Below are 71,614 nucleotides of genomic sequence, written 5' to 3' on the forward strand. Positions count from 1 at the left end.
TTAGGAGAAGTCCCTGTTTATTTTTGCCCTGTGCATCTCAACTCAAACCCAGTTTTCTAAACTGGTTGTCCCCAGTTCCTTTATGCTAAAATTGTCAATTTAAGCTTTTTCAAAACTCTTTCCAGCTTCCACTCTAATACAGTATAACACAGAACTATGGAGCAATTGTCAGTAGTTTTCTGAGACATGGTTTTGCTCTGTCACCTGGCTAGAGTGCAGTGGTATGAGCATAGCTCACTGTAACCAGGAACTTCTAGGCTCAAGTCATCCCTCTGCCTCCAACTCCTGAGTAGCTGGAACTATAGGTGGGTGCCACCATCCCTAGCTTATTTTTCTTATTTTCATTTGTAGAGGTGGGTTCTTGGGATGTTGTCCAGGCTGACCTCAAACTCCCAGCCTCAAGTTTTCCTCCCGCCTTAGCCTCCCAGTTCTGGGATTATGGTTGTGAGCTACTATGCTCGGCTGCAATTGTATATTTATGGTTATTTCACTCAACCTTTTTGATCAATCCTAGAGAAGGTAAGTCTTTTTTATAATTAGAGTTAATAACATATAATAAATCTTCACAGTAGATATTTTGGAATACATATTGAAACAAAGGAAATATAAGAAGCTTTTAGGCCATATTTAATATGTGTTAAATCTTCCTGTTTTTACACATATTGTAGTTCAGGTTAAGCATGGTGTGAAGAATGAAGTATTTTGGTTCTCACTGAGATTTTCTGATATCAGATATAGTATATTATAGTGGAGGTAGTGAAAGAGATAACACATTTTATTTAATGACTTTCTTCTTTCTCTTGACCTTTGTTAAAGAATGCATTGCTCTGGGAGGAGCAAAGTAAAGAAGCCAGCATTGGTAGGGAATTCTAAACAGTGGAAAAATTTAAGCATACATTTTCAAGTAGTCTCAATACTCACCTGTAGCCCATGGTTTTAAGAAGAAACTGAAATGTTTTCAAAGATTTCCACATTTCATGAACACTGGATACAAGCCATAGATAAAAATTCTTATGTGATTCCACTTTATAATGTTCTTCCACTTCCTATTAAAAATAACATGATAGGCTAACTTCTGGGCAGATTGTTTTTAGCAGCATATACCTTTCACTATCATCAAATGTATAAGAAAAGTTGAACATAAAATTCATGGAGTATTTCTGAAGTTTTACTCATAATTCTCTTTTACTCCCAAAGCAAATATGAGATGTTTGGCAATACCAGATTTCCAAAGCAAATACCAAATGTACACTTGTTGCCTTAGTCTGCTCAGGCTACCATAACAAAATCCCATGGACTGAGTGATTTAAACAACAGACATAGGCTCGGTGCCCATAGCACAGTGGTTACAGCGCTGGCTACATACACGGAGCCTGGTGGGTTTGAACGTGGCCCTGGCCAGATAAACAACAATGACAACTGTAACAAAAAAACAGCTGGGCATTGTGGCGGGTGCCTGTAGACCCAGCTACTTGGGAGGCTGAGGAGAAGAGAATTGCTTAAGCCCAAGAGTTTGAGGTTACTGTGAGCTGTGACGCCATGGCACTCTACCGAGGGTGACATAGTGAGACTCTGTCTCAAATAAATAAATAAAATAAACAACAGGCATTTATATTCTCATAGCTCTGGAGGCTGGAAGTCCATGACCAACATCCAGCAGGAACAGTTTCTGGGAGAACACTGTCTTCCCAGGTTGTGGACGATTGCCTTTTTGCATATGCTCAACTAGCTTTTCCTTGGTGCATGTAGGGAGGGAGAGAGATAGAGTCAGTGTGCTTGCATACCACAAGCTCTCTGTTGTCACTTCTTTTTTTTTTTTTTGAGACAGAGTCTCACTCTGTCATACTGGGTAGAGTACCATAGCGTCATAGCTCACAGCAACCTCAGGCTCTTGGGCTCAAGTGATCCTCTTGCCTCGGTCTCCCAAGTAGCTGGGACTAGAGGCACCCTTTACAATGCCCAGTTATTTTTAGAGACAGGGTCTCACTCTAACTCATTTCTGAGCTCAGGCAATCCACTGGCCTTGGCATCCCAGACTGCGAGGATTACAGGCATGAGTCACTGCTCCTGGACCTGTTGTCACTTCTTTTAAGGACACTAATCCTATTTGATCAGGGTCCCATCGTTGTGGCTTCATTTAACCTTATTTACTAGAGGTCCTATTTCAAAATATAGACCTATTGGGGGTTAGGGATTCAACATATGAACTTGTGGAGAACACAAACATTCGGTCTATAACATGCTTACCAAAGAAACATTGTACCTTTTATCATCTCTTTGCAATGTAAATAACATTGCTTCCACTGGTTCTCAACTTTCCTAATGCGGTGGCCCTTTAATACAGTTCCACCTATGTGTTACATTATATTATAATAAACTAAGTAATGAGGAACTGCATATTGATTACCCTTGTTTTTATAACTTATTATACAATGAATACATTGATTATATTAGATCTTATAATATTTATTTTATTTATTTTATTTATTTTTTTTTGTGGAGACAGAGTCTCACTTTATGGCCCTCGGTAGAGTGCCGTGGCCTCACACAGCTCACAGCAACCTCCAACTCCTGGGCTTAAGCGATTCTCTTGCCTCAGCCTCCCGAGCAGCTGGGACTACAGGCGCCCGCCACAACGCCCGGCTATTTTGTTGTTGCAGTTTGGCCGGGGCCGGGTTAGAACCCACCACCCTGGGTATATGGGGCCGGCGCCCTACCGGCTGAGCCACAGGTGCCACCCCTTTTTTATCTTTTTTTTTTCAGTTTTTGGCCGGGGCCAGGCTTGAACCCACTACCTTCGGCATATGGGGTCAGTGCCCAACCCTTTGAGCCACAGGCGCTGTCCTATTTTTATTTTTATTATCATTTTTTTTCTGTCTCTAGCTGTAGTCCTGGGTAGAGTGCTATGGTGTCACAGCTCACAGCAACCTCGAACTTTTGGCCTTAAGCGATTCTCTTGCCTCAGCCACCCAAGTAGCTGGGACTACAGGCACCCACCATACTCTGCTATTTTTTTTGTTGCTATTGTTGCCATGGTTGTTTTAGCTGGCTGGGGCCAGGTTTGAATCCACCAGCCTTGGTATATGTGGCCGACACCCTACCCACTGAGCTACAGGCGCCACCCTTATACTATTTTAATCTAGAATCGCAATTGCCTGCTTTTAACAAACTATCTATAATACATGTTTTGTAATACATTTTTTAGTGGTTTTAAATATGCCTCAAAATAAGAATTAACATGCTGGGTGGCGCCTATGGCTCAAAGGAGTAGGGCGCTGGCCCCATATGCTGGAGGTGGAGGGTTCAAACCCAGCCCCGGCCAAAACTGCAAAAAAAAAAAAAAGAATTAACACACTTATTAGAAATAAAAAATGGAAATCAGACTTTCTAAAAGAATTCAAGTCTGACTTGGCAGTTCGTTTTGACAAAGGGGACAGACTTTGCTAGTTAGGTTATGTGGCAGATATCTTTCACAACCTGAGAAGGCTACGTAGGCAACGCTAAAGTTTTGGTAAAAACATATTTAAATTGTGTGCTAAGATATATGCATTTTATTTAAAAATACTGTATTGGCAAGAGAGTGTTGAAATTAAGACTATTTCCATTTTCCTTCCCCTTTCTGAATGTGTTCAGTTAAACAAGTGCCTCTACATGGAAAAACAACAGTACAAGTAATAGTCACTTGTTAAGTCCTGGCAAAGTCTTTTTAGTAATCTGCATCAAAATCAAAGTGGAATGGGGATGACTGTGGGTGCACCTGTAATCTTGGCACTCTAGGAGGCTGAGGCAGGAAGATCCTTTGAGCTCAGGAGTTGGAGATCAGCCTGAGCAAGAGCAAGATCCTATCTTTAAAAATAATAGAAAAAATTAGCCAGATGTTGTGGTGGGTATCTGTAGCCCCAGTTACTTGGGAGGCTGAGGCAGGAGGATCACTTGAACCTGGGAGTTTGAGGTTGCTGTGAGGTTGGCTGATGCCAGGGCGCTCTTAGCCTGGGTGACAGAGTGAGACTTAGTCTCAAAAAAGAGAAACTGAAGTGGATTATAGTAAAGGACTATAAGGGCTTAGTAATAACTGTTTGCAAGTCTGGTAATTTTTAATTCTTTGCTTTCAACAAAATTGAAGGAAGACATTAAAAAAATCAGTGTACAGAATATTAAAAATGTTTGATAGAAGCTCATAACATGATATTTTACTTAAAGACAAAATAACTGAGTATTGGTTTAATAACAAAACTATATGGTTCTTCAAGGCTTACTTCCATACAAATAAAGAAGAAGAATAAAGTTGACGTTCAACTCTTATTCTAGCATTAAGTAATATTCATCTACAGGTACATTAATTAATTTTTTAAAAATCCTATTCATCTTATCAAGAGATTAATTTCTAATGCAATTTTTGTTCAATAAACTTTAAGTAAAATTTGTAATACATGTATACTATTTTAACCAATAGTTTATTATTAATATAATTACATTATAATTAATATAATAATAATAATGATAGTAATTATACTGATAACTCCATCTGGAGAAAAACTATAATTATTAATATCTACTATGAATTTATAAGGATATTTTTGTTGCAGAGAAAAATAGTAAAAGGCTTAACACTAATTAACACTTCTTTGGAAGAAATAGAAGGGGAATGTGAGTTCAAGGAGAAAAAGGAATTGTAAAATTTCCTACTATTAAAGAAGAAACATGTTCATGTATTTTTTTAAAAGAATGTTGGAATGTCAAATCATATTTAGATTCCATTACATACACTTTAAAGTATTTTACCTAGTATAATGGCTTTATTTTTAAATAGTCATCATTACAATATGTTGGAAGGTGTGTCCTTTGCAAGTGTTTAAACATAAATGACAAAATTATAAGTCAATTTGAATATATTAGAAAAGGTACAGTTATTAAAAATTCTTTTGAGGATGTTCCTAAAATATAAAGCAATTGAGCTGGATGATCTTATTGGGTCCACTGTCAAAGGTAAGTCAGCCTGAGGCATCCATCTCATTTTAAGAACAATCTTGACTTAAGGACTGGGTAAATGTTCATGTCTATGGACCAAGTTCTCTTCTCCTTTGCAATGAACTGAGGGGACTTCTTCCAAGCAGTGAATTCTCTCTTTTTTCTTTTTAGTTACTGTGCAGATCATCTTTCTTTTGTTAACAATCTGTGTTTAGGCAAAGTTTATTGTTATTATACAATCAATTAGCTTTCTCAGAGTACTCATTCATTCCAACAGAAAAGATTTAATTAAGTATCACACAGACAAGCAGATATATTTAGAAAAATGCAAGTAGGTTGGCTCGATGCTGGGCTGAATTGTTGCTGTTGCATCTCATTCAAAGCCACACCGAAAGGTAATATTAAGACGATGTTCTAGGTCAAAGTTTGCAAACTGGAAGCTCACTGGCTAACCAAGATTTACTTAATATGATTTATTTGACCTACACTGTGTTTACGTTTTTTTTTTTTTTTTTTTTTTTTTTTAAGAGACAGAGTCTCACTTTATTGCCCTCGATAGAGTGCTGTTGTGTCACAGCTCACTGCAACCTCCAACTCCTGGGCTTAAGCAATTCTCTTGCCTCAGCCTCCCGAGTAGCTAGGACTATGCATTACAGTAAATGCATACAATAAAATAGGAAAATATAAATATAAAAAATGAAGACCAATAAAACGTACTAGATGATGAGGTTAGCATCAAAGAAAAAAGTGAGAACAAGGTCGTGAGGTGTACCTGACAATATAAGAGTTGAATCATAAATCTAGAGCTTCTTAGCAGCGGAAGCAAAAAAAAGGAAATACCATTGGTTGCCTGATTCCCATTTTCTTAAAATTTTTTTTTTTTTTTGCCATTCTCTTGCCTCAGCCTCCAGAGTAGCTGGGACTACAGGTGCCCACCACAACGCCCGGCTATTTTTTTGTTGCAGTTTGGCTGGGGCTGGATTTGAACCCATCACCTTCGGTATATGGGGCCAGAGCCCTACCCACTGAGCCACAGGCACTGCCTGTGTTTATGTTTTTAAAAATTAGTTGACAAATTTTAAAAATCAAGAGATTTCGCATAAAAATTTAGCTTTCCAGATGTTCTTGGAAAATTGAAACGTCTGGAAAACACTCAACCCACATTCTCACAGGGCAGGAGCCAGTCTGCTGAAAATAATGTCTGCTCCTACTTCGGCCTACACTAGCCTGCTTCACTTATTCATTATGCCTGACTCCTATAGGCATTCGAGATTGAGACATTAACTTTGTATAATTTATTATTTTCCCTTGGGTTGATGGAATCTGCAGAAAGCTAAGTATTTATATTGTATTACTGTGGCCTTATTAAGAACTGCTTTCAGTAGGTCGTATATTCATATTGTGCCCTCAACTATCATAGACAGTCACTAAAACAAACAATGTTGTAAAACCAGCTAGTGTATTTGGGAACCTGGTGGAGGATATTTTCCTACATTACCATTACTATGTAGCTCAGACAAGACATTTAAAGTGTCCTGAAAAGCTTTGCTTCCATTTAAGAATTTGTATATATCTCCTAGATGAAAACGGGAATCAGGGGTGATACCTGTGGCTCAATGGGTAGGGCACAGGGCCCATATACTAAAGGTGGCAAGTTCCAACAGGACCCCAGCCAAACTGCAACAAAAAAATAGCCAGGCGTTGTGGCAGGCACCTGTAGTCCTAGCTACTCTGGAGGCTGAGGCAAGAGAATCGCAAAAAAAAAAAAAAAAAAAAAAAAAAAAAAAATTTAAGAAAATGGGAATCAGGCAACCCATGGTATTTCCTTTTTTTGGTTCCTCTGCTAAGAAGCTCTAAATTTATGATTCAACTCTTACATCGTGAGTTACACCTCACGACCTTGTTCTCACTTTTTTCTTTGGTGCTAACCTCATCATCTAGTAAGTTTTATTGGTCTTCATTTTTTATATTTATATTTTCCTATTTTATTGTATGCATTTGCTGTAAGCCACCTTAAATCACATGTTTATAGATCATTTCTTGGCTTATTTCATTTGTAAAATTGCTGGAGGATCTGTGACATTTTGGGTCTCCTCGGGGGTTACTATGGTTTTCTGTACCGTTAGATTGTAAACTTTGGGGGAGTAAGGACTTTTATGGTGGTCCCATAATGCCCAGCATCAAGCACGTTCTAAATAATGTCCTCTGTTGTGTAGTGACAGGATAATAATTTTTATTTGAAACAAAATCTCATTTTGTTGCCCTCAGTACAGTGCCATGGAGTCATAGCTCACAGCAACCTCAAACTCCTGGGCTCAAGCGATTCTCTTGCCTCAACCTCCCAAAAAGCTGGGACTACAGGTGCCTGCCACAACGCCTGGCTATTTTTAGAGACTTGGGGTCTCTCTCTAGCTCAGGCTGGTCTTGAATTTGTGAGCTCAGGCAATCCACTTATCTCGGCCTTCCAGAGGGCTAGGATTACAGGCATGAGCTACCATCCCTGGCCTTGTGACAGGATAATAATAAAAGTAGGCTCTGCGCCTATGGCTCAAGCAGGTAAGGCGCCAGCCACATACACCTGAGGTGGGTTTGAATCCAGCCCGGGCCCGCCAAACAATGACGGCTGCAACCAAAAAATAGCCAGGCATTGTGGCGAGTGCCTGTAGTCCCAGCTACTTGGGAGGCAGAGGCAGGAGAATTGCTTGAGTCCAGGAGTTGGAGGTTGCTGTGAGTTGTGATGCCACAGCACTCTACCCAGGGTGACAGCTTGAGGGTCTGTCTCAAAAAAGAAAAAAAAAGTAAACAGTAATAATATTTTAATTTTAACTCCATGCAACAAAAGGACTTTTTATTGGCTCTTGAAATCTTGTCATCAAGAAGAACGAAAGATCTACCTACATATAGTAGACTTTATATACCTTATCGTAAAAGGAATGTGTTATGTAAGACTGGGTGGTAAACTTTTTCTCTAGTGATCAGGAGGGGAAAAGTAGCTCTACCTCTTTAAACTGCTAATTTATTCAGCTTCATTTATTTTTCTCCGGATCCTTATTTTTTATTTATTTATTTTTGAGAGAGAGTCTCCCTCGGTAGAGTGCTGTGGCATCACAGCTCACAACAACCTCAAACTCTTGGGCTTACGTGATTCTCTTGCCTTAGCTTCCCAAGTAGCTGGGTCTACAGGCACCTGCCACAATGCCTGGCTATTTTTTGTTGCAGTTGTCATTGTTGTTTAGCAGGTCCGGGTGGGGTTCGAACTTGCCAGCCTTGGTGCACGTGGCTGGCGCTAGATCCTTATTAAATACCATAGACACAGACTCTCTAAACCATGTACCTTGATGGAAAGCGTATAAACAGTCAACATTAGAAATGTGTAGACAACATATTTACAATTTAATAAAATCTACAAAAACTCTACCAGGTTCATACAAGTACACAAATCTGTGTTTCTCAAAAATGGCAAAGCATAATCTCAGGCCATGTTTATAGTTGGGACTAACCAAGTTTGGTGGGAAGAAAACGTTTTTCTTAGTGTAATATAGCGGGCAAACTGTTGAAGACCCCTTCAGGTGGCTCAGCCTGTGGTCCAGCTGTTTAGGACACTGTTTAATGGCTCTGCCCAAGGGCCTGCTCACTGCCTCATTTCATTCAATTCCAGCCATTTTTTTTTTCTTTTTACTTCAGATTAATGTGAGGATACAATCAGGTGAAAATCTTTGATTTTGTTAGGTAGAGTCCCTCTTATGGTTATGTCCCACACTGCCAAACACCCCCACGCCTTGTCCATGCACCCCACCCTCCCTCTTCTCTTCTCCCTCCCTTATTACTTCTCTCCCCAACTTGAATAGAAATGAGTTTCTCTCCTATGTGGGCATGCATTAGATTGTCTACTGGCTTCATATTAGTATTGAGTACATTGGATAATTGTCAAGCCATTTTTTTTACTTTCAAACACTGAATGCCTCATTGAGGACAGTACATACAACGTGTGCCAAGCCTCTGGTTTCAAAGTCCAGCTGTTTTTGAGTTATTCGACTAGACAAAAGGTCGAACGATATCTTTCACAGAAGAGAAAGTGTAATTTTCCATGTCTTTTTGATGTTTTGAAATAGTTGAAGTGATTTTTCCTTAAAATTTCCATACGAATTTTATTAGTGATTTTGAGATGTCTTAGCAAAAATTTTGAAAGTCACCCTCTCTCCTCCTCCTATAATGCAGTCTGCAGCCTCATTATCAGTGTATACCCCAGGAGTAGGGGAATTGAAATCCAAATCTTCCATGTTTGAATTAGAAGTATATAGTATGGAAAATTTTAGATTCTAAAAAGTCTCTCAACTTGTGAGATTGTGACACAAACTTCACCTCTATCATTTAATTTACACATGTTTTAGCAAAAAGCTGGGAGAAGAGTTCTAGTGTCTAAGATCACTCTCTCCAAGTAGGGCCCTGCCATAACTTCCTGATTACATTTGCATTCATGTATGTACCTTAAAGCAGACTTTTCCATACATATGATTATTTCCAGTCTTTCATGTCAGGACAATATGTATCTTCTAAATTTGCCAGGGCTACTCCACACTTTTTTTTTTTTTTTTTTTAACATAAAGTCCATCTTTGTTCCCCAGCTAGAGCACTATGGCCTCAGCCTAGTTCACAGCAACCTCAAACTCCTGGGCTCAAGTGATCCTCCTGCCTCAGCCTCCATAGTAGCTGGGACTACGGACATAGCCACAAAGTTTTTCCATTTCTGGTACAGATGCTGGTCTAGTTCTTGCCCAGGCGGTCTCCAACTTCTGAAACTCAAGGGATCTTCCTGCCACAGCCTTCCAGAGTGCTAGGATTACAGATGTGAGCCACTGACCCTGGCCCACAATTTAATTTACTGTAGAATCTACTTCTGTGGGATACCAACCAGTTGTTAGTATATATATAATTTATTTTATTTTATTATTATTATTTTTTTTTTGAGACAGAGCATCAAGCTTTAGCCCTGGCTAGAGTGCCATGGCATCACAGCTCACAGCAACCTCCAACTCCTGGGCTCAAGTGATTCTCCTGCCTCAGCCTCCCAAGTGGCTGGGACCACAGGCATCCTCCCCCCCCCAACGGCTTTTTGGTTGCAGCTCTCATTGTTGTTTGGTGGGCCCAGGCTGGATTCGAACCCGCCAGCTTAGGTGTATGTGGCTGGTGCCTTAGCTGCTTGACCCACAGGCACCAAGCCAATATATTTTACTTCTTTATTTTTATTTATTTTTGAGAGTCTCACATTTTATTTTATCATTATTATTATTATTATTTTGAGACAGAGTTTCAAAGGCTTGTCACCAGCCTCGGTGTATGTGGTTGCCTCCCTAACCACTGCGCTACCGGCCCCAAGCCCCACTATTTTCTTTTTGTTGTTGTTGCCGTTGTCATTGCTGTTTTAGCTGTCCCAGGCTGGTTTCGAACCTAGGTGTATGTGGCCAGCGCTCTAACCACTGGGATACAGGTGCCAATCCAGCTAGTTTCCTTTATGCAGGGCAAATGTTTGGCCTTTTGCTGGAGGGTCAGAATGAGGTAGAGTTTTGTTTTTTTTTTTTAGAGAGAGAGTGGCACTTTGTCACCCTTGGTAGAGTTCAGTGGTGTCTTAGCTCACAGCAACCTCAAACCATTGGGCTCAAGTGATCCTCTTGCCTTAGCCTCCCACGTAGCTGAACTACAGGCGCCTGCCATAACACCGGCTATTTTTTTTGAGACGGGGTCTTGCTCTAGCTCAGGCTGGTCTGGAACTCGTGAGTTCAGGCGATCCATCCGGCCTCAGACTTCCGGAGTGCTAGATTACAGTGTGAGCCATGGCCCCCCGCCAAGAGGTAAGAGCTTTTGAGACTCATTTTAATGGCCTTTGCTATATGTTGCTATCCTCCAATAGTTCTCTCTTTTGTGTACCTACGGGTCATCAACTCTTTGAAGATTATTATTTTTATTTTTTTGAGACAGAGCCTCAAGCTGTTGCCCTGGGTAGAGTGCTGTGGCGTCACAGCTCACAGTAACCTCCAACTCCTGGGCTTCGGTGATTCTCTTGCCTCAGCCTCCCAAGTAGCTGGAACTACAGGCTACCGCCACAAAGCCCGGCCACGTCGTTGTTGTTTGGCAGGCCCAGGCTGGATTCAAACCTGCCAGCTCTGGTATATGTGGTCGGGGCCTTAGCCGCTTGAGCTATATAGGGCGCTGAGGCGCTAAGACCATTATTGACAACCCTTAGAGTTGGTCTAAATTTTTATTTTCTTTTTTTGAGACAGAGTCTCACTTTGTCGCCCTCGGTAAAGTGCTGTAGCGTCACAGCTCACAGCACCTCCAGCTTCTTGGGCTTAGGTGAATCTCTTGCCTCAGCCTCCCGAGTAGCTGGGACTACAGGCGCCCGCCACAATGGGTGGCTATTTTTTTGTTGCAGTTTGGCCGGGCTGGGTTCGAACCCGCCACCCTCCGTATATGGGGCCAGAGCCCTACTCACTGAGCCACAGACACCGCCCCTTTATTTATTTATTCATTTATTTATTTTTGCGACAGAGTCTCACTATGTCGCCCTCGGTAGAGTGCTGTGGCGTCACAGCTCACACCAACCTCAAACTCCTGGGCTTAAACGATTCTCTTGCCTTAGCCTCCCAAGTAGCTGGGACTACAGGCGCCCGCCACAACGCCCGGCTATTTTTTGGTTGCAGTTGTTATTGTTGTTTAGCTGGCCCGGGTGGAGTTCGAACCCGCCAGCTTTGGAGTAATGTGGCTAGCGTCGTAACCATTCTGCTAAGGGCGCCGAGCCTGGTCTAATGTTTTTCTATAAATACAGTATATCTTTTATGAGTGACTCCTTTGGTACCAATGTGTTCATCATTTCTCTGCCCTGTCTGCCTTTTCCTTTTTCTTCCGTACTGTCACTACTGCGCAGAGCTTTCTTGTTTGGTGAATGTCCACTTCAGTCGTCCACTCCCTGAGTCTGGTCTACATCCCTCATTCCTGCAGGTCTCTTTGGGGAATCCGCGAAGTCCCCGGTCGCTGTCCTGTCATTCTGGACTGAGTCTGCCATCCATCTGCCACTTCTCTCATTGCCCAACGCTTCCTACCGCCCGTGAGTCTATTCCACCCACCACCGCCTCTTGGGGAAGTTGGGTCTGTCGAGTTGTCCCTCCACATCGCCTACCCTTTAAGTCCCCCGCCCGCCTCCCCCACGCCGTATCGCAACGCGGCGTCTGAGGGTCGGTCCCCAGTCGCCCCCTCCCGCCCTCGGGCCTGCTGGACTTGGGTCTGTCCGGCGCCCGTGCGTCCGTCGGTCCCCCGCTTGCCTCCAGTTTGGCAGGAACTTTACTCCAGCCAGAAGGAGGACGGGTGAGCGCGGATGCAGGTCGGGCCCGCGGCGGGAGGGCGCGGGGCGTGGGCGCGGCTAGGGGCGCCGGGCGGGGTGGGCGTGCGAGCGGGCCGGGGGCGTCGCGGGCCGCCCTGCCCTATAAGGGGCCGAGCCGCCTCCGCCGCCGGGCGGGTGCCGGGCGGACCGCGGTGGCGGCGGCGGCGGCGGCGGCTGCGATTGGCTCAGGCGCCCCATCCGGGGACTGGGCTCGGCGCTGCTCGTTCGCCCTAAAGGTACCAATATGGCGGAGGTGAGCAGGGAAACCGGGCAGGAGCGGCCGGGCTGGACCGGGCGCCCGGCGGCCCCCCATGGCCCCCGAACCAGTCGAGGGGATCCAGGGCTCTTCTTGCGGCCCCACGGGGGGCGACGCGGCGACGCGGGGGTCGCGGGGCGGCGACGGGCCGTGGCGGGGCCGGCCGGGGGGCGGGAGCGGGCGCGGGAGCGGTCTCCCTCCGAGACTAGGCCGCGGCGGCTCCGGCCCGGCCGGGCGACGGGGCCGGACAGAGGCGGCGGGCGGCGGCAGCGAGCCCCTGTCCGGGGACCGGGCCGCGCTGTGCCCCCGGTCGCTGACGCGGGCCGCCAGCGCCTCCGCGCCGCCTCCCGGGGCCCGGGTGGGTGGAAACCGGCCGATCCCCCCCCCTCCGTGGCTGGATCGCAAACCGGGGAGCGGGCTGCGCCACTGCCCTGCGGGAGTGGTGTTCTGCGACCCCTGCCCACCCGGCCCGGGCTGCGGCGCGAAGGAGCCGCACGCTCCACTTTGCGCCCGGCGCGGAGGCGAGCGGGATGCGCGGCCGCCGGGGTTCGCGGGAGAAGAGCGGGACTCCCCGCTCTACAGCCCAGGATGTGCAGGAGACCCTGGGGTGAAGGAGCAGACCAAGACCCTCGACGCCCTCTCCAGGAGAGCGGCTCGTTAGCCCCAGTTTCCTGTGGGCTGGACGAGGGAAGCTAGGCGAGCGAAGCCCGGACATCTCCCCCGGGACTGGTGAACTGGGGGGGCGGAGGGGGTGCCGCTCGCCGGGAGCTCGCTGGGGCGAGGGGTGCACTGGCGGGACGGGGGAGGGACTGAACACTCTGGACGGAACCAGCATCCTTGGAACTGAGGGATCGCACCTCTGAACTCGGAAAAGACGATGGAGGGGGGAACTCATGCTTTGGTTTGGGGACAAGTGTCCGATTTGAACAAGCCTAAGCTCTAGAACAGAGGACAGCCTCGGGAATTGGGGCTTCCAGGCTCCATGGGGCGGATCAGGTGTCCAGTGGGCAAGTTACATCCAGGAAGGGGTGTTGCGATGCAAGTAGTTGTTTGGGGCCGTGGAGAACTGTGTGGGATTTGGGGGACTCTCGAGAGGTCTGGGATAGGGGACCGATCCTGTGAGCCTACTGCGCTGGGTTCTGTTTCTTTGCTTTGTAACTTGCTGAGCTCCAAGAAGAGGCTTGGAGTTGCCTCTTAGACTCCGGATTTCGTCCCGCGTCTGCGAGTTTGTGCACTGGGGACTCCGGGAGGAAGGCGAGGCAGCCAAGAGGGGGCCCGAAAGGGGCCGGGAGCGACTGGAGCAAAGCTATGTCTTGTACTTTTGGCAGCTGCGGAGGAGCTCTCAACTCCGCCTCCTCTGCGCCCTGTTGCCGGCGCTGCCTCTTTCTTTGGCTGCGCGATCTAACCTCACGTTTTTCTTCTTTCTCCTAGGCTTCTTTTGGAAGTTCAAGCCCAGGTTTGTCCTACTTTCTTACTTTTTTTGTATCTCCCAGAGGATAATGCGGGTTCAAAGATCTATGGTAAAGGATCCCCCACAAAAATTTATCCTGCAAGTTTTTCATCATCGGTTTTAAAGAGTTTCAATGTGCATTTGGTAATTAAGTTGTTTGAGGAAGGAACAGTTATACTATTCTTTCTTTTTTTCCCCCCTTGCATGTTGAAAAGATAACCTTGTTACAAAGCTGCTAAGACAAACGTTCTTCTAAGTTATGTCTTTCATTCTTAATACGCTGTTTTTTTTCCCCTCCAGACCTGAAAGAATTAACGCCAAATCAACTTTCCACCAACTTTAACATTTTAGATTTTAATTTTGATTTCTTTGAGAGATTGAGACCTTAACTTGTCAGTATTTGGGGGCTGCTTAGTTTAGTTATAAACCATAACTCCCGATCTCCCCTTATTTTTTGTAATTTTAATGTTTGTGGATTGTGTTAAGATCGAGAGTTTGAGAAAGCTACCTTATTATATGAGAAAAGAACAACCAAGTTTGGCACTGAAAAGTGGTGATTTTTTTAGTATTTTTGATCTGAGACGACTGTAGATCATCCTAATACAGTGTTTTGTTTTTTTAACCTTTTTGAGATGAGAAACCCCTTTTAGAATCTGATGAAAGCAAGGGACTCTTTCCCAAGAACTCTGCACATGTGCATAATTACACACAGCTTGGTGTTTATGGAACCCCTGAAGCAAATCCATCATAAGGAACTTTCCTCACTTGTGAACTTAATTTCTCATCCGCTTTCCAGCTCCTGTCTTTTCCCTGGCATAGTTTCGAGGAAAAGCACTTAAGAACTAGTTCAATTCCCTTATTTTACAGTTGAGGTTATAGTTAGTACTGGAACACAGATGAGCTTCCATTGCAACATGTTGTCTTACAGTGAACAATCCATTTCCTTGCAAAATTACTTTTTGTATTTATTCCACCTTTTAGGTTTCACTTGGTTTTCATTTAAGATATTATAAAATACTCAAACTAAGTAGAAGAAATTTGTGGCTATTTTCAAAATAGATGTTTACATAAGTCTTTACGTTTAAAATTTGTTTTAGAAATTTTTACTAATTTGGAGATAAGCATTTGTTATAGCTGATTTCAGGGAAAGTATATTTATGTATGTGATGCCAAACATCTGGATAACAATGGAATTTTTCCATTTTGCATCAGTGACTTTTTTTAAGAAGTTGCAAACTTAAATAAAAAGCAAAGATGGTGTGCTTTTGGTGTCTAAACAGACTTATAATCTGTTTTTAATCAATTAGTTTTTTAGGAGAATTTTAGAGTTGGAAGGCGCACTTGAGGTCCTTTCAACCACCCCTATGTATTTTACAAGACTGGAGCTAGACTTAGAAAATTTATTTATTTTATTTTATTTTTTGAGATAGCGTCTCAAGCTGTCGCCCTGGGTAGAGTGCCAGGGTAGCTCACAGCAACCTCCAACTCTTGGGCTCAAGCTATCCTCTTGCCTCAGTTTTTTGTGTTTATAGTAGAGATGGGGTCTTTGGCTCAGGCTGGTCTCAAACCTGTGAGCTCATGAGCCCGGCCTGGCCTGGCCAGACTTAGAAAGTTTAAATAAATATCTTGCATTGGGTCTCAGAAAGCCAAGGACTAGACCCTCACACTCTTCAATTTCTTGTCCTTATTGAGTACTTTACATGTTAAAGGAGAAGTTTGTTGTGCCAAGCAATCTAGGAATAACAAAAGAGAACAGAGTTTTGCTCCCAAAGAGGTGGAAAAGTTAGCATCTATTTCATCCCTCCCACTTTAGCTTATTGTGGAGGTTTCCAGAAATTCTCAAAAACAGATAATTTATAATGGTGGATGTTCTGTTTTTTATATTTATCTTCTCTTTAAAATTAAATTAAGCCATATGTACCTCAGGTTTTTTGGGGTTTTTTTGTAGAGACAGAGTCTCACTTTATCACCCTTGGTAGAGTGTTGTGGCTGTGGCATCACAGCTCACAGCAACCTCCAGCTCTTGGGCTTAGGTGATTCTCTTGCCTCAGCCTCCCCAGTAGCTGGGACTACAGGTGCCTGCCACAACGCCTGGCTATTTTTTGTTGCAATTTTAGCCGGGGTTGGGTTTGAACCCGCTACCCTCGGTATATGGGGTAGGCGCCCTACTCACTGAGCCACAGGCACCGCCCTGCACCTCATGTTTTTAGATGAGTGGATAAAATTTTTCAACATTAGAGAAATATAATATAAACTTTCTCGAAAATTAAGTCTCATAGAAATTGTATTATTTTTAGGACTAATGATTGGAGTTCTCTGTACTCAGAAGCAAAAAACATTGAATTATGTCTGTGGTTTTTCCGTAGTGAAAAATCATTGGCCTACTTCGGCGTTCTGATAATGATCTCTCTCACACTGTCCTTAAATGTTTAAAATAAACATTCAGTAGTTTGACTAGGAACATCAAAGTTTTTATGTTGAATATGCTTCTGCCCACTATTTTCTTCCACCAACCACACATACTGATCCTTCTCTCCTTCCCGGTTCTGAGAGTCACTGGTCTAGTTGAATTAGAGATGAAAGTAAAGCAAGTGGAGAAAATCTTGTTTGTCGTAAAGATTTCATTATCTTAGGATTATGGATTTTAGTCATTGTTTCTCTTGGTATTTGCTATTAAGAAGTAATATAGTTTTTCTAAACAAGTATGAATTGACCAAAACAACTTGAAATGGATACGTGTTCCCAAACCCAAGGGTACAATGTTCTATATTACCTTCACACAATTCTAAGAACTTTATTAGTAATCCAAAGTAGTTTTACAGTTTAATGCTTGTCTGATTAATGAAGTTAATCTATATAACTTAGAGATATGTAAAGTAATATAGTGGTTTTAAAAAGTGAATTGCTATATAGCTACTTCACAGAAACTTGTTATTTGTCTTATAAACCAGATTTCTGTTGTGTTTTGTGTCTTTATTTGAAGGTAAGAATTTGGATAAAATTTGTATTCTCTTTAGAAGTGTTAGCCTTAGAGTATGGTGGCTTCTTGTGAAGTCTTTCATTCATGGAAATTTAATGCTTCTGACTTTTTGTTACTGTACTGATGTATCAAACCGATAAGCAAGTTTGACTGCTCTTCTATTAGAACATTTATTTAACACCATGTCATTTAAATCACTTTGCTGCTTTTATAACTGGTTTTCTCCTGGACTGGACCCATTGTAAAAGTGTTTATGAATTACTTTAACAGGCCTTGTTCTTTTGCTGATTTAAATTTCTTCTTAGAATCATACAGTCTTACCTTATAAAGTATATAGTTGATTCATTTAATCAAACCCATATATAAACATTAGAGACTTGGTAGAAGAACACACATTTTTATTTTCTTTGGTAAATAGCTTTGTAAACGTGTGAGTTTGTTTCATTCCAGTTGGGTCTTTGTCTTCTGAGGATCATGATTTTGACCCTACTGCTGAGATGTTAGTCCATGACTATGATGATGAAAGAACTCTTGAAGAAGAAGAAATGATGGATGAGGGTAAAAACTTCAGTTCTGAAATTGAAGACTTAGAAAAGGTAAAGGATTTACTTTAGTATTTTAACACGAACTTGTGATAAAGATTGTGAAATTCTATTGTAAATTATTTTATAATCTACCTGAAATAAAAATTGGATCAGGGTCGGGTGAGAGTACTATAATCCCAGCATTCTGGGAGGCCGAGGCAGGTGGATTGCTTGAGCTCATGAGTTCAAGACCAGCCTGAGCAAAGAGTGAGACCCCATCTCTACTAAAAATAGAAAAACTGAGGCAAGAGGATTGCTTGAGCCCAAGAGTTGGAGGTTGCTGTGAGCTATGACACCATGGCACTCTACCCAGGGTGACAGCCTGAGACAGTGTCTCAAAAAAAAAAAAAAAATTGGATCTTTTTTTTTGGACCTAACTTTTACAGAATGTCACTGATTTTCTCATTACTTGGAGGGGTGGAGGAATGGGGTGGGGATAGCCTTGGGAGGGGATAAGTACATTTTCATTTAACTTCTCAAAATTATATCTATCTTATTATAACCTGATTTTAAGCTTATGCCAGCACAGTCAGGTAGGTATATCTAGTCATTTTACAGATAAGAATATTAAGATTTAGAGAACTGCAGGCCTTAAACTTAGTTCTGAATCCTAGTTCAGCCCTCTTTCTATTATATCACACTACTCTGCTGTGTGTCAAACTTGAATCTGAGTAAGTACTGCAGAGAAGTCTGTTTCTTCAAATAACTCATGATCTTGTAGAGTACTATAACAAAATTGAAAGCATTTTACTTATTTTCAAATGTAATATCCCATCCTGACCCCTTAGTCATCTTTTAAAAAGTTAGCAAGAACAAGTGTGTAGTTTATACCTTTTTAAACCCAAAGTCATTATAAATTCAATTGAGCTATATTTTAAATATGCATTTATACCATGACTAAACATAGTGATCTCCATAGGGGTTATTTTGGAAAATTGTTAAGATTATACGAGGTCAGACAATTAAAGTTCATAAACTTGTCCTAGAAAAAGTGTTATATATTACTGCAGTAACCTTTAAAGTACTCTCCTTTGGAAGGTGTGCACCAACGCCAGTGCCTAGTCTGCCCTTCCCAGCAATTTAGGAACTCTTTCTCTGGTAGTATGTCCATCAGAGCTGGTGTTGTATAAGTTCTGACAATTAAGTTTATGAATTCATTCTTGAAAAAGCGCTATGTACCTAATTGCTGAATATCACTGCAGTCACCAGACTGTCAAGGAGAGTACTTCGAAGGTGATATTCAGTAATGACGTGTATGATACTTTTTCTAGGATGAGTTTGTGAACTTAATTGTCTAGGCTTATACCTGTCTATGAATAACCTTATTTGAAAATTTCTAATCAGCCCAGAATGACAAAAACTTTCCGAAGCAATGTTAAAAGAACTAATCCTCTGAATTCTTATACCTCTTTCTCTTGAAGAAGGAGAAAACACCTTCTTAGATGTATAATCTCTTGGCCAGGTGCAGTGGCTCGTGCCTGTAATCCCAGCACTCTGAGAGGCCGACGTGGATGGATTGCTTGAGCTCACAGGTTCTAGACCAGCCTGAGCCAGAGTGAGAGCTCGTCTCTAAAAATAGCCATGTGTTGTGGCAGGCACCTATAGTCCCAGCTACTTGGGAAGCTGAGGCAAAAGAATCATTTCAGCCCAAAAGTACGATGTTACTGTGAGCTATGATGCCACAGCACTCTACCAAGGGTGCTAATCTCTTTTGCTTACTATCTTTGTAAGGCAGGAGTGGTCTATTCCGTTTCTTTCTTTATGTTAATACACAGGGAAGCAAAAGGCAGAGTCTTCAGAGCTTAGATCTTAGGCTTGCTCTATTAGACCGGAAATTTTCTAAAAATGTTCCTTCATTTGCCAGTTGATCCAATATAGTTGTAGTTAGATTTATTCACTTAAAAAAATCTATAAAAGCCAAACATGTTTGAGAATATAAAGCTAAAACTGTTATGAAATACTTAAGTTGTAGAAGAAAAGTCTAATTTTACCTGTTGCTCATTTCAGGAGTGATAATAAAATGTTGGCCGAGAAAAGATGCTCAGGAGTCTCCAGTGCTATCTTGGCTTTATTCAGGCAATTCCTTCCTGTTTATGAGTAGGTACCCTAGAATAAAGGAGAATTACAGTCCAGCTAACATTATCACTAAGCCAAGGACTGTGTTCATCCTGGAACTGCAAAGATGAGCAATCGGACAATGTCCCTCAACTCCAGGAGCTTACAGTCTAATGTAGGGTGACAGATGGGAACACAGGTTTTTAATATATTACGAACTGTGAAAGAGGTAAGCAATGAGAGCTGTGGCAGAAAGTCTATATATGTTTTATAAAAGATGTTCAGCCTAGTGTGGAAGTTCAGGGAGGGCGTCTTAAAATAGTTTTAATTAAGGACACTGCTGTAGGCATGTTCTGTGGGTGTGGGGCAGAAGTCCCTGGTGGTTTAATAATGCCCCTTCCTTGATAGTGTGTTTGTTGTTCAAAGTAGGGAAATAGCTGGTCTTGCTGCCTCACGTCTATAATCCTAACCCTCTGGGAGGCCAAGGCAGGAGGATCTCTTGAGCTCAGGAGTTTGAGACTAGCTGGAGTGAGAGTGAGACCCTATCTCTACTAAAAAATAGAAAAATTAGCTAGGCGTTGTGGTGGGCGGAAGCTACTAGGGAAGCTGAGGCAGTAGGATCACTTGAATCCAGGAGTTTCAGGTTGCTATGAGCTGTGATGACACGATGGCACTCCAGTCTGGGCAACAGAGTGAGCCTGTCTCAAAAAAAAGAACAGTCTAATTACAACATGATATAAGAAAATGATAGAAAAGGGAGTGTCCGAATGCATGTTAGCCATACGAATAGCCATTTGTCAGTAAAATAGTAAGAACTAAACTTCATTTACTGTGTCAGCTTAGTTGCTGCTTGAGTGTAGGTAATCTAGTAGAGATTTTTATGCACTGGTAAAATTTTACCTTTCATATTTGTAGGATTTATTTTTCCGGAGAGTATAGTAATAGCTGGTTTGATCTGTTGTTTAGTGGGTTTTGTTGTTGTTGTTTTTTAAGAGACAGAGTCTCACTTTGTCGCCTTCGGTAGAGTGCCGTGGCAACCTAGTTCCTGGGCTTAGGCGATTCTCTTGCCTCAGCCTCCCAAGTAGCTGGGACTACAGGCGCCTGCCACAATGCCCAGCAATTTTTTTTTGTTGCAGTTTGGCCGGGGCTGGGTTTGAACCTGCCATCCTCCGTATATGGGGCCGGCGTCCTACCCACTGAGCCACAGGCACCACCCAATCTGTTGTTTAGTGAGTTTTAAAAGGAAATTGAGGAAGATACAGAGAAATAATCAGCAGCAGAATTATTAACCTAGCTAGTCATAGAAACTCCTAGTTCCTATTCCTATGATTTTCATTTTGTTTAGTAAACACTAGTAATTAAATCTTCTTTGTAATACCTATCATTAAATTTATAGATTGAGACAAATACTGTAAGTTTTCAGGTTTTCTGTAGTTGGACAGTTTTGCTTCCTGGCATTTTATCATACTCTCAGAAATTGGGACAGAAAAATACAAATTCTAGAGCAGACTCAAGGGCCGTATTTGCATTCCAAAGGCTAATCTTTCTCTTAACAGAAGAACTATTTCTAAGAGTGATGATTACTCACTTTCTCTGATCTGTGGTTCTGATCAGCAGTAAAGGATAATTGTTTAGATGTGTGAATTTACTTTTGAAAATGAATAAAAGAGACAGTAGATAGAGACACAAATATAGAGTAAGGATCAAGTCTTTAGAAGAAATTTTGACGTGTGTTCTGATTATTTTTGTGGATTTTCTAAGTGTATTAATCTTTCATTATTGGAACAATGATTGAGGTATTGATACATACTAAAATTCTTAGGTGCCTGATTTAATGTTCATTTCAAAAAAATTATGAATAAGTTTTTATGCTCATAGTAAATAAACTCAGTTATTTGTTGACTTGTAAGTATGGCCTGTATTTTGGTGCTTACAAATTTTCAATACCTCATGTGTTATGGAAAATAATAAGAGTGATACAAAATCAGTTTTCTTATAGTAGCTCTTTGGTGAGTATAGAGTATAAATGAAATGGCTAGATTTTAGTTACTAAACATATTAAAAATATGGTTTATATCAAAGTTTTTATTTCTGCTTTTATTAATATATAGATTTTTTTCCCTGACATTCATAGTAGGAATATTTCAAAAATTCAGAAAAGCATAAATGAATGAGAATGTAACCCAGGCGTGGTGGCTCATGGCTGTAATCCTAGAACTCTGGAAGGCCGAGGCAGGTGGATTGCCTGAGCTCATGAGTTTGAGACCAGCCTGAGCCCGAGCAAGACCTCGTCTCTAAAAACAGCCAGGAGTTGTGAAAGGTGCCTGTAGTCCCAGCTACTTAGGAGGCTGAGGCAGGAGGATCACTTGAGCCCAAGAGTTTGAGGGTGCTGTGAGCTGTGGTGCTAGGGCACTGTACTGAGGTTGACAAAGTAAGACTCTGTCTCAAAAAAAAAAAAAAAAAAAGTAAGAAAGAAAGAACTTTTTCTACCAGTTAGACTTTAGTATAAAGACTTCGAAGTTGATCCAACCACCCATCTTCAGAGACTTTGAGACTTACTAATTTCATTTTAAAAAAAATTGTTTTTATGCTTCAAAGGACTAAATGCTTTATTAATAGGCTCTAATAGCTCATTTGGGAAGTGCTTCAGAAACTGAATTCACCTTTTCCAGTTTTGCTTAAAAAGTTTTAGTACAGATAGTTTGTATTTAAGCACCAGCTTCTTGCTCATGGTGTCATTCCTTGAATTTACTAATGAGTTTTCCACTAAGGTGGTCAATTTCACTCTCAAAGGATGATCATCCTGTGTCTTTACAGAAAAGTGAAGGTTTTCATGAGTGACTATTGAGAACCTCCATTCCCGCCTCCCCTGACAAGCTTATTCTTTCCCTCCTATTCCTAAAGTGTCTGTCTCATCTCAATCTAACCTCTAGATTTCATCTCTCCTGCCTTCAGTTTATTAGTCTACTTTTTGTTTTTATTTTTTTTCTTGAGGCAGAGCCATGGCATCATTATAGCTCACAGCAACCTCAAACTCTTGGGCTCAAGCAATTCTCTTGCCTGAGCCTCCTGAATAGCTGGGACTATAGGCGCCTGCCACAATGTCCGGTTACATATATATATATATATATTTTGTTTGTTTGTTTGTTTTTTTGAGGCAGAGTCTGATTTTGTCACCCTAGGTAGAGTACCATGGTATCATAGCTTACAGCAACCTCAAACTCTTGGGCTCAAGTGATTCTCTTGCCTCAGCCTCCCAAGTAGCTGGGACTACAGGTGCTTGCCGTAACAACCGGCTATTTTTAGAGACCGTGTCTACCTCTGGCTCAGACTGGTCTCAAACCTGTGAGCTCAGGCAATCCACTTTCCTTAGCCGCCCAGAGTGCTAGAATTATAGGCAGGAGCCACTGTGTCCGGCTCCTATTAGACTATTTAAAAAAAAATTTCTACATGGAATCCTATTCATACAGTCCTCATGTTTGGCAGAAAGTCTCTTTTGACTCTTGTGTTGCCCTCAGTTATTTTCCTTTTATACCAAGTCTCATAGCTGTATATATTCACAAAGGTCTGACAATTAAGTTTGTGAACTCATTCTAGAAAAAGTGCTACATACCTCATTGCTGTAGCGAATATCACTATAGTCACCTTCCATGTTCTCCCCTTGGGAAGTTACACACTGACACCAGTGCCTATCGCACTCTTCAAAGCAATTTTGAACCCATTTTTCTGGAATGGCCATCAGAGCTACTTTTGTATTACCTTTGATGTCCTGAATGTCATTAAAATGTTTTCTTTTCAATATTTCCTTTAGCTTTTGGTAAGGAAAAAAGTCATTGGGGGCCAGATCAGGTGAGTAGAGAGGGTGTTCCAATATAGTTATTTGTTTGCTGGCTCAAAACTCCTTCACAACACAGTGCCACATGAGCTGGTGCATTGTCGTGATGCAAGACCCATGAGTTGCTGGTGAGGTTTCAGTTAAAATTTTCCTATTTCTGGCACCTGTAGCCCCAGCTGCTTGGGAGGCTGAGGCAAGAGAATCCTGGAAGCCCAAGAGTTAGAGGTTGCTGTGAGCCATGTGACGCCACGGCACTCTATCTGAGGGCAGTACAGGGGACTCTGTCTTTACAAAAAAAGAAAAGATTTTCCTATTTCTGGCTAGGTGTGGTGTTTCATACCTGTAATACTAGCACTCTGGGATGCCAAGGCAGGTGGATTGCCTGAGCTCACATGTTTGAGACCAGCCTAAGCCACAGTGAGACCTTGTCTCCAGAAATAGCTGGGCGTTATGGCGGGTGCCTATAGTTCCAGCTACTTGGGAAGCTGAGGCAAGAGGATCAGTTGAGTCTAAGAGTTTGAGGTTGCTGTTAGCTATGATGCCATGGCACTTTACTGAGGGTGACAAAAGTGAGATTCTGTCTCAAAAAAAAAAAAAAGATTTTCCTGTTTCTCTGTTGATGTTTACTTCTTCTGTTATGCTTCTCAATCAGCTGATTTGACAAATTTTTGCATTGTTTTTGTCAGTTCTGCTCATTATTGGCTACCCTGACCTCTCTTCATCAATAATACTTTCTCTCCTCGTAGCAAAATCTTTCATCTATTTGTATACTGCCATTTTCTTCATGGCATTATTATCCCCATAAACTTGGACAGACATGTCTCTAATTTCACTTCCAGTCTTGTTAAATTTAACAATGAATTTTTTTTTTTTAGAGACAGAGTTTTACTTTGTCACCCTCGGTAGAGTGCTGTGGCGTCACAGCTCACAGCAACCTCCAGCTCTTGGACTTAGGCGATTCTCTTGCCTCAGCCTCCTGAGCAGCTGGAACTACAGGCACCTGCCATGCTATTTTTTTGTTGCAGTTTGACCGGGGTCGGGTCAGAACCTGCCACCCTCGGGATATGGGGCTGGCACCCTACTCACTGAGCCACAGGTGCCGCCCTAATTTAACCATGAATTTGGTCTAATTGGTCTAATTCAAGATCCAGCATTCTTGCAATAGAACACACAAAAACATGCAACAACGATAACAAACACCACTCAGCAAGACACACCATATGTCACCATGAACACAGCCGTGAGACTTTGATACACTAAAGTTATGAAAGTTTACCTACCAAGTTGCTGGTAGGGTGCTGCCAGTATAAGTACATGATGGCAAGTTTGCAAACTTAATTGTCAGTCCTTGTACTTTTTCTCTTCTCATTCGGTTGTTAGCTTGTCTTCTTCCACCATGCTATTGGGTCACCAGAAAGTCCTGCTTGCCAATACCAAGAATTCTTGCCTTTCTCTCCCTTAATTTCTCCTTGGTATTTGACCCCAGTGACCATTCCTAGTTTCTCCACATTTGCTTCTGCCTTATTTACATAATTGGGCTTTCTCCTGGTTCTACTGTTACTCTCTGGCAGATTTTTCTTTTTTTTTGAGATAGTCTCAAGCCTCAACAAATTTTAAAAGATTGAAACAATATCAAGTATCTTTTTTTTTTTTTTGAGATAGTCACCCTCGGTAGAGTGCCATGATGTCACAGCTCACAGCAACCTCAAACTCTTGGGCTTAAGTGATTCTCTTGCCTCAGCCTCCCAAGTAGGCACCTGCCACAGTGCCCAGCTATTTTTTGGTTGTAGTTGTCATCATTGTTTGGCAGGCCCGGGCTGGGTTTGAACCCTCCAACCCTGGTGTGTGTGGCCAGTGCCCTAACCACTGAGCTAAAGGCACCTAGCCATCTCTGGCAGATCTTTTCCCTAAGTTTTGCTCAAATAATTCCCTTAGTTCAGGCTTTCATTCTTCTACTTACCCTAGAACAGCGGTTCTCAACCTGTGGGTTGCGACCCCTTTGTAACAATGAAAATACATCCTGCCTGTGGCTCAGTGAGTAGGGCACCGGCCCCATATGCCCAGGGTGGCGGGTTCAAACCCAGCCCCGGCCAAACTGCAACAAAAAATAAAAAAAAAAAAAAAAAGAAAATACATCCTGCATATCAGATATTTACATTACGATTCATAACAGTAGCAAAATTATAGTTATGAAGTAGCAACGTAAATAATTTTATGGTTGGGGGTCACCACATGAGGAACTATATTAAAGGGTCGTGGCATTAGGAGGCATTAGGAAGGTTGAGAACCACTGCCCTCGAACATTATTTCTAAAATGCAAATCATGATTTTTTTCTTTTTTTTTTTTTTTTTTGAGACAGAGTCTCACTTTGTCAACCCTGGTAGAGTGCTATGGCCTCATAGCTCATGGCAACCTCAGATTCTTGGGCTCAAGCGATCCTCTTACCTCAGCCTCTTGAGTAACTGGGACTACAGGTGCCCACCACAAGGCCTGGCTATTTTTTTTTTTTTTAGAGATGGGGGTGGGTCTCATTCTTGCTCAGGCTGGTCTCGAACTGGTGAGCTCAGCTGATCCGCCTGCCTCAGCCTCTCAGAGTGCTGGGATTATAGGCATGAGCCGCTGCGCCCAGCCTGCAAATCATGTTTTAAAATTTTTCAGTAACACCCCATTGCCCATAGGGTAATATATCTGAAAGTTCTTCTAGTAAAACATAGATCTCTTTTCCCTCTCCCTGCTCCATGGGTGAGCTCATCAGCTCCTGTGGCTTTAAATATCATCTAGGTGCTAATGAATGCCAGATTTATATCTTTAGCCCAGCCTGACTCCCTGAGCTCCAGGCTTCTGGCCAACTTAACTTTTCTACTTGGATGTTTCATAGTCATCTCTAACTTAACTGTTGTCTTCTGTAGAACTCCTAATTTTTTCCTTCAAAGACCTTTTCTTCCTTTAGTCTTTTCTATCTCAGGAAGAGTTGAATTCTTGGAGTCGTCCTTCCCGTTCCCTTCACTCCCACATCTAGTAACCCATTTGATTCCACCTCAGAATGCAGATCTTCTGTTCACTTCTCTCCTTGTCTGTATCATTGCCCTAGCATGAGGCCTCTTAAGTAGTCTCTCTGCTTCACTCGAATCTCTTCATCCCCACCCCCCAACTTTTCTTGAGGCTTCTGTCTAGTATTTTAAGAAATAACTGCTCTCGTTTCATAATTCTCTATTCACTTCCCACTGGGAATAAAGTCCAATTTCCTTTCCCTGGCCATGAGACCCTTGTGATCTGTCCCTGTCTCTCTTTAGATTTTCCTCTTGAGCCAAGCGGTGGCCACCTGTCATACTGGGAATCCACCTCAGGCCTCCTTGTACTGTTTTCTTTGCCTGCAGTGTTCTTCATGAGCCTGGTCACTTAGACTTCAGGGGCCTATTTCCCTGCTCCCCTATGAAAGTAGGCCCTCATTGTTACTGTGTATCTCAGGGTCCTATTTGTTTCCTTTGTACTCATCAAAATTAGCAGTGCTATATTTATGTTTTGTCAAAAGCCTCATCATCTTTCAAGACTTAGCTAAATGTTTGCTCTCTGCATGTACCTCCCTGCCCATTCCAGTATTTGGGGGGTGTAGGTCTTCTGTATACTCACAAATCCATAGCATCAGTTCCAGAATTGATTATTGTACCTATCACACAGCACTACAATTTGTTAACTTACCAATTTTTCCAACTAAGGTTGAATGCCTTGAGAGTGGGGATTTTTCTATAAATTTCATTTCTGTACATAACATTTATAGCCAGTAGTTCTCAGTAAAGTGCCTAGAACCCATAAGTGATGGGAAGGTACATAAGTAAGAATTGGCAGCTCCTCAGTTCAGGGAGTCTGAAACTGCGAGGTTCTTGAGAAATACTACCTATCAATATGGTAAGTCTGTAATTAACCATTGGCAAAGTCTGTAATCCAGTAACTACCTGTCAATATGGTAAGTCTGTAATTTAGCATTGGCAAAGTCTGTAATCCAGTAACTTCTTTTTTCTTTTTTTTTTGAGACAGAGTCTCACTATGTTATCCTTAGTAGAGTGCTGTGGCGTCACAGCTCACAGCAACCTCAAACTCTGGGGCTTAAGCAATTTTCTTGCCTCAGCTTCCCAAGTAGCTGGGACTACACGCACCCACCACAATGCCTTGCTATTTTTCGGTTGTAGTTGTCATCGTTGTTTGGCAGGCCTGCTCCCGTGTTTGTAGCTGGTGCCCTAGCTGCTGAGCTACATGCGCTGGGCCTCCAGTAACTCCTTGTAACCAAAATAAGCCAAAGGGAAAGGGCTACCTGGACTCTGTAAGAAGCAAGAATAGGACCTTAGAGAGACCCTAAATCTGATTCTGGTCACCTTCAAGGGATTCTTTGGTTTGGGAGACTAATTTCATGGTGTGGGTGAACTTCTTTCTGTTCTGACAATCCAGCTCAATTTTTGCTGACTGTGTGCTCCCAGAGCCCAGGTTTTTATTGATTCCAGTCCCAAGGTGAAAGGATTCAGGAGTGACGTGATTGTTCCAGTCATTAAAAAGGCGTATGTCTACTACTGCAAATTTGTAAATTAGCATTCTATCATATGCCTTATTCTAAGTTCATTTAGCATGAATCTGTTTCAGTCAGGCACGGTAAAAAACGTCCATATCTGCAAAGGCGAAGGCCAGGCTTTTGGAGCCCCTCAGAGCCTGCATCCCCATGGGCAGCCAGCTGTCTCCAGGAGTCGTCACTGGCTCCTCTGTTCACTTTGTGATCAGCTGTAGGTGTGTTTCCATGCTTGGCTCTCGCGTTTTCATGCTGCTTATTTCATGACTTCAGTAATTTGTCTTAAGGGGAAAACTAAACCAATAAGCAAGCTTTAAAAGTAAATCTCTTGATTGGTACACACAACATTAAAAAATGCTTAACAAATTAGTTTATAAGGATGTTGTTTTGAAATTGTTTATTTGAATAATTGTAAATAGTTCTGTACACTTTAGTAGTTAAAATACAGTCAAGCAACACTTACTGATGGGGACACATTGTGAGAAATACGTCGTCAGGCCATTACACACGTAGACTGTATGCCACAGCCTATTGTTTCTTTAAGCTATCTTTGAAACGTGATATAGCATATGACGATTTAAAAAGAAAATACAGATTTCATTCTCATGTGGATTAGTGGGAGGGAAATAGTGACTAGGTGTCACTATAGGGCATGTCATAGGTATTCATAACATAGGCAGCACTAGAACCAGAATTTATAATTTTATCAAAGCACCAGCCTGTAAAAGAACATGGGGGACTGGGATTGACACCCAAAGCTAAACCTCAGCTTTTCTTACCTGTAAGATGGTGATAATAATATAGTCTTCATCAAACAGTTATTTTTTTAAAAAAAACAATTTGCTATAAAATGTCAAATATGGTAATAAATATATAAAAGGGTAATTGTGCTTTGAATATTAAGTAAATGTTACTGGTGTTAGTAAATGTTCAGCAAAGGTTTCCCATCAGGTATCCACTAATTAACAATGAAGAATAAACCACATGGCCACCTGTTAACTGCAAGGAAATAAACTATGTATTACATGAAGTTATTGATTGATTAATTGGAAATGTTTTCAAGGCAGATCTTTGCACTAATGTAAAAGGTAACAAAAAGGTCTTCACTAAAGCAACTATTTCGGGAGTCTTTTATTTTATTTATTTATTTATTTGTTTGTTTTTTTTGGAGACAGAGTCTCACTATGTCGCCCTCAGTAGAGTGCCAGGGCATCACAGTTCACAGCAACCTCGAACTCTTGGCTTAAGGGATTCTCTTGCCTCAGCCTCCCAAGTAGTTCACCCAGCTATTTTTTGTTGCAGTTGTTTAGCTTGGTCTGGCTGGGTTCGAACCTGCCCCCGGTGTATGTGGCTGGCACCGTAACCACTGTGTTATGGGCGCTGAGCCTCAGGAGTCTTTTAAAAAGTGAACATGATGCCGGAAAATAAAAACTGCAGTGTTAATTTTTCTGTTTTATTAATAGTCTAGCTCTAGGTATTTTTATATGGTGGTATAAAAAGAAATCTAAAACTTAACTTTGATTTGTTCTGCTGTTTTGATAATGCTTTAACGCCCTTAAGAACATCACAGTTTACCCGCAGTTCAGCATTGTGACACTTACTGAGCTCACGTTCATCCTCTGGCTTGAACAGGAAGGAAACATGCCTCTGGAAGACTTGCTGGCATTCTACGGCTATGAATCTACAATTCCAGCGGTTACAAACTCCAGTGCAAATAGCTCCCCGAGTGAACTGGCAGATGAACTACCAGACATGACACTAGACAAAGTAAGTACTAGCATTTAAAAGATTCATTTAAAACATTTTGTAATTCTGAAGAGTAAACTTCTTATTGACTCTAGTTACTCTTATTATTCTGGTGACTGATTGAATCAGTGGCTTTGATCACACTATTTTAAGGGTAGTAGTAGCTTCATAATGCTTTGCATGCCAGAATATTCTCCTATAATTTTTTCATCTTTTCTGTGTAGACACATTGTATCTGAACTTAGAGGTTGCTTTAACGTCTTTTGATTCTGTAAATACACAGAAGCATTGATTAATAAATTCCCCCAGAAGCCTTCGAACCAAGCTGGCTTAGGCGTGGAGTGGTTAGAGAGAAGTTCTTTTTTCTTGGCTCTGGGAGTGACAGCAGCTGCAGCAGCCAAAGCCATGGCGATCCATCTCTGACATAGGGTGTTTAGAGTGCTGAGGAAAATTCTTACAGCCAGTCTCTGCTTACGGATCCCTGGAAGCCTTTCCCTGCCTTTCAGATCTGAGGCAAGGAGAGGAATCTATGTCTTGGAACCTCTTCTTGGGAATTACATTCTTCCCACTTTTCAGTCAATATGATATTAATGTACCCCAGACCTTCCTGGCTATAGTTTTTCAGCAAGTGTTTATTGAGTGCCTACTTTGTATTAAGCACAAAGATTACCATACACTTGCATGAAAATTAATTCAGACTTGCTTCTTTTAAAGTAACATCACTGGTCAAAGCTATTCATTAGTTGAACTTTTAAAATTGTTGGAAGAGTTGGGCGGCGCCTGTGGCTCAAGGGGTAGGGCGCCGGTCCCATATGCCGGAGGTGGCGGGTTCAAACCCAGCCCCGGCCAAAAACCAAAAAAAAAAAAAAAAAAATTGTTGGAAGAGTGGAGTTTGGAGACACTCTTTTTCAAGTTTTATTTTATTTATTATTGGCAGAAAATTATTATACTTGTTAACCACTTAGAAGTCAGATTATTTTTATTATAAATTCAGTAAAAATTTGCCTGCAGCTTTAGAAAAGCTCTCTGCATGCCTGCAAATTAGGCAGTTGCCTAAGAGTATAGTTGCACTTATTATTTAGTAGCATCTTGTTAAATATTATCTATAATTAAACATTAAATATTAAATATTTGTATATATGAAGTAAACTAATAGGAAAACTTAATAATTTCTTTTCCCAGAACTAAGGAGGCTTCAGCTAGTTCTTAATTGTATTAGGTGTTAAAAAGGATGTTTTTCTTAATTGATGAGATGTAGCCATTTCTAACTCCAACTTCCTATTCATCCAGGAGGAAATAGCAAAAGATTTGTTGTCAGGGGATGATGAGGAAACTCAGTCTTCTGCGGATGATCTGACACCATCTGTGACTTCCCATGAAACTTCTGATTTCTTTCCTAGGCCTTTACGATGTAAGAAATCCAATTATTACTGATTAATAATAGCATTGATAATATGTATTAAGTATTTATGTTAGAATATTCTGTTCTATAGTTGAGATAAAATTCTTTTATACTTTGAATAAGATTATAACCTTTTTATTGGGCCAGAGTGAACTAATATAACACATAAGAATTGAAACATTCAGGTTGGGCAAAGTGGCTCACTCCTGTAATCCTAGCACTCTGGGAAGCTAAGGCGGGTGGATTGCTTGAGCTCATGAGTTTGAGACCAGCCTGAGCAAGAGTGAGATCCTGTCTCTACTGAAAAAAAATAGAAAAACTGAGGCAAGAGGCTTGCTTGAGCCCAGGAATGGAGGTTGCTGTGAGCTATGACACCATGGCACTACCTAGGGCCACAGCTTCAGACTCTGTCTTCAAAAAAAGGCTTGGCGCTCATAGCTCATTGGTTACAGCACCAGCCACTTACACCAAGGCTGACGAGTTTGAGCCCTGCCCAGGCCTGCTAAACAACGATGACAAATACAATAAGAAAAAAAATAGCTGGGGTTTGTGGGAGGCGCCTATAGTCCCAGCTACTTGAGAGGCTGAGGCAAGAGAATCGCTTAAGCCCAAGAGTTTGAGGTTGCTGTGAGCTGTTATGCCATGGCACTCTACTGAGGGTGACATAGGGAGACTCTGTCTCAAAAAAATAAAAATAATAATAAATTGAAACATTCACTTCATTTTGCAAGGCTGTTTTCTTTCCCAAGACTCGTATGTTGGTATGGTAAGCAGTCTTAATGTGACCATGTAATTTTATAGACATTTTTGGGTTTTCTGTTAAAATATCCTTGCTCTCTTGGTTTTGAAAACTTACCAGTACTCAAAAAATATTTTTATTTATTTATTATTATTTTTTGAGACAGAGTTTTACTATGTCGCCCTGGGTAGAGTGCTGTGACATCATAGCTCACAGCAACCTCAAACTCTTAGGTTTAAGTGATTCTCTTGCCTCAGCCTCCCAAGTAGCTGGGACTACCGGCACCTGCCACAACCAGCCGGCTATTTTTTGTTGCAGTTGTCGTTGTTTAGCCAACCCAGGCTGGATTCGAACCTGCCATCCTTGGTGTGTGTGGCTGGTGCCGTAACCACTCTGCTATAAGTGCTGAGCCTATTTTTATTTTTAATTGATTCACTTAATTCTTTTTTTTCTTCTTATTTTTGGTGTTATCCCTTAATATTTATCAGTAATATTAAAAAGGTTTTAGACTGAAACAGTTTCTTATATGTGACCTCTCATTTTTTTTGTGAAGTATTTTTAGGGTAGAAGAGCTGTTTCTTTAATATGTTCAGATACACATGCACTTGTGTGCGTGCAAAAACAATTTGATGGTTTCCTTTTAACTCCTAAACTATTTTACAGTATACCATACTAATCATAAAGATACTATACACTTTTATTAGAGTTTTAAGTGTCTTGTTTTTACTAATGTCAATTTTAAGAATAGTGCAGGGGGGGTTAGTATATTTATGCTGATCACATTTATTCCACAAGTTTGTGGAAATATGAAATAATATGCATTAAAATATGAAATAATAGTCATTCTCTCAGGTGCCTCAAAAATAAGCAATAAAAACCCTTTAAATTTTCTTCTTTTAAGCAAATACTACCTGTGATGGTGATAAGGAATCAGAAGTTGAAGATGTTGAAACAGACAGTGGTAACTCTCCTGAAGATTTGAGGAAGGTAAGTTGATTTACCACCATAATCTAATAGATGATTTGAACTAAGGTATCTTTGTAAAACACTTCTGAAATGATTTATGATAATTTTGTTGTTATAAGATAAAGTTTCTTCTGACTTATAGAACCAGATTAATTAATGAGTTGGGACTTTTTCTTAGTATTCATTTTTATATTAAGTTATTTTTATTTTTCAATTTTCCTATAGGAAATAATGATTGGGTTACAGTATCAGGCAGAGATTCCCCCATATCTTGGAGAATATGATGGTAATGAGAAAGGTAAGGAAAGCTTATGATTTTGATAATGTTGGTAGATGAAGTTACCACTTACTATGTTTATTTAAAATCTGATAATATTCCAGCCTTGACAATATGAAGATAGATTTGGGGAACTTCTAGAGTCAGAATATTTGGCCTGACTTGGGAAAAATGCGTCAGAATTAACCATGAGACTCAGATTCCATGAGGCTTGTTATGAGAGCTCCCCTTCACTGCATACATGTACTGTTTCTGAGCCAATTTGTTCAGTGCCTGTTAAAATAGTGGAAGGCCTTTTAGGTGCAATACTTGGCCTCTATCCTACTTTAACAGAAGTAGGTAGACTTTGAGATATCGAGAATGTTAAGGATACAATCCTGTGGAAAGAGAACTCTTGAGGGAAAAAAAGACTAGAATATCCTCCCCCACCTTGAAAGAACAGGAGGTGGAACTAAGGATACTGTTGCTTTTGCTACAAACCTCTTATGTATAATTAGTTTCTCTTCACTTTTTTTTTCTTTTTTTTTTTTTATTGAGACAGAGTCTCACTATGGTAATGAGAAAGGTAAGGAAAGCTTTTGATTTTGATAATGTTGGTAGACGAAGAATTCTTCAGTAGAATGCTGTGGCGTCACACCTCACAGCAACCTCAAACTCTAGGGCTTAAGCAATTCTCTTGCCTCAGCCTCCCAAGTAGCTGGGACTATTTTTTTGTTGTAGTTGTCACTGTTTTAGCAGGCCCGGGTTGGGTTTGAACCTGCCAGCCCTGGTGTGTGTGGCTGGTGCCCTCACCACTGAGCCATGGGCGCCGAGCCTCTCTTCACATTTTTGGTAGATTCCAACTATAGTTGATTTTGATAGTTCGGAGGGGATAAGGCAGTAGGAAATAAAAAGAAGAAACACTTTCTCAGCTGAACTCAGGAACCAAGTACATTTGAAATATTTCCATGGTCATTTGGCCTTTTCCATGTGTTGATTTGTCCTTGGACAAAAGCAGCACCACCAGCATAATAACTTCCTGAATCCTTCTTTCTTTTCTCTCCCCTCCTCCTTCCCTTCCGTCCTCCCTTCCTGCCTCCCTCTCCCTCCTTCCTCCCTTTTTTTCTTCCTTCCTTCCTTCCTTCTTTCCTCCATCCCTCCCGCCCTTCTTTCCTTCTGTTCTTCCTTCTCCCTTCCCTCCTCATTTAAGTCCCATTTAAAGGAGGGGAGGACTGGCTACCCTTGGTTGTTAGCCTTGGCAGCTATAAGCAATGCTGTTTTCTTAAACTGCTTTCAAAGTGGTTGAAGTCTGTTGTCCAGGGGAAGCAAACAGTAGCTAATGGTCTTCAGGTCCTCACCAACCTCACACACATACACACCTGCCCAAATGCCACACACACCCTTGGAGCCAAGTATGTGCTCAGCAACTATAGGTCCATAGGGCAAACATGATGGAGGTAATATTCTCTCAGTTCTGCAAATCAAGGAGGCAGGTGTACCTTTTCTGTCTTTTGAGAGAATAAACCCAAACTGTTTCACGTATATTTAGTTGTGACCAACGAGTAAGTAAAGTTCCAATAAGTCAGTCTTACTGCTTCACAGGCACACTTTTATTTTTAACTTTCCTGCTGACTGGGTATGATAATACCTGCCTCATACAGTTGTGAGCATAATGCATTTATCATAGTCCCTGGTACATGGTGAGGTCTCAATAAATTTTTATTAGCTATACTTACTATTTATTATCCACTTGAAGAATGGATTGCACCTGAAGTACTGGGTTAAATACTTGGACCATTCATGTTACTTTATTATGTAAAGTAGAAGCTTTGAGTAAAATGGTAGAGTTCATTAATAAAATATAAACTTGTTATAGTGACATTTCATTCTTAACCTATCAGTCTCTTTAATAGACCCGTGGAAAGTTCACTTCTCTGTTTGCCCTTCTTTTCAGAAACTTCCCTAGAAAGGTTGAATTAATCTGCTTCCTCCTTCAAATAAAAATTCTTGTTTGTTTTTTTTTTTAGAGACAGAGTTTCACTTTATTGCTCTCGGTAGAGTGCTATGACATCACAGCTCACAGCAACCTCAAACTCTTGTGTTCAAGTGATCCTCTTGCCTCAGCCTCCCAAGTAGCTGGGACTGTAGGCACCGCCACAACACTCAGCTGTTTTTTTTTAGAGATGAGGGTCTCTCTCTGGCTCAGGCTGGTCTTGAACCCGTGAGCTCAGGCAGTCCCTCTGCCTCGGCCTCCCAAGTGCTGGATTACAGGAGCGAGCAACCACACCCGGCCAGTGTATCTTTTGTAGATATTTTATTATTACCAGATAGTTTGGTTTTTATTTGATTTTGTTTTTCTTTTGTTTGCAATCTTTTTTTTTTTTTTTTTTTTGTAGAGACAGAGTCTCACTGTACCGCCCTCGGGTAGAGTGCTGTGGCATCACACGACTCACAGCAACCTCTAACTCTTGGGCTTACATGATTCTCTTGCCTCAGCCTCCCAAGCAGCTGGGACTACAAGCGCCCGCCACAACGCCCGGCTATTTTTTTGTTGCAGTTTGGCCGGGGCTGGGCCTGAACCTGCCACCCTCGGCATATGGGGCTGGCGCCCTACTCACTGAGCCACAGGTGCCGCCATTGTTTGCAATTTTTAACCCCTAGAGATTTCATAGAGCTGTTTAGGGAATGGAAGAGAAAATTCTAATGAGGTTATTAGAGAATTTACACAGGTTATTTTTATCCCTTCATTAGAAGAGTATAAGATACCCATATGAGGTTTTAATTAGACTTTACTAGGCATGGAAAGCCTTCTATTTTTTTTTCTTTTAAGACAAGAGTCTCACTTTGTCACCCTCAGTAGGGTGCCATGGCGTCGCAGCTCTCAGCAACCTCATATTCTTGAGCAAAGTGATTCTCTTGCCTCATCTTCTCAAGTAGCTGGGACTACAGGTGCCCACCACAATGCCCAGCTCTTTTTCTAGAGACAAGGTCTTGCTCTTGCTCAGGCTGGTTTTGAACTCGTGAGTTCAAGCAATCCACCTGCCTTGGTTACCCTGATTGCTAGCATTATAGGCATGAGCCACTGTGCCCAGCCGTGGAAAGTCTTCTAATCAGTAAATTCAACTATCAAAAAAGGCCACTTTTTGTAGCCACTGTAAACCTTGGCATGTGATAAAATTTAAAAAAGCTTCTTAAACTAGTGAAAGGCTATACTTTGCCAGATAATCAAATTACTGGTGTCCTCAAAGCTACTTACTTGCCCATCAAGAAGACAACTGTTGTGTACATCTTTGAATCTGTTCACTATTTTTAATGTGTTAATGGAATTTTCTTTATTAGCGTATGAAAATGAAGACCAGTTACTTTGGCGTCCTGATGTGGTTTTGGAGAGCAAAGTTAAGGAATACCTTGTTGAGACCTCATTAAGAACTGGAAATGAAAAGATAATGGATCGGATTTCTGCAGGAACACATACAAGGGACAACGAACAGGTATACTTTAACTACTTGTGTTAAACAGCAGCCAGCTTATAGTATCTGTTTAGTTTTTTATGTGTGATTTAAATATTTCTTACATGTGAATTAGGTATCTTTTCTGATTTTTAAAATTTGCAAAATACTGGTTTTAAAAAACAATCTCAAATCCTATAGGTAACCATTTTATATAGTTTCATGTCTTCTGGTTTTTTTCTGTACAGATACACATCTTATTTTAATACCATTTTATGTCCTTTTAACACTTAATCTTATTTTCTTTTGCCATTGAGAATTCTCTAATACTTCTTTTTTTTTTTCCTGAGAGAGAGTCTTAATATGTTGCCCTCGGTAGAGTGCTGTGGCATCTCAGCTTATGGCAACCTCAAACTCTTGGGCTTAAGCGATTCTCTTGCCTCAGCCTCCCTAGTAGCTGGGACTACAGGCGCCCACCACAACGCCCGGCTGTTTTTTTGTTGCAGTTGTCATTGTTGTTTTAGTTGGCCTGGGCCGGGATCGAACCCCTCCAGCCTCAGTGGCTGTGGTTGGCACCCTACCCATTGAGCTATGGGTGCCGTCATTATTATCAGGTTTTTGAATGTCCCTAGTTTTGCCTCTCTCATATACCTTTTTCATTCAGTGTCCCCAGTCTGTGTCATCCTGACTAATGAGTACACAGAGATTAGTAGACTCAAACTTGAATTCCCAAATAACATGGAGTAGTCACACTAGCTGAACTTCCAGGTAGTTTTTCAACTGTCAAAGAAATCCCATTGGGTTTTTGTATTGATATTTCATTAAGTCTGTAAATTAATTTTGGAAGCATTAAATACCTTTACAGCCTTTCTACTTTAAGAATATTATCTGACTCAATTTATTTGACTTTTATATATCACTCAAATGTTTTTGTTTTTTGAACATCACATGTATCTTAATAATATAATTCAGTATCTTTTGCATGTATATTTAGTGCTATTGTAAAGGGGCTTTCTACCATACCATTGTATTTTGACATAGAGAAATAATTTTATTTTTAATTTTATTTTAAGCTATTAAAACTTTGATTCTTCAGTTGTTTATCTTGGGCTTTCTAATTTGTTATAAAAATTTATTATTAATATGATTTTTATTGTATTATGGGGTGCTTTTCTGGTTTTAAAGTCATTATTAAATTATGCTTTTTTCCTTCCTTACCATTATATCTCTTATTCCTGTTTTCTTTCCTTTTTTTTTTTAATTTCTTAATTATTAGGCATAACTCTCAGAGACTTTGGTATTAGTAGTAATTTGGAGGCTGGGCGCGAAGGCTCATGCCTGTAATCCTACCACACTGTGAGGCCAAGGTGGGTGTGCCTGAGCTCACAGGTTTGAGACCAACCTGAGCCAGAGTGAGACCCCCGCCTATAAAAATAGCCGGGTGTTGTGGCGGGCACCTTTTAGTCCAAGCTACTTGTGAGGCTGAGACAAGAGGATCACTTGAACCCGAGAGTTTGAGGTTGCTGTGCGCTGTGACGCTACAGCACTCTACCAAGGGTGACAAAGTGAGACTCTGTCTCTAAAAAAAACATAATTTGGAGCCAGGTTTTGGTGGAAGTAGTAAAGTAGTCTCCAATATAGGCTGTCTTTAGTATTTATAACTATTACAGTTTTTGTGTTTTTAGTTAGAAATAATTATTGATTTATCAGTTGCTTTTACACCAGTTGTTGAGATTTTTAAAATTGACATGTAATTATACATAATTATGAGGTACATACTGATATTTCAGTACATGTAACATACAGTGATCAGATCAATTAGTATAGAAGTTGTTTTTTAATGCAGCCTATTGATACATTAAAAGTTTTTCTAATATTAAGTTATCCTTATCTCCCTTGAAACTTACTTAGGAAGATGGAATATTTAATTTTTAATGAATTTTGTTATTGTTGATTATGTTCATAATTCCAAACAGCTTTAATAGGAAAAAATTCTAATTTAAAAAATATTTTATAATAAATAGAAATAGCTGAGACCATTATAAACCAGTCACAAAAGTACCAGTATTACCATTCCAGGCCATTTTGCTTTGTTCTCTTTTATTAAAACTCTAAAGGGGGCGGTGCCTATGGCTCAAAGGAGTAGGGCATCGGCCCCATATGCCGGAGGTGACAGGTTCAAACCCAACCCCAGCCAAAAACTGCCAAAAAAAAAAAACCCTCTAAAGGATAGGGAAGAAAAGAAATGACATCAAGAGACAGCCATAGTTCTAATTTTTCCCAACTAGAAAAAGTCATCCAAGATAGGGGTATGCCCTAGCTCAGAAGGCCCCGCAATCAAAAGAAAAAAGAGTCAAGAATGATACAAGTCAGTGATGTCTGAGATTTAGAGTAAGAGTGAACAAATCAAGTAGTACCAGAGTCAGTCTGCAAGATAGTTATGTAAACTAAATGCCTGGGCAAACATACCCTGAAGTTTTCTAAAATTAGGGACCATTCGCCAGTCAGCATTTGTCAAGACTCCACCTGTTTTCTTAAATGCTATTAAGTGTGAACTTTTAGTAATTTTCACCAAATGTTTTATTCCTTCTCTCTCTCCTAGGCATTATATGAACTTCTCAAGTGTAACCACAATGTGAAGGAAGCAATTGAAAGGTACTGCTGCAATGGAAAGGCATCTCAAGGTGAGAGAGAAGTGACAGGGGACAATCATACGGTGATCAGAATAAGCAAAATATTGTAAGGAACAGAGTGCTCTATAACACTTTTATAAGATGTTTTCATCTTCATAGCCAATAATCTTTTCCTTTTTTTGCCCTCTATTTTTAGATGTACCAGAGATTGTTAAAATTCAAATTAGTTACGCCCGTCACCTCTACTTTCTTGAAACAATAGTTACAGAACAAAACAGACCCCAGACATGACAATAATCCAAAGTAATTAAAAAGAAAGATTTTATAATTTTATTGCAAAAGTTTTTATTATGTTTTTAAAAAAACACAACAGGAAATGAAAAGGAGATTAAGGCTTTAAAAGTAACATGCATAATATATTCTGTTAAATTTATTGGAAGATGTGTATTTTTAGTAACCTTGTAATAACATTTTTGCAGTGCTTAGGTTTTCTTTTGTGTGTGTCAAGGAAAATAATTAACCTTTATTTCACTATCTTTTGGTCACTGTGTAAATGAATTGTATGTACCATAGGTTCGTTAAATATATGTAGAGTGAAAATAATACATATTAGTATGTTAATGGCTTAGAAAAATATAAAAGCTGAAGTAGTACATTTAAATTTGTATATTGAGATAGTCCATTGAAATGTTTCTCTTATAATAAAGCTGCTGCTTTGCAAATATTTTATCTGTTTTTTTTTTTTTTGAGACAATTTCACTTTGTTACCCTCTGTATAGTGCTATGGCATCATAGCTCACAGCAACCTCAAACTCTTGGGCTTAAGCGATTCTCTTGCCTCAGCCTCCCAAGTAACTGGAACTACAGGTGCCTGCCACAACACCCAGCTATTTTTTTGTTGTTGTTGCCATTGTTGTTTAGCAGGCCCAGGCTAGGTTTGAACCTGCTAGCCCTGGTATATGTGGCTAGCATCCTAATTATTGAGCTGCGGGTGCTGAGCCATGAAAAAATTTTATTGGGCTCTCAAAACTCTTCAAAACTAAATACTGGGCTTGGTGCCTGTAGCACAGTGGTTACAGTGCCAGCCACATACACTGAGGCTGACAGGTTTGAAACTGGCCCGGGCCAGCTAAACAACAATGACAGCTGCAACACAAAATAACCGGGCGTTATGGCAGGTGCCTGTAGTCCTAGCTACTTGGGAGATTGAGGCAAGATAATCGATTAAACCCAAGAGTTTGAGGTTGCTGTGAGCTGTGATGCCATAGCACTCTACCAAGGACAACGTAGTGACACTCTGTCTCAAAAAAACAAACAAACCAAAAAAAAAAAAAAAAACCTCAATACAGGTTTCTTCTTAATTCTAACTATTTTTCAACTTTATTGTGGATGGATTATTAATGGCTTGGGGATCTGGTTCCCAGTATCCTTGAGTGAGACACTTCGGAGTAATAAGCTAACTTTTAAGTCTAAGCTATAATCCAGTGATACCTTCCACATCTCTACTCCAAGGAGATTTTGAAGTTGCCAACTTTAATATCTGCTGGGAAGTTGAATAGGATTTAGTGTTTTGGAGAGCATGGACTATTTCTTATTCTCTTTAAATTTCAAGAGTAGGACACTCCAACTTTAAATAAATACATGTTGATTATACTTTATTTATGCCCTCTAAAGAACTTAATAGTTTTGATGTAATACCAAAACAGAGCTTATTTTCTCCATGAAGGAAATAGCCCCCTTTTTTCGAAATTTAAAAATAATATATGCTTATTTAAAATTTAAAAAAAAATCATAAAAACAAGCATAGGCTACAGAAAAGTATTAAAGTCTTACCTCACAATGCAGAGGAAAGAGCCCAATGTCTCTGTGTTTGTATTCTGGGCTTACTGATAAGATTTATAGTGTGTGTACTTTCAGTAATCCTAACTGAAATCTCCTATGTACAGAATTTGTGGGGGGTGGTGAGGGGGGAGAAAAAGAGAATATGTCTGTATTATGGCCTTTTACAAGGAAAACATACTGAAAATAAACCAGTGATTTTCATAAAAGAGTTTTGAGGACAATGGATTTTATGTTAATTTTCTTTTTAGAAGGAATGACTGCATGGACAGAAGAAGAATGCCGAAGCTTTGAACATGCACTCATGCTTTTTGGAAAAGATTTTCATCTTATACAAAAGAATAAGGTGAGTTAAGCAAATTAGTATAGAAAAATTGCTTATTATTACAGTGAATATAAGCAACTAATTTGTGAGTCACAGCCAGGTGCGGTGGCTCACACCTGTAATCCTAGCACTCTGGGAGGCCAAGGCGGGTGGATTGCTTGAGCTCAGGAGTTCGAGACCAGCTTAAGCAAAAGAGACCCTATTTCTACTAAAAATGAAAAACTGAGGTAAGAGGATCACCTGAGCCCAAGAGTTTGCAGTTGCTGTGAGCTGTGACGCCATGACACCACGATACTTTAACCAGGGAGATAAAGTGAGATTCTGTCTCAAAAAAAAAAACAAAAATCTGTGAGTCATTTGAGTAGCAACAACTTGTTAATATTTTCCTGGCATTTACATTTCATGTATCACTATAAACATAACTGGAATTTGCTCATAGACGCCACAGCCTGGCAAGGGATGGCTGATAGTTATTCTATTCACAGCAAGTGGATTCAGGAAGCCTTACTCTTTTATGTTTTTCCTTGACTTTTTTTTTTCCAAACTATTCAGAGATTTGTGGCCTCAAAAATTTCTCTTCAGCAGTGAAAACTGCAGTGCTAGAAGAAGCATTATTACTAAAAGCAACTAAAAAATTTATTCTACCACCACCAAATGCTGGCAAGGATATGGAGCAATAGGAACTTTGGACATTGCTGGTGGGGATGCAAAATGGTACAGCCACTTTGGAAGATGGTTCGGCAGTTCCTTATAAAACCAGACATACTCTTACCATATGATTTAGCAATTCTGCTCCCTGGTATTTCCCCAGATGAGTTGAGAACTTATGTCCACACAGAATGTGCACACAAGTATTTATAGCAACTTAATCATAATTGCCAAGACTTGGGAGGAACCAATATGTCCTTTAAGGTGAATGGATAAACTGTGGCACACCTAGATGTTTCTTCTGTGTTTAGAAAAATGAGCTGCCAGACACCTGTGGCTCAAAAGAGTTGGGCGCTGGCCCCATATACCGGAGGTGGCAGGTTCAAACCTGGCCCCAGCCAAAAACTACAAAAAAAAAAACAAATAAAAAAATGAGCTACCAAGTCACAAAGAGACGTGAGAAATCTTAAATGTGTATTACTAAGTGAAGGGAGCCAATCTGAAAAGACTACAACTATATTACATTGTAGAAAAGGTGAAACTATGGATACATTAACAAGATCACTGCTTGCCAGGGCAGGTTTAGGTGGGAGGGAGAGATGAATAAGAGGTGGAGCACGAGATTTTAAGTGCAATGAAACTGTCTTGTGTTGGTACTTTAATGGTGGATATATGTTGTTGGAGATTGGTCAAAACACATACAGGGTACATCAAGAATGAACTCTGATGTAAACTGTGGACTTGGCCCTGCCCTGTGGCTCAAGCATCTAAGGCGCCAGCCACATACACCTGAGCTGGTGGGTTCCAATCCAGCCCGCCAAACAACAACCGCTGCAACCAAAAAATAGCCAGGCATTGTGGCAGGCGCCTGTAGTCCCAGCTACTTGGGAGGCGGAAGCAGGAGAATTGCCTAGGAGTTGGAGGTTGCTGTTAGCTGTGATGCCATGACACTCTACCCAGGGCAATAGCTTGAGACTCTTATCGCAAAAATAAATAAATAAATAAATAAATAAATAAATAAACTGTGGACTTCAGGTGATGAAGTTTATTTTTGTTGTTGTTGCTATTGCCATGGCAGTCGTCTTCAGGAAGTCATTCCCCGGGCTGGTATCTTCAGTGTTTCCCTATGCTTTCTTTGAGGAATTTTATTGTTTCATGCCTTAAATTGAAGTCCTTTATCCATCTTGAATCAATTTTTGTGAGTGGAGAAAGGTGTGGGTCCAGTTTCAGTCTTTTACATGTGGATATCCAGTTCTCTCAGCACCATTTATTGAATAGGGAGTCTTTCCCCTAAGGTATGGTCTTGTTTGGTTTATTGAAGATTAGGTAGTTGTAAGATGTTAGTTTCATTTCCTGGTTTTCTATTCGATTCCAAATGTCTATGTCTCTATTTTTGTGCCAATACCATGCTGTCTTGACCACTATGGCTTTGTAGTATAGCCTAAAATCTGGTATGCTGATGCCCCGGCTTAGTTTTTATTACTAAGAACTGCCTTAGCTATACAGGTTTTTTTCTGGTTCCATGCAAAACACAGAATCGTTTTTTCCAAGTCTTGAAAGTACGATGTTGGTATTTTAATAGGGAGGGCATTGAATTGGTAGATTGGTTTGGGAAATATAGACATTTTGACAATGTTGATTCCTCCCAGCCATAAGCATGGTACGTTCTTCAATTTGTTAATATCCTGTGCTATTTCCTTTCTTAGGGTTTCATAATTTTCTTTATAGAGGTCCTTCACCTCTTTTGTTAGGTATATTCCTAGGTATTTCATTTTCTTTGAAGCTATGGTGAAAGGAGTTGAATCCTTGATTAGCCTCTCATCTTGGCTGTTATTGGCATATACAAAGGCTACTGACTTGTGGCCATTGATTTTATATCCTGAGACATTACTATATTTTTTGATGACTTCCAGGAGTCTTATGGTTGAATCTTTGGGGTTCTCTAAGTATAAGATCATATTGTCAGCAAAGAGGGAGAGTTCCTCCTGTGCTCCCATTTGGATGCCCTTTATTTCCTTGTATTGGCTAGAAGTTCCAGCACTATGTTGAATAGTAATGGTGACAGAGGACAACCTTATGTGGTTCCAGTTCTAAGAGGAAAAGTTTTCAGTTTTACTCCATTCAGTAAAATATTAACTGTGGGTTTGTCATAGATACCTTCGATCAGTTTAAGAAATGTGCCACCTATGCCTATACTCTTCAATGTGCTAATTAGAAAAGGATGCTGCATTTTGTCGAATGCTTTTTCTGTATCTATTAAGAGGATCATATGGTTTTTGTTTTTTTGCTTCTGTTGATAAGGTGAGTAACATTTATGGAGTTGCGTATGTTAAAACAGCCTTCATCCCTGGGGATAAAACCTACTTGATCATGATGTATGACTTTTTCTTTATTTTTATTTTAGTTATTTATTTATATTTTTGCAGTTTTTGGCCAGGGCCGGGTTTGAACCAACCACCTCCGGTATATGGGGCCAGCGCCCTACTCCTTTCAGCCACAGGCCACCACCCTGATGTATGACTTTTTTGATGATAAGCTGTCATCTGTTGGCTAGGATTTTGTTGAGAATTTTTTCATCTATATTCATTAGTGAAATTGGTCTGAAATTCTCCTTTTTAGTTGTGTCTTTTCCTGGTTTTGCTATCAGGGTGATGTTTGGTTCATAGAACTTGTTGGGGAAGATTCCTTCCTCTTCAATCTTTTGGAATAATTTCTGCAGTATGGAAATAAGCTCTTCTTTGAAGGTTTGATAGAATTTTGGTGTGAAGCCATCTAGACCATGGCATTTTTTTGTTGGGAGATTGTTTTATTGTTTCTTTGATCTCAGTGCTTGAAATTAGTCTGTTCAGGAGCTCTATTTCCTCCTGGCTAAGTCTAGGCAGAGGGTGTGATTTCAAATATTGATCCATTTCCTTCACATTGCCAAATTTTTGGGCATAGAGTTTCTGGTAGTATTCAGAGATGATCTCTTGTATCTATCTCTGTGGCATCAGTTGTTATTTCCCCTTTATCGTTTCTGATTGAAATTACTAGAGATTTTACTTTTCTATGTCTAGTTAGTCTGGCCAAAGATTTGTCTATTTTATTTATTTTTTCAAAAAACCAAGTCCTTGTTTCATTAATTTTCTGAATGATTCTTTTGTTTTCAATTTCATTGGTCTCTAATTTAATTTTGGAGATTTCTTTTCTGCTGGGTTTAGGCTTAGATTGTTCTTCTTTTTCCAATTCCATAAGATGGCTTGTGAGTTTGTTGATGTGCTCTCTTTGTGTTTTTCGAATGTAGGCATCTAAAGCCATAAATTTTCCTCTCAGAACTGCTTTTGCAGTATCCCACAGGTTTTGGCAGCTTGTGTCTTCATTGTTGTTATGCTCAAGGAAGTTAATGATTTCCTCTTTTATTTCTTCCTGCACCCAACTGTCATTCATCATAAAGTTGTTTAATTTCCATGCCTTTGTGTGGGGTTGAATGTTTTTGTTGGAGTTGAGATCCACTTTTAGGGCCTTGTGGTCTGAGAAGATAACAAGGTAAAGTTTTAATTCTTTTGATTCTGTTGAGGTTTGTTTTGTGTCCTAGGATATGATCAATTTTTGAGAGTGTTCCATGGGGCGATGAGAAGAATATATATTCTTTATCTTTGGGATGGAGTGTTCTGTATGCGTCTATCAAGCACAGTTGTTCTAGAGTCTCATTGAAGTGCCTTATATCTTTGTTTAATTTCTATTTAGAGGATCTGTCTTGCTCTGTAAGAGGAGTGTTAAAGTCCCCTGTTATTATGGTATTATCAGATATCATATTGCTCAGACTGAGTAAGGTCTATTTCAAGAATCTGGGAGCATTTAAGTTGGGTGCATAAATATTTAGAATTGAAATGTTTTCTTACTGTATTTTTCCCTTTGTCTTTTTTGACTTTAGTTGCTTTAAATCCACATGTATCTGAAAATAAAATTGCAAACCCTGTTTTCTTCTGAATTCCGTTTGCCTGAAAAATTGTCTTCCAACCCTTAACTTGGGTTTTAATTTATCTTTTGAAGCCAGGTGTGTTTCCTGTAGACAGCAAATGGATGGCTTGTGTTTTTTAATCCAGTCAGCCAATCTGTGCCTTTTCAGTGGAGAATTCAAGCCATTAACATTTACTGAGATAATTGATGAGTGTGGTAGTATTCTATTAATCTTATTTTGTGAGAGTCCATTGTTTAGTTTCATCTTTTGCCATCATTGCGGAAGTTAGGTTCTGTCCTTTAAATTTCTGAGTTCTTACTTTGCTATTGATCCATTGTGATGGTCAGTGTGTAGAACAGGTTGAAGTATTTCCCATAGAGCTGGTCTTGTGACACATTTCCTCAATGTTTGCATATCAGTAAATGATTTGATTTCTTCATCAATTTTGAAGCTTAGTTTAGCAGGATATAGAATTCTGGGCTAGAAATTGTTCTGTTTAAGTAGATTAAAGCTAGATGACCATTGTCTTATTACTTGGAAAGTTTCATTAGAGAAGTCTGCAGTCACCCTGATGGATTTGCCCCTGTAGGTCAACTGGCGCTTACTCCTGGCAGGTTGCAGAATCTTTTCTTTTGTCTTGACTTTGGACAGGTTCATCACAATGTGTCTTGGAAAAGCTTGGTTAGAGTTGAGGTGACCTGGGGTCCAATATCCCTCTGAAGGGAGTGTGTCAGAATCTTTGGTGATATTTGGGGAATTTTCATTTATAATATTCTCTTGTATGGCTTCCATTCCCCTGGGGCATTCTTCTTCCCCTTCTGGGATACCTATCACTCATACGTTTGAACACTTCATAAAGTCCCATAATTCTGTCAGTGAATGTTCTGTTTTCTCTCTCTTCTTTTCTGCCTCTTTAACTATCTGAGTTATCTCAAGAGCTTTGTCCTCTACCTCTGAGATTCTTTCTTCTGCATCGTCTAATCTGTTGTTGATACTTTCTATTGCATCTTTAGGTTCCCCAATTACTTCATTTCCTTCAGCTCTGCTATATCCTTTCTATATTCTTCATATTGTTCATCTCTTATTTGATTCTGTTTTTGGATTTCCTTTTGGTTCTTTTCCACTTTATCAGCAGTTTCCTTCATTGTTTCCATCATTTCCTTCATTGTTTTCATCATCTGTATTCTAAATTTCCTTTCTGTCATTTCTAACATTTCTTTATAGGTGGAGTCCTCTGCAGTAGCTACTTCATGGTCCCTTGGGGGCGTTGCTCTGGACTGGTTCTTCATGTTGCCAGGAGTTTTCTGCTGATTCTTCCTCATGAGTGATTTCTTTTATCTGTTTCCCTCCCCTAATTTTCCTTTCACCTCCTCTTGCTCATTTAAGTTGTTGTGTCTCTGGGCTAGGGTTTCAATGAGTCCTTTTGGTAGAGGACCAGAAGGATGAGAAGGTTGAAGAGCAGAAAGGGAAAAAAAGAAAGAAATAAAAGGGGGGAGGGGTTTAGAAGAGTCCAGTTCTCTACTGCTTTGTCCTCCTCATGGGGTCTAGAAGTCTCTCGCTGACTCCCTGTGTCCCCAAAGGGATATTTCTGGGAAGATCCCACCAGCCAGAGATACCGGAGTCTTCTCTCCCCATCTCAACTTGCCCAGTTGCAAGGAAGATGTTACTTAGCCGCCATTTTGCTCCTCCCCCTAGATAAAAAAATTTTAAAGAAGGCAGCACCCATAGCTTAGTGGGTAGGGCGCTGGCCACATACACCCTGGCTGGTGGGTTAGAACCTGGCCCGGGCCAGCTAAACAACAATGACAACTGCAATGAAAGACAAATAGCTGGGCATTGTGGCGGGTGCCTGTAGTCCCAGCTACTTGGGAGGCTGAGGCAAGAAAATCACTTAAGCCCAAGAGTTTGAAGTTACTGTGAGCCAGTGCCATGGCACTCTACTGAGGGTGACATAATGAGACTGTCTCAATTAAAAAAAAAAATTTTTTTTAAAGAAGCTTTGGTTGTCCTGTTAAATAAAAATAAAACCATCAGTTTTGTAATGATTTATGAAATAAACTGCATTCATTCATTCCAAAAACAATTATGTCCATCCACCCCAGCAGACATTGTTTTATGCACTGGAAATACATCAGTGAATAAGACAGAATAGGTCTTCTCTGCAAAGTCTTATAGTTAGTGGTGTTTATCACAAGGTATACTGTATTTCTTTGTTTAAAAAATTGTTCTATATTATTGATCTTACATCATAACTTGCCCAGGAATCAGGAGAGAGATACAGAAATTTCTTTATTTGGGTACTGATTAAGCAGAGGAGAAAGTGTGCATAGGATAAGGATAAAGAATTTTGTTCATACTTCTGAATTCATGTCTGTGGCTGTATATAGTTAGACGAGCCCTAGTTTATGAAGCCAAATTGGTGAAGCTCAAATTTTATTGTTGTTATTATCAAAATCTGTTGGAGCTGAGAGCCATGTTGAAGGGGAAAAAATCCTCCTGCCTTTAGCCAGCAAATCATGTTAAATTCTACATGCTATAGCTGCTATAGATTGTTGATTCCTTTGCCAAAGGTTCTTAATCTTTTTTGAATAATGGAACCCTTTGATAATCCAATGAGACTATATTCCTTCTCCTCAGAAAAGTATACCTGCATATAATTTTGGGAATTAATAGATCCCAATGAAATCCATTTAGGGACTCCTTAGGGGTTGGTTAACCCAAAGTCAAGAGCCCTTCACTATACTCAGAATCTCAGTGTGAGTTCAATGAAGAAAAATAAAGGATGTGCCAGTGGTTTAGAATTTTCAGGAAATGGGTAAAATAATTTCTGGACACACATTTGTTTTGTAAACTAATATATTCTAATCTTTATGAAAACAACTTGGGGCTTTTGAAAGTGGCTTCATTATTAAAAGTAAAGACATTTCACTAATAAAAGTGTTCAAAATTTAATAATTGTGAGGATAGAAAATCAGAACCATGGATTGAAGTTACAGTGTTGTAGGGGAATAAATTGCTTTAAAAATGGGTTGAGTTTGTTACTTTATTTATTTTTTATTTTTTGAGGCAGAGTCTCATTCTCTTGACCCTGGGTAGAGTGCCGTGGCATCACAGCTCACAGCAACCCCCAACTCTTGGGCTCAAGTGATCCTCTTGCCTCAGTTTTTTCTGTTTTAGTAAAGACAGGGTCTTGCTTTGGCTCCAGTTGGTCTCGAACTTGTGAGCTCAAGCTATCCATCTGCCTCAGCCTCCCTGAGTGCTGGGATTATAGGCATGAACCACTGCACTCGGCCTGTTAGTTTATTTTTAAAATTCAACTTTTGTTGATAGGTGAGAACTAGAACAGTTGCTGAATGTGTAGCATTCTACTATATGTGGAAGAAATCCGAACGTTATGATTACTTTGCTCAACAGACAAGATTTGGAAAGAAACGATACAACCATCACCCTGGAGTTACGTAAGTACCATGGGCTGGAACTTCATGACTTTTATTTTTAACTGTGATGTGCAGTCATAAAATTATTGTGGTGTGTTTTTCAGGGACTACATGGATCGTCTGGTAGATGAAACGGAAGCTTTGGGTGGGACGGTAAATTCTTCAGCCTTAACTTCTAACCGGCCTGAGCCTATTCCTGATCAACAGCTTAATATTCTCAACTCTTTCACTGCCAGTGACTTGACGGGTAAAATGAGGATCTTTTCATGCATTAGTATAGTTATAAAATTGTGTCCTCGTTGTTTGAGATCACAGGACCACTTACTTAAACCTTTTTCTGTTTCTTTTTAGCTTTGACAAACAGTGTAGCGACCGTCTGCAACTCCACGGACGTGAACTGTTTGGATGATAGCTTTCCTCCACTGGGCAACACACCCCGTGGACAAGCAAATCATGTGCCTGTTGTAACAGAAGAGTTACTCACCCTGCCCAGCAATGGGGAAAGTGATTGTTTTAATTTATTTGAGACTGGATTTTATCATTCGGAGCTAAATCCTATGAACATGTGCAGTGAAGAGTCAGAAAGACCAGCAAAGAGATTGAAAATGGGCATTGCCGTCCCTGAATCTTTTATGAATGAGGTTTCTGTAAATAATCTGGGTGTGGACTTTGAAAATCACACACATCATATCACCAGTGCCAAAATGGCCGTCTCTGTGGCTGACTTTGGCAGTCTGTCTGCCAACGAGACCAATGGTTTCATCAGTGCCCACACTCTGCATCAGCACGCTGCCCTTCACTCTGAGTGACAGAGGGAAGGAACCCAAAACAGTGGGTGTGCAGTCTCAGTAAACTTGAGGGGAGCTATCAGGTTTGCATAGTCTTTCACTGGAAGTTTGAACCTTTTTCACTATGACATCAGTGATGTCAGTATGTATAGAACTATATCTTGATTTATCAAGAGTATTTTCATTTTTCAATCCATAAATGTGGAAATGAACTATGATCAGCAGAGTTGGGAACTAAGATTGAACTCTGTGGTGCAGCTTTAAGCTCTGCTTCTCTCTTCCTCATCCCCCAATACCTCTTCTCCGCCCCCACTTCTTTTTCTATCCTTTTCTGTTCCCCACTGCCCTCACTCCCAATTTTAAAACCTGTAGACAGAGGCCACAAGCTCAAAACCAGCACAGATGTTCTGAACTGAATGGTGTGGCTTCTTTTCGTGTAAATTCCTTTTGCCGTAACGGATGCAGTGGAATAACAATGTTTACAGGTACCGATCCCGATCCCTGCTCAATGTAGCATTTTTTTGGTTTTATTTTCTTAATTAATAAAAGCAGGGGTAGGTTTCTTTAAACTGCACAAACATGCAAGGATTTTTTTAAAATAGAAACTTCTCTCATGTTATTCAACTAGAGCACTTCAGTTTACAAAACAGCAAGTCCATCTTTATGGAAGCCAGCACGAGGAACTGTGTGCAAGTTATGAAGACACTTGCTTGGATCCTGTTTCAAAATTCTAGACCAGGGCTACCTTACACAGAATTGGCCATTTTGCTGCCAGGAGATTTCTGTGTAACATTTATGGCTAAAAATTTGGCATTTGAAGATGTGGTATTCAGATGGGGTTTTGTCCACCATTGTCAAGATTGTAATCTTACAAATCATACCGGTCATTGATAATTCAGTTTATCCTGAGGCAGTTGACTTGCAGAGGCACAGTCTACAAAGCCTAGCATGTTACCACTCAATGGTTTACATTTTGAGACACCTCTTAAGTTGTTTGTAGCACTGCAGTTCAAAGTGTTAATATTTAGAGGGACTTCTAGATTTAATACCTAATGCAGTAGAACCTTGAAGTATATTTAAGCTTTTTTGTTTAGCTTGAACACCTGGCAAGAAAAATGTGAGTTCCTATTTGAAATAGAATGGTACGTTACCACTTTTAAGTTTTAAAAAGTAATAGACCTTCTGACATATCTCAAACTTAGTTGTATTTTTATTCCAAACATTGTGAATGGGAAGCCATTGTCATAAACTTTGGCTATTTTTGCTCTGTAGACATGCATCTTTTAAGTTATAAGGTGAATCAAACATTATGTAATACAGTATTAGGCTATAATAAGCTTTGGTTTTATAGTATAGTTAAAATGCAGAATTCTTTTCTTTTTGCACCGTCTTAGTTAAAATTTTTGATTTTTACTAGTTGTGTTGCTTTGCAAAAAACTTAAATGTTTGGCTGCATTGCTAATATTTGTAAGTTGCTTCAAGGTTGTGCTGATGAGTAGATAGGTTGTAGTGATTAGTGATCGAAAGGGAGGGTATTTATTATACAAACTGTGAACTGCAATGACATCCTTAGTTTTGGATGATGTGTTTTCTTGTTTTTCTTTGCAGCATTTTAATGAAGATTGCTTTGAAGTGTTTACGCAGTAGCACATTTACAGTAAAATTTAGCACAGTGGACGAAAGTAGTTAATAACTTAAAATCAGTCTTTAATTTATACATCTGAAGTCTAGCATTCCTGTATGCACACAGTAAATAATGGGTAGCCTGGGCTCTGTGTTGCTTTCCAATATTTTTTTCCATGATTGTCAGCTTCTTATTGCTGTGTTGTTGTGCTAAACTTTGAACCTTATTTCTTTTATTAAAAATCAGTACACTTTCTATAATTTAGTAAGATACTGGCCATAATATTCCATTGTTATAACTTTAATTTTCACTCTGGGTTTACAGTCGCTGGTCTGTATAAATAATTTACACAAAGATGACTGAATGCTAATACCAGTTGCACTTAAATGAACATGCCCATTCTCAGTAGCTGATGCAGTAATATATTCAGTTTATCTATGCATTGCTGGGATCTTGATATAAGATGGAAACAGTGTTTCTTATCTAAAGTTTTGATTATCAGCAAGTTGAATGGACACTTTAGTTATTTAAATAAAGATTTTTGACCAAAATCCAGAAAATGGTATGAGAGAAAAATAAATTCCAGCTAGTTTAGTAGATTTTTAAATACCAATCTGATTTTAGCCTCTTAGAGAGTGCTAACTAGCTGGTAACGTTTACTTTTAATTCCTTGTTAAAATGAGGCAATAATTTGCAAGATTTTGTATATAAGTGTAAATTCTTCATATCTTTTTAGATCTAATTCAATATTTTCTGACTACTTCTGCCATGTATAATACCATTTTTGTGCATGCTTGATGTGACATTCATAAATTGTACCACTATGACTTTATCCATGTAAAATAGCTATTTATTGAAATTTTCTTTTAAAAGCTGGATTTACTGTTTTTTTCTCTCCGTTTAAACATCTTAACAGAATTTGTTACTGTTTATTAAAAGAATTGCGTTTGAAAGCATGAAAATAACTGATTTTTAATCATATGAAGAAATAATGCCTTTATTATCAAGTGTTAAGCACAATTCTTATAACAAACTGTGATAAATTCTTTTTTTTCCTTTGCCGCATTATTTTCGTATGAACAAACCAAAAATTCATGGTGAGCAGTTGCAGTGTTGGCTGACATATCTTTAATGTACAGGGAGTTTGCAGAGGACAGTGGATTCATTTAGAAGTGTAACTGGTGCTGTGATTATAGCAATACTTTACTTTTGTTAGTTGTACTTCACCTTTTTTATGCGAGCTTTTTAAACGTTCAGTTTTCCTCTTGTCATGGTCAACTGCTGAATTTACTTGAAGGATGTAGAATACTGTTTTAAAAAGTACTAAATCTGTACAAGTAGGTCAAAGAATTGTGCAATTGTTTCCTTTTTAATTTTTAAAAGCGAGGGTCATAAATATTTGAGAATGCCAGATCTGATAGAGCATAGTGATACTATTTAATTTAACCAAAGTCTCTAGTATTTCAACTTTGAATGTAAACTAACAAATAAACCTGACCACCAAGGAGATTGTTTGCCCAGAGTTTCAAAGCACATTGTCTACAAATGGGAATTGAAATAATTTATAAAAATATTGACATTACTATGTTTTTTAAAAAGTTCCTAATTTTTTCACTAAAAGGAGGAAACTATTAGTTTTATTGTTAAATATGGTAGATATTATTATTCCTCTTAGATGACCAGTGATTCCAATTGTCCCAGTTTGAAATAAGTACCCTGTGAGTATGAGATAAATTAGTGACAATCAGAACAAGTTTTAGTATCAGATGTTCAAGAGGAAGTTGCTATTGTTGCATTGATTTTAATATTTGTACATAAACACTGATTTTTTTGAGCATTATTTTGTATTTGTTGTACTTTAATACCTGGTGTACAGTTCCAGAAATAAAAATCTGGAAATCTTTTTTTTTCTTGGTTTGTGTGAGTATTTGCCAAAAATAGATTTTTTTACTTAATGAATGTTTAGCTATACCAAATAGGTAGTTATTAAATCACTGTTAAATTGGTTTTAAATGCAGTAAGACATCTGACACATAAATAATAAAGGTGATAGGGAAATTTTCTTTAAATCCTCTAAGGTGGTTTTCCATCTATAACCAAATTTTAACTATCTTAAAGATTATACCTCTAGATCAATCCAGGAAACACTTGTTGAACCTTATGTTCAAACACTGTTCTAGGCAACTGGATCTTTTAGGAAAACATGGTATCTGAAATTTGATCAATTGTTACTTGACAGACTATATTTATGATCAAATAGTCTTCCTTATCCGTACTATTCATAGTTTCAATGAGCCTGGTCACATTTTTCCTAAATCTGTGTTTCAAGCTAATGATCTTGCCTTAGCCTAATTTCACAAGCTTATCCCCAAAGCTGTATCTAGTTTAGTCAATATGCAGTGATCAGACTGCACATATCACAATTTTGTACAAGGCCAAGAAGGGGCTAGAATGAAAGCAAAAACGACTCTGCTTTTGGTTACTGGTCTAAAACCTATTCCTTCATTCTCAGGCGCCAAAGCGCATCGGAGTGGAGGGCTTGTGTGGTGGACACATACACAGAAGGAACCTCCAGAGGGGGACAAGTACGAGTACTTCAGTACAGCCAGTCCAATGCCCCATGAGAGCTACACAGTATTTCAGGCTTTGAGGGAGGGAGAAGCCTTGTAGAAGCAGAATAATCTCTAGTGACTTCTAGGGTACTAGAAATAATTTTGGCCATAATTTCCATAAAGTGTTCTTTTTGAGCCTGCTAGTGATAAGTGCTATGGAGAAAAATAAGGAAGTGGAATGGAGAGAACTGGGGTGGGAGCTCAGGATTCAACTTTAATAAGGTGATTAGGCAAGGTGACAAGAAAGGTAAGAGTAAGCTATGTGGCCATCTAGGTGAAGATCTCTGCAGGCAGAAGGAACAGGTGAGGTGGGAATGATCCTGGCAGGTTCAGGGAGTGGCTGGGCAGGTATGCCTGGGATGGAATGAGCAAAGAGCCAGGAGAGCATATGGGAGGTACAGAGCAGCTAGGTCATGTATGCAAAGGACGTCAGCATTTATCCAGGACAGGAAGAGGACTCTGAGGAGCAGCATGTCCAGATCTGACTCACCTACCTAAAAGAATCACTCTTGGTGATGTATTCTGTAAGGGGGCAGGTATGGAGAGAGTTAAGGCAAATAGTAGGCTGTTGGAATTGCAATAAACTTGGAGTAAAGCTGGTGGCACAGCAGCGAAGGTGGTTAGAATCTGGTTATACAGGTTTCGTGAAGATTTCAGGGCCCAATAAATAACACCTTCCTTCCTATCCAAATTTAGAACTGAGGTTGGAACAGGAGTCAGGTCTATGGAAATCAAAGTAACTATTGCTAATAAAGTTCTGGGGAAGCCAGCTTCAGAGCTTCAGAGCTCCAGCTCCACCTCTGAACTAGACTCATTCTGTCATTGGCTGGGCTGGCTACAGGCTACTCCCTGCACAAGGCAGAGAATTGCCCAGGACACATTAGCAGCAGAGTCCACAGAGGGTGTGGACCATCAGTGTCCAGTTCTCCAAACATACTCAGAAAGTCGCTTCCTCCAGTGGGTGGAGAGAGAGGGGAGGAGTGTTACAAATGGAAGCCCTCCATATGAATACCTGAGACATGGAGAATAGGTATTCCTCCCACCAACGTGTATTTTAATTAGATTTCCATATGAAAACAATCTCTTGCATTTTTCCACCCAACCTTTTTTGATGTGGAAATGCTTAAAGAGAATAGAAAATAATCTCACATTTTCCTCCTACCCAGCTGGAACAACCTTTAAATTATACATACATACCAGTTTACCCATTGCAACACAATAGACATTCTTTACTTGTACACATCAACAGTACTACAAGAATTGCTGGTGCGTGGCTAAAATTTTATAAATCACCACAGCGCTACACTAAATAAATAAAAGAAAAACTGAAATAAGTTCAAGTAGTGAGTTTTAATTTAATAAGCTATTGTGTATTTAGGTGAAGCTCAATTAAAATTCTAATTGCATTATAAATTTAAAATTGTAATGAAGTAAAAAGCTTTAATCATGAAACTGGAACATAAATATAATATCAACAAAAACAAAAAAATTCCTACTCCAATTAGGTCTCAAAATATTTGCTCTACAGGTGGAACTCAGAGAAGTGATTAGCAAAAAACATTTAAGATTACTCAGTAGCTGAGTAGAAAACCTACTTTCCCATTCAGAGTTAGCTGACAATTGTGTAGTAATTTGAAAAAAGCTCTTCTCCTTGTTTGATGTCCCTCAGTGCGACAAGGACGACACATCGAAGTGGGCTGAAAACAAAAAGGAAAATATACAAAAGGCAGGTTACTGACAGATACAAGCTCATATTTTTAATATAAATAATATGGGTTTTATACCATGTATCTTTCTCTCTACTCAGGTGCCTTATGTTTAGTTTATGCATTTGATTTCCCTGAGGAAATAGTTCTTATCCTTGATATAGGCACTCTAGAGTTATGTCTATATCTTAAAAAAGGTTCATACAATTGACTACCTCTTTGGAGGTCCTATATTTAGGACCTCAATACTGGTATCACAAAAAGGTTTTTTTTGAGACACAGCCTCAAGTTTTCACCCTGGGCAGAGTTCTGTGGCATCACAGCTCAGAAAAACCTCCAACTCCTGGGCTCAAGGGAGTCTCCTGTCTCCACCTCCCAAGTAGCTGGGACTATAGACACCCGCAACAATGCCCAGCTATTTTCTTTTCTTTTTGCAGTTTTGGCCGGGGCTGGGTTTGAACCCACCACCTCCGGCATATGGGGCCGGCACCCTACCCCTTTGAGCCACAGGCTCCGCCCAATGCCTGGCCATTTTTTGGTTGCAGCCATCATTGTTGTTTGGCAGGCCCAGGCTGGATTCAAACCCGCCAGCTCAGGTGTATGTGGCTGGCGCCTTAGCCACTTTAGCCACAGGTGCCGAGACACAAAAAGGATTTTTAAATGACATTATAGTTTAACATTCTTTTATTAATTTGTAACGTGTATTCTGAAAAATGGAAATATTATTTAAAATTAGTTGGAATTAAAACAAATCTTTCTGACACATGTCTGTTATATGTACGCTTTCGAAGTTCTAATGGCATCCTACCCCAGAGTATACGGGTAATAAAACTTAATTTTTTGTTTTTATTTATTTATTTATTTATTTTTTGAGAGTGAAACTCTGTCACCTGGGTAGAGTGCTATGGCGTCATAGCTCACAGCAACCTCAAACTCTTAGGCTCAATTCTCTTGCCTTAGCCTCCTGAGTAGGTGGGACTATAGGCACCTGCCACAACACCCAGTTAGTTTTTTTATTCTTAGTACAGACAAGGTCTCGCTGTTGCTGAGGTTGGTCTCAAACTCCCAAGTTCAGGCTAGCCACCCGCCTTGGCATCCCAGAGTGCTAGGATTACAGGTGTGAACTATTGCACCTAGCCTAGAAAACCCAATTGTTAAACATACAAACATGTACAGAGACATAAAAGTTATCAAATTGAAAGCATTGTGTATAGTCCAAGATGAATATCATTCATCTTAAAAGGATAATTGAAAACCTGTATAAAATGAGGTTTGCTAGCAACTCAGTGAAATGATACATAGATTACATATTCGATCTACAGCATTATTAACAACTCAGCTTTTCAGGATTACTTGTATGTAAAGACTGTTATTTGAGTATTCCCAGACTCTCCACTTAATAAGCAAAAAATAAATATTACATAAACATGTGTATCTTCTGGATATAATCCTTATTTTCAATATAAGGATTCAGAACCTAATGGTGAAACGGGCAAAAGAAATCATAGTGTAATTTGGCCTCTTTCTGCAACTGGATGCTTTCTTGTGAGGTAGAGAGCATGATACTTAGAAATGATTAAAGTAAAAATATATTTGATGATTTTGTGGGTAGGAAAAACAACAATCATATGAAAAAAACTTTTAAGGTTGGCTCGGCGCCCATAGCTCAGTGGTTACGACGCTGGCCACATGCACCAAGGCTGGCGGGTTCGAACCCAGCCTGGGCCTGCTAAACAACAATGACAACTGCAATAAAAAAAATAGCCGGGTATTGTGGTGGGTGACTATAGTCCTAGCTACTTGAGAGGTTAGAGCAAGAGAATCGCTTAAGCCCAAACTTTTAGGTTGCTGTGAGCTGTGATGCCATGGCACTCTCCCCAGGGCGACATAGTGAGACTCTGTCTCAAAAAACAAAACAAAAAAAAAACTTTAAGGTTAACACTTACAAAGTATAACATAGAATAAAAATGGGTAATAACAAGCAGCATAAGCTAAGTTAAAGAAAAATTTTTAATTTCAAATAAGCCGGCTAGGCGCCTGTGGCTCAAGCAGCTAAGGTGCCAACCACATACACCTGAGCTGGCAGGTTCAAATCCAGCCTGGGCCCACCAAACAGCAATGATGGCTGCAACCAAAAAATAGCTGGGCATTGTGGCTGGCACCTGTAGTCCCAGCTACTTGGGAGGTGGAGGCAGGAAAATCGTTTGAGCCCAGGAGTTGGAGGTTGCTGTGAGCTGTGATGCCATGACACTCTACCCAGGGCAACAGCTTGAGGCTCTGTCTCAAAAAAAAAAAAAAAAAAAAAAAATTTCAAATAAGCCTACATGAACATATTAAGGTGTGATAACATAAAAACCTAAGTCACCTCTAATTTTTCACTAAAAATATCTTACTCCAAATTCTATACATCTTTTAATTAGACAATACTTTTTTAAGTACAGCGTAAGATAGGAAATGCTTTTTTTAGAAGACTAACCTCAATTTGTCATAGCTATAGGCAATGTTTGGAAGATACTGCTTCAGTTCTATAGGGAAAACTGCAGGCACATCAAATTCCTGATAACAGACATTAGCTGCTCTGTCTAGGGACAAGCACAAAATTTTTTGAAAAAGAACCATGATACAAGGTCATAGAAAACAGTATTGAATTATAATGCTTGATGTATCCTTTTTTTTAAATTATTGGAACATGCTCAAAATAATTACTATTAGGTTCCAGATTTTTTTCCAAATAAATCATTAGGAATGAAACTGTTACATTTTATATATTAATATATACTTACATATATTAAATAATACATAAAACAAAATAAGTAAACATGTTTTATTATTTACTTTATATACATATAACATAATAAACACATGTTCATGTTATATACCATGTATAAATTATATTGTTTACTTTTTTATACCAAGAAATAGAGACTCAAAAAGGTTAAAGGTTAAATAGAAGAGGCCTGTAGTTTACTTCTCCCTAACAACAAAAACTTATGCTAAATGTAACCAGATGATCAAACTTTTACCTACAGGAAAGTTAAAGTCCTAAAGAAGGTAAGTGACTCAAACTTAGCAATAGAAAGAGAATACCAGTTTGGAAATTAATCTGTAAGGCTACACTGAGGCATTGACAAAATAATCTCTAACTATGTAAAAATGCTAAAAAAAAAAAAAAAAAAGACCAAATGGGCAGTTGTTATCAATTGCCTATATTCACTGCAAAATCAGAACAAAAATAGTAAATTAAAAATCCCAAATGTGTATCATTGTTTCCCTAAATTCTCTCTCTGCCCTCCAGATACCTTCCCTCCAAAAGTTATAGTTACTTAAGGATTCCGAATAGTTGAGATGTTACACTCAACTGCCTTTTCCGCTCAGTCATGTGGCAAAGGAGTAGAATTAACCATGTTCTATTTTATCTCACAGCTCTATGATCTTACTTACCATTTGAACAATTGTTGACATACTGTCCTACAGCCAGGGGATTATGACTTTCTGATGTTAGCCATGTACTATCACTCATTTTTAAAGGGCCAAGTCGATCCCTCCCATTGCAAGATCTGAAATAGGTGAAAGCATTTACTATGGGGTTATTTTTCTGTATCTTAAAAACAGAATTAAAAATACAAATTATCCTAGAATTTTAAAAGTGCAATTTCTCTTAAAAAAAGACTTTTGTCTAATCCACAAGACAACTGCGTTGTTACACAGAAGCTGTCTAAATAAATTTTTATTTAAAGTACAAATGCTGCTGGTCATAAACGTTGTAAGTGTGGTTCTGTCTCCGATACCATACTTAAATTTGAATGTGGGCATCACTTACCTGTACACAACTTTTGATATTCCTTTGTCATTTCCATCAATGAGTACCCCATCCAGGCATCTAAAAATAAATGGATTTCCAATGGACTGGAAAAAGACTGGCTCATACTTTTGATATACTGTACCTATTACACAAGACAAGACATAGTATAGCAACATGGAAAAATCATAAACAGTGTGGTAAAAACCTTTCTCTGAAACATAATCACATTTTCTTAGGTTACTTTTCCCCTTTAAAGAGTGAATGTCCAATACCAGATAGGACACAGAACAAACCTGTCCACACAGCAGAATAAAATATAACTCCCTTGGTTAATAATAACATGAACATCACATTTTAAGTTCAATTTTACAAAGCCATACACATTTCTTTAAAGTAGACTGTTATTTGACTTCTCCTAAAAAGTCTTTTGAAAATGTTTTTGCTAATAATTTAATAATGTAGATATACATGGGAATAGATGAATCTGACATTCGGGCTGTTACTCCATTTTCTGACAAAGTTGGAACAAAGAAAATTAATATTTACCAGGCGTTTCCTTCGTGCCAGGCATGTTAATCTATTTAAATTTTAAGTAGATTACTGAAGTAGATACTCTAAATAAATTTTAATAACTTATTTTAGTATTAATTTGTCAGGTTTTACTGGCTTTTCCAGTTAGTCTTTATGGAGCTAGCTTTACAGCAAGAAACTCAGACTTTCTTGTTTAGGGATGTAAAATTAGAAAATAGCAGAATGACTCTTTAAAAACATGGTCTAGCTGATTCAAATATTCAAATACACACTCTATACCAAAAATCATATATATATATTTTTTGAGACAGAGCCTCAAGCTAACGCCCTGGGTAGAGTGCCATGGCTCCAACTCCTGAGCTTAAGCAATTCTCTTGCCTCAGCCTCCCAAGTAGCTGGGACTATAGGCGCCTGCCACAATACCAGGCTATCTTTTGGTTGTAGTTGTCATTGTTTGGCAGGCCTGGGCTAAATTCAAACCTTCCAGCTCTGGTCTATGTGGCTGGTGCCTTAGCTGCTTGAGCTACAGGCACTAAGCCTATATAATGTTTGTTTAATGAATAACGTCCTATTGAGCATTCTAGACAATGATCTTTCCCAAAGAAGTTGCCTTACTTTCCAAGTATAGAAACGGCAAAGATCTTTATTCAGTGATTTGCAGATTTAAACTTTTTAATTTTGAGCCACACCATTTTTATCTTTAGTCATCAACTAAACCAAAGCAACTTATTCTCTAGTTCTTTCTAAGTAATTTGTGCATATTATTTTCTAAATTTAAACACTGACTAGAAAGATTTCATTAAAAGAAAAATGTATTTATCCCCTCTACCCCCCAAAATACTCCAGGATACTTTCTAACACATAGTTTACAAACAGTTTATTCTGAAATCAAAACTTTAAAAATCTATGGAAACCTGAGTTTCTAATTCAACACTTTAAGGATTATAGGTTGAGTTTATATTAAACAGTATGTAAGAAACTTGGCAAAGTATTAATCATATTGTTACCAGGATACATAGATACAACCGCGCCTTTTGGTACCAATCCTTTAGTAACGAAGACACCTTTTCCAGCGGAAACCAAAGAGCTAGTTGCTCGAGCAACACTGAAACCCAATGTCTTATAAAGAATTTCTTCTGGTTTAAAGATATTTTGCAGCTGATGTCTGTTTTCAAGCAGCTTCACCCTTTGATGTTCGCGAGCCAGTAGGTCTTGATATTTTGATTTAACAGGTCCTGGAAGCAAAGTCAAGATTTCTGATTGTTTATCAAAATCATTTAAGAATAGAGCCTGGAAAACTTTCAGTAATGTTCCTAAGACATCTTCATCTGAGATAACTTTGTCTTTAGATTCCTCTGGAACATATCGGAGGGTCCTGAAAATAGGAAAAGTTTCTATTTACCACCCTTCAAATGATAAAAGCTAGGCTATCGTCACGCTTTCCGGTTTAGTGGCCTCAATGAACTACAAGATTATTTTGATGTGTTCAAAGGGCATAAAACTCAGAAAAGAATAGCTTGCGGGTAGCTCTATTTACCTAACTCCCAACACTACCCACACAAGTACCCAGTATCTATGAAAGGCCCAGTCTGTACCAAATGCTGTTGGATCCTTCCATTATCCCATTTTTGCAGACAAGGTAACAGGCTTGGAGAAGTTAGAAAACTTGCCGAAGGTCCTAAAGCCAGTAAGTGGGAGAGCCAGAAGCAGAACTGTAGCTCAGCTCTCTCCTCTACTACACCCAAGAATCACCTGCGTGTTATCACATAAGGCGAATCCTCATATTCAATGCTTATTTTTATACAGACATGTAGTTTCAAAGACAAACTTAACATTATATACTTTGTTACATTCTCTCCTGGAGTATCACGTTCTTTAATGACTGCATCACTTATTTCCACAACTTTAGTACATAATTTGCAATTGTGCTAATTGTATTATTTTACTCATGAACTACAGGGCCTCATAATTCTTTAGTAATGATGCACTTGAATTCATGTCTCTTTAGTATGAAACTTGGAAAGCACTGTGGCTTTTCCCAGTTTTTCGTTAACTGCCCTTCCAGGTGGCCTAGTGTTGACCACCAGCGCACCCTTTATAATGCCGGCAAGTGTCGCCGTCCAGGGCGACCTGCTCAACTAGCGCGTCCAAAACCCGACGTGTTTGTAGTCGCTTTTTGCACGTTTTTATGCGTTGGCTGCTCCAAGGTATTCTCACAGACAAGCTGGGCTGCTTTCATCACGTAAATCATTCGTATGGAGGTGTGAAAATAAACCTCGCTTTGGCTTTTCTGAGGAAGTTCAAGCTCCTAACAATGCCTCGGCGGAAGGCCGCGCACTCTTATGTGGTAAGAGGGTCCTTCTTTTAGAGTTTCTATTTAATTTCAGATCCAAGCGCCCCAGCCAGTGCGGACTTCACAAGGAACGCCCACAGCTACCCGCGGGCAGCCGGGACCTCGCGGGCCTGGCAGGCCTGGCAGCGCGGCGGTCGCCGGGAGAAGCCGCAGGCCCCGCCCACCTAAGGCCAGCGCCGGCTTCAGGCCGAGAACCCGCCGCGGCCCGCCCCGGCCCGGCCCCGCCCACCACAGGCCCCACCCGCCGCTAGCCCGCTCTCCTGCCTCAAACCCAGACTTGGACTCAGACCCCGCCCTCCTAGACCCGCCCACACGGGGCCCGCCCCCTCTGGCTACTGGGCTGCTGCTCTCTGCCCGCCGGCGGGTGGTTCTGCGGCGGTGGCGGCGTCCCGGAGCCTTTGGGAGGCGCATCTGGTGCGGCCGCCCAGCCTTCTCACCTCGGGTTGTGGCTTAGGTTCAGCGCGATCCAGGGGACGAAGCGGTACTTGTAACGGTGCCATCGCTGCCACAGACCCCGCAGCAGGCGGCGCGACATGGCTGCCCTGCGGGGCAGTGACCAGGTCGGCGCGGGAGAGGCGGGTCGCCCTCGGGCCCGCCCCGGCTCGGGAGGAGCAGAGCCGCGGTATCCCGCCCCTGCGGTTTCCGCCCCGAGAGTGTCTGGCACCGCCCGACCGCTCTTGCTCCGGCTGGGTCCTTGCCCGTTTTCTGACCTCAGTCCGCTGCAGAGGCGCGTAGAGCTGGAAGGAGGTCCCTTTCTCCTTGTTTTTCCTCCTGTCTCCTGTGTAACTTGCGCGCGCGCTCACCCACACTAGTCCTGGTTGTGCGCAGAGGGTGGGTCTCAGGGCTTCGTGGGTATAGTGCCCTGGAGAACGCATCCTAGGACTTGAGCACCGAGTTTCTTTCTCAAGCCTTGCGCGGCCTGCCCCCCTGGCCCCGCTGCGCTCTGTTTCGGATTCTCCTTTGCCGCTCAGCTCTCTGTCTTCCCCGACGCTCCTCTCGTTTGCCTTTCAGGAGCCTGACTCTTCCGGAACAAGAGTTGCAGTCCTACCTTAGACCTCAGGCCCTCCACCAAAGTGAACCCATGTTCCAAAAAGTTACCAAGTTGTGACTTTTTCGAATGTATTCACATAATCGAATAGTGCAAGCGCGGTAGCTCACGTCTGTAATCCCAGCCATTTTAGAAGACGGAGGCCAGAGGATGGCTTGAGCCCAGGAGTTGGAATGTCACAGTGAGCTATGATCAGGCGACTGCACTCCAGCCTGGGCGACAGAGCGAGATGCCCTGTTTTCACTCCATTTTTTCTCTTCATTCTTCTAAACACTCAAGGGCAAAATTACATCGGCAAAACATGTTTTTAAAAACAGCTTTATTGAAAAGTACAGTTGGAATATAATAAACTGAATATTTTATTTTGAGACAGTCTCACTATATCGCTCTTGGTAGAGTGCTGTGGCATCACAGCTTACAGCAACCTCAAACTCTTGGATTTTAGTGATTCTCTTACCTCAGCCTCCCAAGTAGCTGGGACTACATGTGCCCGCCACAACGCCTGGCTATTTTTTGTTGTGGTTGTCATTGTCGTTTAGCGGGCCCGGGCTGGGTTCAAACCCACCAGTCCCGGTGTATGTGGTTGGTGCCCTAGCTGCTGAGCTACAGGCGCTGAGCCAGGTTGATAAGTTTTTGACATACAGATATATTTGTGAAACTGTCACAATCAGGACAGTGAACAAATCTGTCATCCCCAAAAGTTTCCTTACTACCTTCTGCAATCCCTCTATCCAGCTCCCTCAATCCCCAAGCAACCATTGATCTGCTGTCACTATAGCTTTGTCGTGATGTATTATTCCTTTAAGATAAGTATTTTTTGATTCAATTTGGTAAAGTTTTGTTTAGAAGTTTTGCATCTTGTTTGTGAACATCGTTCTGTAGTTTACTTGTAATGTTTTTACCTGATTTTGGTATTTGGGTTAATGCTGGCCTAATAGGTAAAATTTGAAAGGACTTTTGCAATTGCTCTTTCACACACATACACACACACACATCACACATTTAGGACAGGTTTGTACAAAGCTCTGTTTTGATGGGAGCAAACTACAAGAATATCCTTTTTTTTTTTGCAGTTTTTGGCCCGGGGCCGGGGCCAGGTTTGAACCCACAACCTCCTGTATATGGGGCCGACACCCAACTCCTTGAGCCACAGACGCCGCCCAAGAATATCTTAACCATTTCAAATCACTGTTTATTAAGAGGTAAATGTGTTAGTGTCATTTCCTTAGGTTGGAAAGTTGGCTTCCCATTCATTGTCTGAAAGTGGGGATGAATCCGAACCTAAAGTTGAAATTGAACATCTCAGATATAGTGAAAATCCAGGCAAATGCCAGTGACCTCAGGACTAATTTGCTCTATTCTGGAAGAAATCAAGGGAAAGAGTATCTGCAATGTCTTTATTTATTTCACTCTGATAACTTACAGAATGTTCACAAACTCTAGAGGTCTTTCCCTCAGACTGTGCTTACTAATTTGGAATAATCCATATTTATCTGACTTGCTAAATGGAGTCAATTCAGTTCCAGAATGTGTTAATAAATGGCATACAAAGTGCTTTTAGTCTCCAAAATTACAAGGAACCAAAGAGAACTAGTTGAATTCTTACCTATGGTACTATACTTATCTGAAAAAAACAAAAGCAGTTTTTGTATATTTTTCCAGTGCTTTTGTATTTATGGTATTAATATAAAATTTCGGTTAGCTAAGTAATTCATGAAAACAAAATATATCTACCCATATTCATGAAAACAAAATATATCTACAAATATGGGTAGATATATTCTTCTATTTTTGTGGTTAGATTTTCAAGTTTAATATTTATTGTAATTTTATGATAGATATACTTTATGGAGTTTTAAGAAGTTCTCTCCTATTTTTGACTTTCCAAGAATTTTTGCTTATCTTAGATTTTATGATGAATATCAAATGCTTTTCTCTGCTGTTTACTGAGATGACCAGATAGTTTCTCTTTGTTCTTCTGTTAATGCGATGAATTTTTTTGCTTTGATAATGCCAAATTGTCAAATTATTTTAAAGTTATGGGGATATTCAAAATTTCTGTTTAGTCTTATGTCTAGTTTGTTAAGTTGTATTTTTCATGGAATTTGTTCTTTTGTCTAAATTATCAAATTTCTTGGTATAATGTTGTTCATAAATATTGTCTTACTATCTTTTTGTTGTTGTTGTTTTTGCAGTTTGGCCGGGGCCGGGTTTGAACCCGCCACCCTTGGTATATGGGGCCAGTGCCCTACTCACTGAGCCACAGGCGCCACCCCATGGTACTATCTTTTTAATGTCTGTGTGATCTATAGTAATAATCCACTTTCATTCCTGATTGTGATGATTTGTGTTCTCATGTCATTGGGTTTGCCAATCTTCAAAGAAACAGCTTTTGACTATTAATTGTCCTGTTTCTTTTCTTTTTTTTTTTTATTTCTGTTCTTTATTATTTTATATACTGTGGGTTTCTATTGCTAGTTTCTTAAAATAGAATATTAGGTCTCTGATTTTTGTCTTTTCTTTTCTAATAGAAGCATCTAAAGGTATAAATTTCCCTCCAAGCATTATTTTAGCTGAATCCTACGAATTCTGGTATGTTGTATTTTCATGATCTCTCAATAAAAAAAATTTTAAGAATTTCCTTGTGTTGGAGGCGGAGCAAGATGGCAGCCGAGTAACAGCTTCCTTGCATCTGGGCACCGTGAGTCTGGGGAGTTAGGACTCCAGGCGTCTCTGGCTGGTGGGAACTGCCTATCATCACTCCTATGAGGATACAGGGAGTCAGCGAGAGACTTCTGGACCCCAAGAGGAGGACTAAATCCGTGGAAAACCGGCAAGTGGTCGCGTGTGTTCAATCCGTCTAAACCCGCCCACAACTTCCACAGGCACAAGAACTTAAAGAGCAAGAGGAAGTGAAAGGAAAATTAGGGCAAGCAAACAGATAAAAGAAATCACTCATGAGGAAGAATCAGCAGAAAACTCCAGGCAACATGAAGAACCAGTCTAGAACAACCCCACCAAGGGACCATGAGGTAGCTACTGCAGAGGATTCCACCTATACAGAAATGTTAGGAATGACAGAAAGGGAATTTAGAATACACATGTTGAAAACAATGAAAGAAATGATGGAAACAATGAAGGAAATTGCTAATAAAGTGGAAAATAACCAAAAGGAAATCCAAAAACAGAATCAAATAAGAGATGAACGATATGAAGAATATAAAAAGGATATAGCAGACCTGAAGGAACTGAAACAGTCAATTAGGGAACTTAAAGATGCAATGGAAAGTATCAGCAACAGGTTAGACCATGCAGAAGAAAGAATTTCAGAGGTAGAAGACAAAGTTCTTGAGATAACTCAGACAGTAAAAGAGGCAGAAAAGAAGAGAGAGAAAGCAGAACGTTCACTGTCAGAATTATGGGACTTTATGAAGCGTTCCAACATATGAGTTATAGGAATTCCAGAAGGGGAAGAAGAATGCCCCAGAGGAATGGAAGCCATACTAGAGAATATTATAAAAGAAAATTTCCCAAACATCACCAAAGATTCTAACACACTGCTTTCAGAGGGATATCGGACCCCAGGTCGCCTCAAATCTAACCGAGCTTCTCCAAGACACATTGTGATGAACCTGTCCAAAGTCAAGACAAAAGAAAAGATTCTGCAAGCTGCCAGGAGTAAGCGCCAGTTGACCTACAGGGGCAAATCCATCAGAGTTACCACAGACTTCTCTAATGAAACTTTCCAAGCAAGAAGACAATGGTCATCTACCTTTAATCTACTTAAACAGAACAATTTTCAGCCCAGAATTCTGTACCCGGCTAAGCTAAGCTTCAAAATTGACGGAGAAATCAAATCATTTACGGATATACAAACATTGAGGAAATTCGCCACAACAAGACCAGCTCTACAGGAAATACTTCAACCTGTTCTGCACACTGACCACCACAATGGATCAGCAGCAAAGTAAGAACTCAGAAATCAAAGGACAGAACCTACCCTCCACACTGATGCAAAAGATAAAACTAAGCAATGGACTCTCACCAAATAAGACGAATAGAATACTACCACACTTATCCATTATCTCAATAAATGTTAATGGCTTGAATTCCCCACTGAAGAGACATACATTGGCTGACTGGATTAAAAAACACAACCCATCCATTTGCTGTCTGCAAGAAACACACCTGGCTTCAAAAGACAAATTAAAGCTCCGAGTCAAGGGTTGGAAGACAATTTTTCAGGCAAATGGAATTCAGAAGAAAAGAGGAGTTGCAATCTTATTTTCAGATACATGTGGATTTAAAGCAACTAAAGTCAAAAAAGACAAAGATGGTCACTTTATATTGGTCAAGGGAAAACTACAACAAGAAGACATTTCAATTCTAAATATTTATGCACCCAATTTAAATGCTCCCAGATTCTTGAAGCAGACCTTACTCAGTCTGAACAATATGATATCTGATAATACCATCATAACAGGGGACTTTAACACACCTCTTACAGAGCTGGACAGATCCTCTAAACAGAAATTAAACAAAGATGTAAGAGATTTAAATGAGACCCTAGACCAACTATGCTTGATAGACGTATATAGAACACTCCACCCCAAAGATAAAGAATATACATTCTTCTCATCACGCCATGGAACACTCTCCAAAATTGATCATATCCTGGGACACAAAACAAATATCAACAGAATCAAAAGAATTGAAATTTTACCTTGTATCTTTTCAGACCATAAGGCACTAAAGATGGAACTCAACTCTAACAAAAATGCTCAACCCCACCCAAAGGCATGGAAATTAAACAATCTTCTGTTGAATAACAGATGGGTGAAGGAAGAAATAAAACAGGAAATCATTAACTTCCTTGAGCATAACAACAATGAAGACACAAGCTACCAAAACCTGTGGGATACTGCAAAAGCAGTTTTGAGAGGAAAATTCATCGCTTTAGATGCCTACATTCGAAAAACAGAAAGAGAGCACATCAACAATCTCACAAGAGATCTTATGGAATTGGAAAAAGAAGAACAATCTAAGCCTAAACCCAGTAGAAGAAAAGAAATATCCAAAATCAAATCAGAGATCAATGAAATTGAAAACAAAAGAATCATTCAGAAAATTAATGAAACAAGGAGTTGGTTTTTTGAAAAAATAAATAAAATAGATAAACCATTGGCCAGACTAACTAGAAATAGAAAAGTAAAATCTCTAATAACCTCAATCAGAAACGATAAAGGGGAAATAACAACTGATCCCACAGAGATACAAGAGATCATCTCTGAATACTACCAGAAACTCTATGCCCAGAAATTTGACAATGTGAAGGAAATGGATCAATATTTGGAATCACACCCTCTCCCTAGACATAGCCAGGAAGAAATAGACCTCCTGAACAGACCAATTTCAAGCACTGAGATCAAAGAAACAATAAAAAAGCTTCCAACTAAAAAATGCCCTGGTCCAGATGGCTTCACTCCAGAATTCTATCAAACCTTCAAGGAAGAGCTTATTCCTGTACTGCAGAAATTATTCCAAAAAATTGAGGAAGAAGGAATCTTCCCCAACACATTCTATGAAGCAAACATCACCCTGATACCAAAACCAGGAAAAGACCCAAGCAAAAAGGAGAATTTCAGACCAATCTCACTCATGAATATAGATGGAAAAATTCTCAACAAAATCCTAGCCAATAGATTACAGCTTATCATCAAAAAAGTCATTCATCATGATCAAGTAGGCTTCATCCCAGGGATGCAAGGCTGGTTTAACATACGCAAGTCCATAAACGTTATCCACCATATTAACAGAGGCAAAAATAAAGATCACATGATCCTCTCAATAGATGCAGAAAAAGCATTTGATAAAATCCAGCATCCTTTTCTAATTAGAACACTGAAGAGTATAGGCATAGCTGGCACATTTCTAAAACTGATTGAAGCTATCTATGACAAACCCACAGCCAATATTTTACTGAATGGAGTAAAACTGAAAGCTTTTCCTCTTAGAACTGGAACCAGACAAGGTTGTCCTCTGTCACCTTTACTATTCAACATAGTGCTGGAAGTTCTAGCCAATACAATTAGGCAAGACAAGGAAATAAAGGGAATCCAAATGGGAGCAGAGGAGGTCAAACTCTCCCTCTTTGCTGACGACATGATCTTATACTTAGAGAACCCCAAAGAGTCAACCACAAGACTCCTAGAAGTCATCAGAAAATACAGTAATGTTTCAGGATATAAAATCAATGTCCACAAGTCAGTAGCCTTTGTATACACCAATAACAGTCAAGAGGAGAAGCTAATTAAGGACACAACTCCCTTCACCATAGTTTCAAAGAAAATGAAATACCTAGGAATATACCTAACGAAGGAGGTGAAGGACCTCTATAAAGAAAACTATGAAATCCTCAGAAAGGAAATAGCAGAGGATATTAACAAATGGAAGAACATACCATGCTCATGGATGGGAAGAATCAACATTGTTAAAATGTCTATACTTCCCAAAGCAATCTACCTATTCAATGCCATTCCTATCAAAGTACCTACATCGTACTTTCAAGATTTGGAGAAAATGATTCTGCGTTTTGTATGGAACTAGAAAAAACCCCGTATAGCTAAGGCAGTTCTTAGTAATAAAAATAAAGCTGGGGGCATCAGCATACCAGATTTTAGTCTGTACTACAAAGCCATAGTGCTCAAGACAGCATGGTACTGGCACAAAAACAGAGACATAGACACTTGGAATCGAATTGAACACCAAGAAATGAAACTAACATCTTACAACCACCTAATCTTTGATAAACCAAACAAGAACTTACCTTGGGGGAAAGACTCCCTATTCAATAAATGGTGTTGGGAGAACTGGATGTCTACATGTAAAAGACTGAAACTGGACCCACACCTTTCCCCACTCACAAAAATTGATTCAAGATGGATAAAGGACTTAAATTTAAGGCATGAAACAATAAAAATCCTCAAAGAAAGCATAGGAAAAACACTGGAAGATATTGGCCTGGGGGAAGACTTCATGAAGAAGACTGCCATGACAATGGCAACAACAACAAAAATAAACAAATGGGACTTCATTAAACTGAAAAGCTTCTGTACAGCTAAGGAGACAATAACCAAAGCAAAGAGACAACCCACACAATGGGAAAGGATATTTGCATATTTTCAATCAGACAAAAGCTTGATAACCAGGATCTATAGAGAACTCAAATTAATCCACATGAAAAAAGCCAACAATCCCTTATATCAATGGGCAAGAGACATGAATAGAACTTTCTCTAAAGACGACAGACGAATGGCTAACAAACACATGAAAAAATGTTCATCATCTCTATATATTAGAGAAATGCAAATCAAAACAACCCTGAGATATCATCTAACCCCAGTGAGAATGGCCCACATCACAAAATCTCAAAACTGCAGATGCTGGCGTGGATGTGGAGAGAAGGGAACACTTTTACACTGCTGGTGGGACTGCAAACTAGTACAACCTTTCTGGAAGGAAGTATGGAGAAACCTCAAAGCACTCAACCTAGACCTCCCATTTGATCCTGCAATCCCATTACTGGGCATCTACCCAGAAGGAAAAAAATCCTTTTATCATAAGGACACTTGTACTAGACTGTTTATTGCAGCTCAATTTACCATTGCCAAAATGTGGAAACAGCCTAAATGCCCACCAACCCAGGAATGGA

General features: G+C 39.9%; 2 protein-coding genes across 6 annotated transcripts; one reads left to right on the forward strand and one right to left on the reverse strand.

Moving 5' to 3' along the window:
• Window positions 1-12,504: 12,504 nt before the first annotated feature.
• On the forward strand, window positions 12,505-53,756 carry MIER3 (MIER family member 3). 3 transcript variants are annotated; one of them, XM_053590294.1, is made up of 13 exons: window positions 12,505-12,596; window positions 14,031-14,055; window positions 17,480-17,625; window positions 29,692-29,826; window positions 31,096-31,216; window positions 32,848-32,933; window positions 33,138-33,210; window positions 36,508-36,659; window positions 39,220-39,301; window positions 41,341-41,435; window positions 49,333-49,460; window positions 49,544-49,686; window positions 49,791-53,756. In XM_053590294.1, the coding sequence occupies exons 1-13, from the start codon at window positions 12,588-12,590 to the stop codon at window positions 50,246-50,248; spliced, it is 1,653 nt and encodes a 550-aa protein (XP_053446269.1). In that variant the 5' UTR covers window positions 12,505-12,587; the 3' UTR covers window positions 50,249-53,756. The 3 variants fall into 3 exon arrangements, with proteins under 3 accessions (XP_053446269.1, XP_053446270.1, XP_053446271.1); XM_053590295.1 differs by having other exon boundaries at window positions 41,344-41,435; XM_053590296.1 differs by lacking the exons at window positions 12,505-12,596; window positions 14,031-14,055 and adding an exon at window positions 29,011-29,147 and having other exon boundaries at window positions 17,535-17,625.
• Window positions 53,757-55,793: 2,037 nt separating this feature from the next.
• On the reverse strand, window positions 55,794-63,754 carry SETD9 (SET domain containing 9). Of its 3 annotated transcripts, none has more exons than XM_053590297.1 (6): window positions 63,293-63,754; window positions 61,510-61,877; window positions 59,990-60,113; window positions 59,611-59,726; window positions 58,646-58,751; window positions 55,794-56,160 (listed from the first exon to the last, which is right to left on the reverse strand). In XM_053590297.1, the coding sequence occupies exons 1-6, from the start codon at window positions 63,388-63,390 to the stop codon at window positions 56,073-56,075; spliced, it is 900 nt and encodes a 299-aa protein (XP_053446272.1). In that variant the 5' UTR covers window positions 63,391-63,754; the 3' UTR covers window positions 55,794-56,072. The 3 variants fall into 3 exon arrangements, with proteins under 3 accessions (XP_053446272.1, XP_053446274.1, XP_053446273.1); XM_053590299.1 differs by having other exon boundaries at window positions 61,510-61,737; window positions 63,293-63,426; XM_053590298.1 differs by lacking the exon at window positions 58,646-58,751 and having other exon boundaries at window positions 63,293-63,459.
• Window positions 63,755-71,614: the final 7,860 nt, after the last annotated feature.

This window comes from Nycticebus coucang, chromosome 1 (assembly GCF_027406575.1).
Source record: "Nycticebus coucang isolate mNycCou1 chromosome 1, mNycCou1.pri, whole genome shotgun sequence".
Lineage (NCBI taxonomy): Eukaryota > Metazoa > Chordata > Mammalia > Primates > Lorisidae > Nycticebus > Nycticebus coucang.

Excerpts from the sequence above, each read along its gene's own strand:
- MIER3 (XM_053590294.1), top strand. Across the intron at positions 29,827-31,095 it reads CAGACATGACACTAGACAAA|GAGGAAATAGCAAAAGATTT; the intron begins GTAAGTACTAGC and ends CTATTCATCCAG. Across the intron at positions 39,302-41,340 it reads CAATGGAAAGGCATCTCAAG|AAGGAATGACTGCATGGACA; the intron begins GTGAGAGAGAAG and ends TTTTCTTTTTAG.
- SETD9 (XM_053590297.1), bottom strand. The coding sequence starts at position 63,390 with ATGTCGCGCCGCCTGCTGCGGGGTCTGTGGCAGCGATGGCACCGTTAC. Across the intron at positions 60,114-61,509 it reads GGTTGTATCTATGTATCCTG|GTACAGTATATCAAAAGTAT; the intron begins GTAACAATATGA and ends CTTGTGTAATAG. Across the intron at positions 58,752-59,610 it reads TGTCAACAATTGTTCAAATG|ACAGAGCAGCTAATGTCTGT; the intron begins GTAAGTAAGATC and ends GCTTGTCCCTAG.